Source organism: Sinohyriopsis cumingii, chromosome 5 (assembly GCF_028554795.1).
Source record: "Sinohyriopsis cumingii isolate HCF-2022 chromosome 5, ASM2855479v2, whole genome shotgun sequence".
Classification (NCBI taxonomy): domain Eukaryota; kingdom Metazoa; phylum Mollusca; class Bivalvia; order Unionida; family Unionidae; genus Sinohyriopsis; species Sinohyriopsis cumingii.
Genome location: NC_142965.1, coordinates 78,798,916 through 78,871,004, shown reverse-complemented (window position 1 = coordinate 78,871,004; position 72,089 = coordinate 78,798,916). Strand labels below are relative to the sequence as shown.

General features: G+C 35.6%; 2 protein-coding genes across 2 annotated transcripts; both read left to right on the top strand.

The window, feature by feature from the left end:
- Window positions 1-11,753: 11,753 nt before the first annotated feature.
- LOC149799544 (uncharacterized) lies at window positions 11,754-24,744 on the top strand. Its single transcript, XM_089957091.1, has 4 exons — window positions 11,754-11,817; window positions 15,693-15,821; window positions 20,275-20,437; window positions 22,144-24,744. Exons 2-4 carry the CDS (start codon window positions 15,723-15,725, stop codon window positions 22,305-22,307), a joined length of 426 nt encoding a protein of 141 aa, XP_089813217.1. The 5' UTR covers window positions 11,754-11,817; window positions 15,693-15,722; the 3' UTR covers window positions 22,308-24,744.
- An 18,672-nt stretch (window positions 24,745-43,416) lies between these two features.
- Window positions 43,417-50,997, top strand: LOC149799543 (uncharacterized). The gene is made up of 3 exons (XM_089958888.1): window positions 43,417-43,576; window positions 45,465-45,758; window positions 46,357-50,997. The coding sequence occupies exons 1-3, from the start codon at window positions 43,528-43,530 to the stop codon at window positions 46,593-46,595; spliced, it is 582 nt and encodes a 193-aa protein (XP_089815014.1). The 5' UTR covers window positions 43,417-43,527; the 3' UTR covers window positions 46,596-50,997.
- Window positions 50,998-72,089: the final 21,092 nt, after the last annotated feature.

Sequence of the window (72,089 nt, the reverse complement as noted above, 5' to 3'; positions counted from 1 at the left end):
GGCTCTCCAAAAACATCAAAGTCAGACAAGATGATCATGTACAAAACCACAAAATGTATCACATGAAACAAGTTTGATTATATTCATGGTACAGAATACAAATTCTAACTTTAGTTTGCTACATTATGTTGCTAAGTGGGAACAATATAATGAACATAAATTATAAATTATGTTATGTTTCCTTTCAATATATATATATATATATATATATATATATATATATATATATATATATATATATATATATATATATATATATATATATATATATATATTCATCGCATAGAAAGTAACATTTCCCATGACAGTTTTTAAAAAAAAATATCTAATGCAATGGACGACAATTTCTCATTTCAGCTCCGAGATTAGACAATTTGGACTACATATTTGGCTTAAAACTAATTGCAATCCGTTTTCTAATCCGAGTTTCCTCTGAATAATCCTGCCCCATTTTTCATATTTGGACATTTAGGTTTGGGTGTGGGGTCATTGCAATTGTATATCGAAACTTTGTTATTTGCCGCCCCACCGTACGGTAGCGACATATGGTAGTCACTTACCAGCGGACCTTGAAAATTTAAATTTATGTTACATCGGCTCATACCTGCAATAAATCGATAAGAAAAAAAATTATTTATTTTCTCAGAAGTGGCAAGTAGTATAATCGTTATGTCGTTAATCCGCTGACAGACAATACTAAGCTACGGCGTAGATGAAACCTGACTCAGTACTCGCCATTTGCAGTACTAGTCACATGACTTCACAAATCTCAAATGACGATATCGGAAGTCCAATAGTCACGTGATATCAACAATAAACTCCTTTATAATGTTGCTGTACAGAAATTAAATTATATTAAATGAAAGTCAGATACATTTTGTAAAAACCAGCAATCTGGCCAGTCTGATTTATCAAGCAGAGAGCACATGTCAACGTTATAGTCACGTGATACAACACAACTCCAGAAGTTGTTCTCGGAATACATACATATAAATGGAGAATTTTATGTTCTTTCGTTTTTTGTATTTTTATTACAAAACCAGTATACGACTTTCATTTAATATTTTTGTATTTTTTTCTCTACAACATTTGAAAATGTGGGTTGTTAGATTTGTGTATTCATGCGACTACCAATGTAAATCGCGAGTACCAGGTAACATTTCATCAGCGACGTAGTTTTATCGTGTCTTTCAGCAGATTAAAGACATAATAATTTTAATACTCAAAATTTTCTGAGAAAATAAAGAATTTTCATATCGATTTCATGCATGTATCACTCGATCTAACAATGTTTAAAATTTGCTAGACCAACTGTTTAGCTGCTACGCTTTGCCACCACCATCTTGGCCTCTTGTGATGCTAGACTGGTTTTCATACCTTCCACGTAAGGAAAGATGCGGGTATCGAGCTGACTTTGAAAATATAAGTCTACTGGACGAATCTAATCCACTAGGCGTTTGGATTGACTCGGCATATATGTTTATTGCAAGCACCCAAATCATCCATACTGCACCATCCGAATATTCTGGTTAGAATAAATTTAACTCCCGACTTTTTCACGCTTTCCCGGGAACGTGGGAACCCTGGACACACCATGGTATCGGATCTGAGGTAACTATTTGGCCACCGCAACTCCTGGCTCTGTTAATCGCAGAAGAGTGGGGATTTACTCTACATCTTCCAACTTGCAGGAAGTATGTAGAATGACCTTGATATGTCTGACTGTTTATTGTGCAACAGGTGTTTGTGACTCTCTGTCCTTTTTTGTGGTAATTGAACAGCTGACATCCCTAGTCCATCAACAACATCTATAAAGGATGAGCAAAAACCATTAGGCTAATACATTTGACGTCATAATAATGACGTCATTTACCTCTGCTGACAAAAAAATCATAGCAAAATAAAAGAAAGCTCAGTATATGTTCTCCAAAATGTGATAGTTTTCACTCTAAAACAAGGTAAGATGCTTGCAATGCAGCATTTTAAATAATTTAACCAAGCGCAATTTACTGCAACAGCACGAAATTTGTCTTCTGTATTTCTTTCCAACCGTAATCTGTATTGTAAGTATGATTAAGAGACCGTATATCCATATCTTTTTTACCGGTAAAGTCAGTTATAGATTGATGAAATTATAGGTTACTGCATTTGTATGGGAAAATATAAACGAGTGTTTTGGATGGAATACTTCACGACCTTGGGAATGTAGTATATCCATCCGACAGGACGAGTTCATATTTTCCCATACAAATGCAGTAACCTTTTTATTATATGCTCCTTTTTTTATTCTACCTAAGGCTTACTTATATAAACAAAGTACACTACAAGAAACAACGTAAATGAATGTATGCCGTATTCCAAAGCGCATATTCATCATTACACAACAACAACATTATTACTGCGCACATAACTCCACCCAGATAAATTTGAAATGAGTCGCGCGCTCGACATAACTTTCGAAAGAAAATGGCGTGTCTAGTTAAAATTGAAATTTGGAGTCATATTGTGAATGAATGTGCATTGCAACAACTTTTCCATTTGATCTGGAATGAATAGATTTTGGTATTTTTTTCGATTCAACGAAATTTCGTGATTATGGACTGGATTTGCATGTGACAATTCCACATGAAATAAATGGGACTGAAGAAGCTAAGGAGAAGCGTGTTGACAGCTACAGGTGTGTTTCTGTTTCTGTCACTGAATGTTTGAAATCATAATGTGGGGAAAATATGAAGTCTTTCAATTGCAATTATCAAAAAGACGCTATGGAATTTAATGCTTACTTCATTTTGAGTGCAGTAAGTAGGATGTAATTGCACTTATCATCGAAATTACTGTACAATTTCGAAATGTGTAATTAAGATTGAGAACCTATGGCTCATGTAATTCGGATTTGCATAACTAAGAAAGTACATTTTGAGGAAATTCAGGATGTGAAACTGTAAGTATATTTTTTGCCATTCTTATCACCAGCTAAAGAAGACAGTATATGACTTTCCACTTGTATGTTAATTGTAAGGACCTTTTCTTGCGTCTGTTGTATACTGTAGCTAGCCTAAATCAGAAACATTGCATCAACGCTGGTATATGGCAGTCCACGAAACAACTTTTTTAGTTCATTCAGAAACAAATTTAAACAACCACGACATAAAGCGCCTCTTACGCGAGTGTACATGATTTGTTTACAAATCAAAAGTGCTGGCGTCAGCGTCCATTGTTTGCTTACAAAAGAAAGTAGTTCCTTTATGCACGTGAATGCTATATGTGTATTGGCGCTCGGGTTCAGTATCGGTAATACTGCACGATTCGGACAATGTAAAGTTGACGGTCGAAAAACGAGCATATAATAATCAGTGCTATTCGTTAGAAGTGTCTTATGTATCAGGTTCACTAATCGAATTTTAATGTTATATATGACAAAAATGCAGAAGACAAAACAGCTATAGTCTGATTCCGAATTGTACAAGCATACTATTAGACAAACTATCCACACAAGCATACAAGATGGCTGCCACTGAGTCAAGAAGTGGGTTTTTTGCTCTGAGTATCTCGCCAATTTTGGCCAATTTTGGCGGCAAGATGTGAATGCATTCCGTAACGATAGTGTGGATATATTCATGAAGTCAGTACATTTTGGCTAAATTGCACAGTTTTGTTTAATTTTCCTGAGTGTAATTGATGTGAATAATGATATTTATATTCAGGACTGAATTTGGATTTTTTGGATTTGAATTGCTTGGATTATTCTGAAATATCTTTTTGGAGCAATGTGTGTGTGTGTGTGTGTGTGTGTTCAGTGCCCTTTTTCCAGAATATGCGTACCTATATACATTTTATCTTGTACGTGATTATTATTACAATGAATGGAGCTGTGTGAACGTACCTGACCTAGGTTTGTGATCATATGTACTAATTATGTAGATATGCCATAGATATGTCATAGATATGCCATATATAGTCAGATTCTAGTTAAGATCTAAATTCACATTTCGGCATTTGGATAAAGATGTTAGAAACGTGTTGAGCGGGTATGTCAGTTATGTTAAGTATGGTTGTTAAAAACTATATGTATTTTGTGAGCTGCTTTTGTGAGCTGTTGATCACGCTACATCATATCAGTGTAAAGGTGTACTCAGTCCTAGTGCCAGTAGTTATATTATTATATGTTATATATTATGTTTTAGTGAGTAGATAGTGAGCAAATCGCATATGTATGAATTCACAAAAATTACTGTAGCGGACGCGTTAGCCTTGGTACCGTTACAATGCGGACGCGTTATCCTTGGTACCGTTACAATGCGGACGCGTTAGCCTTGGTACCGTTACAATGCGGACGCGTTAGCCTGGGTACCGTTACAATGCGGTGATTCTGAGTTACATTCTGAGTTTCACCATGTATTATGTATCATTAGAACAATGAGACCAGTTACAGCTAAGTGATGCACGAGAGGTAGCAGAACATACATCTGTTACATATCGGTCCTAGCGGAAGAGGACTCCCATTCGTTAGTGCAAGTGAGAGCGATATATTACAGGCTTTAACTCATTTATCAACTTTACACGGACATCACTGTAAACCGTTGACATGGATGACAAGCTAGAAGCAGATGAGCGGTACAGTGGTGATGAAAAGTACGACTTAGTAGAAGACTTGATAGCAACTCAAACTGAGAAAAATGTTTACCTTCAAATCGATTCGAAATTTGAAACTTTGGACAGAGATGAAATTAAAAAGATGTGTTTGGAATAGGATGTGCAGAATTTAAAGTATATAAGGCTATCGCTACACGACCTGGCTAAATTGGAAAATGGCAGCTATCATGTAACTCGTATAGTTGATGTGATAGTGTGCCTCTAGCGGAAAAATTAGCTGAGGATATATTTATTTTATATCATTTCTATGCAGGAGATCACAACTTATCTGAAGTGAAAAGCCCTGCGTCGAGACAGAAGCCAAGCACGGATATGCTTGATAGCAGTACATGTGTGAGCCGAGCATCTAAAAGAAAAGGATCTAACAAACAGTCTCAGCGATCTGAACCCGAACCCGAACAGGTGATTCAGTTCTCGGAACACAATTCAGTACCATCTCTATCAAATAATAAAAATGACAGTTCAGTAACTACAGAGAACTTATACAAAATAATAGACCTAAACCATTTTATTAAGAAAAACAGTATTCAACAAATGAAAGATGACATTAGAAATGAATTGAAAACCGTGCTTAACAAGATACGTAAAGAACTGCACAGCAGAGATGTTAACTCGACTAGACTACAATCGGAATTAGAAAGATGTAAATAGGACGAGAAGAAGACAATCTGGCCTTGAGAATTACCAGCTGGAAGATATAAAGACTCACCAACTGTTTCTACAACAAATGCTCGGAGTTAGCGTATGTAATAAGGATAAAGAAAATGTAACTACAAAATGCGCGGCACAGAGTCAAACATTACTAGCTGATATAGTGCGTATGGGCAAACCTTCAATTGAAACATAAACTGCAAATACGGCGAATGCGATAAATGCTCTTGACCCTGATTGTACTAAACGGCGGAAACATTTATCGGACCAAACGGAATATATGGCCAAGATCAAAGGCGGTCGTATGAAATTCACTGGCTCAAGGGAAGGAGTGACGCTGACACTGCCCACCATACCCAATACCTCCAATGAAGAACCTACAGTAATTAAAGATAACGGTGTACGCGGTTATCACCACGATCAGAAATACTCAGCACGAGTACATACAAGAAACAACGACAGGGAGAGGTCACCATCCGCAAACTATTCGGACACCTCATCGAAGAACGTGGATAAAGGAAACAAAACAGTCGATGTCATCACAACCAACAGAAACTGCAGACCACACAAACATGTGAGGAACTCTTATGAACGTCGGGTTCTAATGTCAAGGATGCTGGTTGACAGAATGAGAGAGGAGATGAGAAGTTGTATATAAAAAAACACGCTAAAATAAATGGGGTAGAAGTAATAGACTCTCAAATCTTAAAGCATTGACGAGTAAGAGGAGGAAAGGACACATATACTGCTTTAGTCACGGTAGATGAGTTAGACTTTGAGAAGGTTTTAGAGAAATGTTTTTTGGTCAAATTTTGTATGGACAAGAGAATGGTATGACGATTATGGTGATAAGGACACCAAGCGGTACTGGCGTAACTAAATAAGGAGCAGTAAGTCTCATACATATATTATGGTCCATTATTTTATAGTCATTGCAATACTTGTGTTGAAAATCTATTTTAAGTCAACAAATGTCTAGTCATACATTTCGTCTGATGACAAGGAACGTAAAAGGAGTCATGTATGGGTCACCTTAATTGTACTCTTTGCTAAATGTGGTAGATATTGCAGTACTAACTGAGCACTGGCTTCTCCCAGAGTAGCTCAATTTCCTAGACAATATACATCCAGAGCTTAAATCTTTCTCAATCTCTGACAATAGGATAACAGTGAATTTTGAAGAAAGGCTAAGGCATACAGGGTTCGGGCGAATAGCAAACCTATATAGGAAGTCACTCTGTGTAAATCCCTTGTCGAGCGCTGACAGCGATAGTTTTAGGGATAAAGGTAAAATGTAAAAATAGACTTAAATATTTTATATTCGGGGCACTTTTGCCATCATCTAATTTTCCTACTGTAAGTTACTCAGAAATAGTAGAAGAACTGAAGGACCAGTTAGATATATTCTGTAAAGAAGGCATTCCCATACTCGCCGGAGACTTCAATGGCGAGTTAAGTTCACCGTTTAGTTCCAAAACAAATTGTTTAACACCACCTGCTAGAGACACTATTCTAGAAAAGTTTGAGCGATTGGCATTTAGTATCTGTTAATAGTCGATCCTTTTGTGAAGGGCCTAATTTTACTTTTTTTTCTCAACCGATGTCAAATCTAAATCTCTGATAGACCATATAATATTTCAAAAAAGGTAAATTCGACTTAGTGGTTAAGGCAGAAATAATAGATGATCATCCTTTGAACATTTCAGATCATCATCCTGTAAAAACAGAGTTGGCCACACCTTTTGTACATAATACAACAATGGCTGACGAGCATATCATTCATTCCATAAATTGGCAAAGAGCCTCGGCAGAACAAATAAATAGGTATAAGGAAGCAACACGCAATGAATTTTGTGTGCAACTGCATAAAGCAGAACTAGTGACGAATGTCGATATTGAAATTATTATTCAAGACAAGGTAAAGATTTTAATGACGCAGCTTCTTGGTTTCTGCCCATAAAGAGGTTTTGCCCGTACGCTAACCCCTACTGGAAACTACTAAACGTAAAAGAATTTCACACGGAAATGCGGCTGAAACGTAAGATATGGATTTCTAATGGTAGGCCAAGAGGCTGGGAATATATGTCATACGCGAACTATGAGAAAGCGAAGAAACTGTTTGCAAAAGAATTATTGAAAGCTAAAGAAATGTACGATATAGAACAGTTCAGTGAGTTTGAAAAGGTTGCAGAGCTCGATATTTCCACTTTCTATAAGTTTGTACAGAATAAAAGACATAAACGTGATTACACTCACAAAATTGAATCAAACGGAAAAATTGTACGCGACCACGACTCTGTTAGAGAGTTATGGGTAAATCATTTTTACAGTTTGTTACTACTTGACAATACTTATCTGTACGATGAGAATCATTACCAGATGGTCTTAGTAGAGGTTAGAGAACAGAGTATAGAAACCTATTCCCACTTTGATGAAGTTGTTGATAAAATTCCCACTAGAGAAGAAATCAGTAGTGCAATTAATTATCTCAATAAAGATAAGGCATGTGGTCACGATGGCATTGTTGCTGAGCATTTACTGTTTGCGGACACTCCAAGCAGTGTACAGTTGCTTGAAATTATATTTATAAAAGTGTACGAGGCCGAGAAGTACCCGTGCCACTTTAAACAAGGTTTGGTAATACCAATATTTAAAGGAGGGGGAAAGAACAAATTATATATGAATAATTACCGTGATATAACAATAGTTCCAGGACTTCAAAAAGTCCTAGATCAAATTATATATAGTAGATTACTTATATTTTCTAAGCAAATTTCTTGTCCAAATCCATTGCAACAAGGTTTTAGAAATAATAGTGGTAGTATCACTGCACCGTTCTGTATTAAATAATCTATATGCTACTATATGGACAAAGATACTCCTGTCTATGCTACATTTCTTGATAATGCTAAAGCTTTCAACACAGTTTGGCACAGCGGGTCATTCTACAAGCTAGACAGACTTGGCATCAAAGGGAAGAACGGGCGCATCACGAAAGACTCGTTTGAAAGAGTAACAAGTTCTGTTTTATTTGCGGGCAAGCTGTCCAAACGCTTCGATATTAGGCAGGGTGTAGGACAGTGCCGTATCTTGTCTGCCTAGTTCTTTTTTGTAATGATAGATGATTAGATCACGGAATTAGATCACACTTTGCGAGGTCTAAAAATTGTTGATCTCCACCTGCCTTGTGTCTTATTAGCAGATGACACAACTGTAATGTCTCACTCGCATCATTCTGTACAACAGCTGTTTGATAAAATTTCTAACTATGTGAAGAGGTGGAGATTAAAATATAACGCAGATAAAAGTTGCACCATCTTGTTTACTAACAAAGGAATGACTGGTATCCCTTCTTTTCTGTTCGACAAATCTCCAATTCCGGTAGTCAAAAGTAAGAAGTATGCCGGTATGCCTCTAAAATACAACTTAAAACCAAACAACGAAGCATGCGATAAAGGCAAACACTTGTTAAACACTTTCTATTTTATGGGTATCAGAGACAGAGGAATGAACCCTTTAACAAGTCTGAAAATTTGGGAAATAATTATTCTACCCTCGGTCTTATATGGATGTGAACTATGGTCGGTTATCACAAACTCCAGTATAGAAGAACTTGAGTTACGTCAGAGATATGCAGCGCGACGTATGCAAGCTTTCTATAAATATTCGCCTACAGAGGCAACGCATAGTACCATAGGACTCTGGTCAATGGAAGCATACACAGATAGGACGAAATTGTTCTTTTTCAACCGACTGTGTAAGGGCGATTGGACTTTTATCTGGAAAAAAAGATTTTCATTATGCGCTTATGTCAGTATCTGACCAACCCGCTAAAACAGACGGGATTTATACCAGATATTGACAGAATAACTACGAAATATGGTATGGGAAGTGTTTTTTTAGACTATGCAGTAAGAGTACAAACAGAAGGAAACATTGTTTGGAATCGACATATTATTGATATTATTCAAAACCATGAAGAAACTACCTGGAGAGCAAATATGGAACTAAGGGGGTGGTTTAATTCACTCCAGAAACATTCATTTGGACTTAAAAACGAAGTAGTATACGGTTTCTTGGGCGTAAATTTCCATCCATGTTATGGCCTCTCTCTGAAATAATGAAACTATCATGCATGTTGGTAATGTTATGATATGCAAACTATGTGGAAAAGAGACTGACGACAGTGCGAAACATCTTATTTCAGGTTGCGAAATGCTATTTGAAGAACGAAACGTTTTGTTGTTTTTTTTGTTGAGAAAGTGATTGACTCTTTAGAGGTGAGAGACGGGGGTTAACTTATTCCATCAAGAAGACAATATATTGCTGGAGACACTTCATGGAAGCAGGGTTGAATCCCTGGCGTCCATTGACGATGATGTATGCAGGGGCGTATTAACCATTAAGCAGACTAAGCACGTGCTTAGGGCACCAGTGCCAAAGGGGGCACCACAAAGTTGAGAAAAGGGTGAAAAGAAAAAAAAAACGAATGAAGATTTGTAAAAGAAATTGATAAAACTATTGCAAATTGATCATAATGTTCTGATCAACATGGTGCACCCTAGGGTTATCTTCCCATGTGTACGTGGAAAGGAGGGAGGCACCAAGATTTGTCAGTGCTTAGGGCACCAGTGAGCCTTAATCCGCCCCTGGATGTATGGGATGGACTCGTGATGGTGACGACAAACAGCATAGCTTCATTCTACGATAAAATGTATGCCCTACTATCAACCAATATGTCAAAACATAACAGCAATAATGAGCAGCAAAATATCATTACAAAAAATGAAAGGCCAACGTCTTGTTGTCAAATCCGCAAATATTGTTGTATATATTGTGTGAGTTTATGTATGTGTTTATGTATCTTTCCTAGAGATTACTATATGGTTTTATGTATTTATATATCTCATCTTGTAAATGCATTAGTTGACTATGTATTTCTCTTGCCTGCGTTCTCGTCTTTGTTGTCTCAAAATCTTATACATATAATCCGTATTTTTATTAACTTGATGTAATCTTTGTTGAAGAGGTAATGAAGTCATTTAGACAGTCAGTCATAGATAAATGCATGCACGCACGCATATAAGTAAGCATTCAAATATATATATGCATAGACACATGTGTCATGTAGAAAGAACTACATATCTAATTACACTGGTATAAGCTTTAAATTTCCTTTTCGTTACTATTTCAAAGTTAATGTTAAGCACATAACAATATAGACGTATTAACATTTTCGAAATATTATCATTAAGCATTTGTTAAAAGATCAGTGCCATGCTAAGCCAGATGCTAGTTAGCTCTGAATACAGATTTGCATAATTGCAGGTATTGAGATATTTCGTTTTGCCAATACGGTAGCTGACACAGTATTACTATTGTATTTTTGTCAATTTTCTGTTGTATTTCATGATCTTGTATTATCCTGAATTTGATTAATCTGATGTAATCTCTGTTGAAGAAGAAATAAAGTCAGTCAGTCAGTCATACATGCATGCATGCATGCGTCCATCCATCCATCCATCCATGCATACATACATACATACATACATACATACATACATACATACATGCATCACGATCACCTGTAAACCGCTCCGGTGGCCTAGTGGTTAGAGCGTCCGCCTCGGAAGCGGTAGGTCGTGGATTCGATCCCTGGCCGAGTCACACCAAAGACTTACAAAAATGGTACGAACAGATGCCTCGTTAGGCGCCATGCATTAAGATATTTGTGTTAGGACTGGTCTGCCTGGTGTCAGGATAATGTGACTGGGTGGGACATCATGCAGCATGTCTGCAGCATGATGCCCTAGTGCTAGACATCACTATAAACTGCCACACTGCAGACATCGTAGCGATATGACTGAAAAACTGTTAAAACTACCTTAAAAATCGTAATCACACACGCACACACACACGATCATCTATATCTTGCTAGAATGTAATGTTGAAAAGTATTACTTGTGTGTGTGATACGGCTAATGTGCGTTTTGCACCATCTTACGAGCGATTTGTATGCTTTAGGAAACTGGTTTTCTTTTGCTTTGATTTGGGTTTTACTGTATAGCAACACAGACAGGTAATTTGTGTCAAGGCAGTAAGTCCACTACCGGTACACACGTACGTCACACACGATGGAAGCGGACCTGAGGTAACTATTTGGCCACCGCAACTCCTGGCTCCGTTAATCGCAGGAGAGTGCGAATTTCTTCTACATCTTCCAGCTTGCAGGAAGTGTGTAGAATGACCTTGATACGTTTGACTGTTTATTGTGCAACAGGTGCTTGCGACTCTCTGTCCTTTCTTGTGGTAATTGAACAGCTGACATTCCTAGTCCATCAACAACATCTACGAAGGATGAGCAAAAACCATTAGGCTAATACATTTGACGTCATAATAATGGCATTTACCGGAATGACGTCATTTACCTCTGTTGACAAAAACTCGTAGCAAAATTAAAAGAAAGCTCGGTATATGTTCTCCAAAATGTGATCGTTTTCACTCTAAAAGAAGGTAAGATGCTTGCAATGCAGCATTTTTAAAAATTTAACCAAGCGCAAATAACTGCCACAGCACGAAGTTTTGCTGTCTGCATTTCTTTCTAACCGTAATCCGTATTGTAAGTATGCTTAAGAGACTGTATACCCATATATTTTTTCGTACCGGAAAAGTAAGTTATAAATTGATGAAATCAATGCTGTTCGTTAGGAGTGTCTTAAGTATCAGGTTCACGAATCGAATTTTAATGTTATATATGACATTAATGCAGAAGATTAAACATATACAGGCTGATAACAATTATTATGAATTGTACGACCTCCTGCCTTTCAAAATGTTTACCTGGAACAGTTACAGTTCAGCCGATGATTATTTAATTCCTTGAAATCTTGCAATATTTCAAACTAAAACTTGTTCGGTCAGCGAAAACTTTTGCAGTTTGGATAAATAAGTTTGTTAACGGCGAGTGTTACATGAAATGTTATTTTTAGCAGATGGGTACATGGTTGAGACGCGTATGCTCGTGCAGGTACAAAGAAACGTTGTTATATCTATAATTCATAAAACGTGCAAGATACCAACTGCAGTAAATTCAAAATATAGGGATGAAACTATAATCATACATTTCTCTGAATCATAAAAAGTGAATATAAACTTTATAATTTTGGGGTTAATTATATGCCTCACATTCCAAATTAATGGCGTTGGTATAAAAATGGCTTATAATATGTTTTTTAATAAAATGCATAATTAAGATTTGAAAATGTTAGTGATTTATATATATATATATATATATATATATATATATATATATATATATATATATATATATATATATATATATATATATATATATATGTATATGTATGTATGCATGCATGCATGTATGTATGTATGTATATATGTATGTATGTATCAGTCTGATTTTGTAACTGTAATGTGCACAGTTATGACGCCATAAAATTGCCTTATTAAGATGACTAAACAGCCAATTTGATTAACATTCAAAATGAATATGTAATGTAGACATTATTATTATTTTTATTATATATTAAAATAGGGTACAATCACAAATCAACAATTATAGGATTAACACACTGACTGTCCAGCTTTTATCGATTTTGCTAGATAAACAGCAAACTTATAAAGGATACTAATATTATTATTGAATCTATGGATAAAGTTATAGCACTTGATGTCAGTTGCATCACAATGAACGTATCAAGGTACATAAGCCTTTCTCAGGTTATCAAATATTTAACAGGAAAGTGGAAGTAACTCATCTTCTACATCTGCACTAAAAGGGCACAATCTTTTCAACATAGGGTATATTTTAACAGCTATCTGCATTTGCCATTATGGGTTAGCATAGCAGGCTAACGATGTGTGAAGAGTTCAGAGAATCTATTGTACTGACAATTCAGATCGTTTCTGATCTTATTGTAGAATCGTAATATATCCATTGAAATTTAACTTTGGTTTAGTTGTGGATGAAAAATATAATGAATAAGAGTTTCTCATCGCCCACCACCTGATTAACCCAAACTTCTCCCATTACTTATGAAAACAGTAAATTGTTAACTTTATTTACCCAATACTCACGGCGTTCGCCCCATGTCAATTGTAGGTTATAGCTTTGCTTTGGGAATCTATCATCATTCATCTTTTAATAATTTGAACGAGCACTTTGGAATTATTTTATATCTGACTGCCTGCATTGGCATTCCACCTAACCCATTACAGATAAAAACGTTCGGTGTGTGTTTTGTAATAGCAATGATATATAATGAAGTATGTACAGCTTCAGTATCATTTGCTTTGTAGGAACCACAAACTTCCGGCCCATAATTCAAAACTGATGCTATTTTAGTGTAAAATATTTGGAATAGAGTTTTTGTAGAGTCTTCCAAGCCGAGTAAGTCTAGTCTTCAAACTATAAAATGCCTTTGTCGCTTGTGTTGCTAGTGTTTCTTTTTGACACATATACAATGTATTTTTAATTTGTAGAAAAGAATACAAGACCAAGATATCCGTTAAATACTGTCTCTATCACGCAATGACCACAATATAAACTTTCATATCCTCTCGAATATTCCCCTTTTCAGAAAACTACGATTTTTTTTTATTGGTTATAGATTTATCCTAAATTTCCAGATGATGCAGAATTCTTTAAGTCTATTTAGAATTTCTTGAAGTTGAGGAGCAATTTCGGCAATAATAATAATAATAATGATAATAATGATGATGATGATAATAATAATATAATAATAATAATAATAATAATAATAATAATAACGTATAAATTACTTACTCTTTTAAATGTAGTCAAAACACTGACATTTTAAATGATACTTAATTATGATCATGACAAAAATATTATAAAGCCTTTTTTATTCAGACTGCATAATGTGTGGCGTATAAAAAAAGAATGATCAAGTCTATAATCTACTTACATAATTTTTTATAAATCAGAGAAGTTTGACACTATAGTTTGCGTGTCCATTTGTTTAAAAATTGTACTAGCTATAGCGGTTTATATCTTTCACGTTGTACCGGCTTTATTTTTACTTGCGCGAGCATCGGCCGTACAAACATGCACCTTATGATGCACATTAGGCTTTTCCGAATACTTCAAATTCTCGAACACTGTACTCGTCGTTAACAACTTTATATTTCCCAATTAAAATAGTTAGCGCTGAGGAATAAGGTTTGTTTTGACATTTTTAAGGTCTAGAGGTATTAAAATATCCTCAGCTAGATTGTAATTGTGTCAGATAAATACTTTCGAAACCAGGCGGCGTGGAACGATTCGTTGTTGACCGGAGGCAGACTATAGCGCAAGATCACGCCCTTATATCTACCAAGCTATTTGCGCTTTGAAGGACAGATGGTACTAATGGTACAAAAAAAATTGGAACCAGCCTGGAAATGGGTGTGCGCAATCAGTTTAAATACAGGTTTGCGGCCGATTTATCGGCCTTGCATTTCCACACTCTGACAGATTAAACTTTTAAATAATTTCGGATTTATTCTTGATGTGAACGATATTCGCGTAAGTAGGCCATTACTCAATCGATCACAATTTTTTTTTTTCGTTCTGACTCCGTTTCCAAATTTGTTTTGTAAAACTGTCACATATTTTAAACAGTGATCATGTCCTATCATAATCATGTTCTTTTTCTAATATACCTCACATGTTGTAACCTTTACAACCAGAGTGTAATAAAAATCCAGTCTTGTCTTTTCTTCAGCTATAAATACCTGTTACACCACGCAGGCGGAATTGCTCTAATTATTTTATTGATAAAATGACAAAACGTTGCTGGTCCAAAAACAAAATTATCAAGAAAGAAATGTTGATTATCGGACCGGGGAGATTTGGAAAGTACTCTATGCACATGGCAGTCTAATGCGTTGTGAGTTTTGTTCAAATTAAATCGCTCAGTCTAACTGAATTGAACCCAGTTGAAACACAAAACAAAATGTAACGGTTAGAGGTTAAGCAACTTTGTAAAGTAGCCATTTAAAAAGGGTTAATTACCAGGATGATTTGGTGCAACATTAGGGTAGCTTTAAATGTAAAAAAAAATAATGAAAGTGAGATCGAATGTACCATCATCTTCACTAGGCAAGTTCCGATGCAATAACCCTATCTAAAGTGTTATCATATCGGAAATTTGGCTAGCGAAGATGATGTATCATTGTCCGGTTTATTTCAGTATCAGAAAGACTCCCGTTCTGGCCAGTTGAGAGTGATCGACGTTGTAATGATAAAGACAGTTAACTTAACGATTTCCACACTAATGAATTTGAGACATGAGAGATAACACACTCAAAACCACTAAATCCCTCATTTTATTATTATTATTATTATCATTACAAATTTGCAGTTGACTTGCTACTGTTGGGCACGTGTGTGGATGAAAACGGAAATGAATGTAACACAGGTTGCTGCACAGAAGAGGTCGACCGCACACGTATTGTTTACTGCTTCTACGGTTTTGGATGCGACAATAAAGGTACCAGCCCAGTCACTTTGTATGACCTCTGTTCACACCGCCGCACATCGATGACTGACTATTTTCTTTGATAAAATAGAAAATACACTCGGAAAAAAAAAAACTGGACATATAGCTATCGTGTACTCCCGTAATGAAGTTTAACAGTGTCAAAATTTGGTTAAAAGGGTTTTCTATATACCGAGATTATAATTTCTAAATATGCATGTTCGCTCCTAACAATAAGTGTTACAAATTAATGCTATTATAATCGTATAGCACACTGTTTTATAATCGTTAACTATGGCACATAGGAGTGTTATTGATAAACGAAATTTCCGTGTAGCTGCACGATAAAACGAACATACAACTATCTACAATCAAGGAAAGTATCCCATGACCCAAAATAGGAAACTGTTTAGCGTTACCTTAGTTAACCTTGTATCAAGCCCCCAAAATAACAGTGCAATAAGAAAGTACTCCGTACTCCGAGAAATAAAGGGAGTTCAAAAAGAAAAAAAAAAAAAACTGCGCAAACTTATCATATCCAAAAAACTAAGTTTAAGAAAGAGGTCGTCCTGCAGGCCTCAAATAAAAGCAAAAAGCTGTTAACGAAAAACATGTAGTATTGCTTGTATAAGTCACATATGTGTTCTCTCCCCTCCTAAAACCAGTTTTAAAATGTTAAGCAACCTCAAATACCACCATGTCGGTCAATTCTGCGCGTCGGGTAATTCTGCGCAACGATACGTCATATCTGTGAAGAGTGGATCACGTGCTATTTTGAGTCAAAAATCCATTTTGTATCAAGAAAGAACGATCGTACTTTAATTATGAAAAGTGTTAATCATAGAGTGTACAAAAATATCCCACATTTCGACTCGAAGGGCGTATGAAAATATGATTTCTAAATGTCAACACGAAGACCCACTCCATGACCTTCGTAAAACTTTAAACCAGAAAATCCTATTTACTATGTATCTTTTAGAATCATACAAATAAATATATTATATAAAAGGTGGAAATGTATACCTTAAAAAATTCTGTATCTTAATCCAAGTTTCCAATTTTGCAAGAAGTTGCCCCACACGTACAATATCGCCTGCTACCCAACGTGTCAACTTACCGCTAGAACGGCATTCTCTAGAAATTCCCCGGCATATAGTCTGTTTCTAATTCTTTAGTAATTCTTCCCAATAAACAAGGCGCTGTAAACACATTACATCATATTCATTGTTGTTTCGCTTCCACATACTAGCTTATTGTTTATTTATAAAATGTTGAACTTGACTAATTTGTTTACAAGATCGGTTTAGTTTGCTTAATATCTCCTGCCATTTATTGTCATTGTTACGTTGAAATTTGTTAAACTAGCTTATAGTTTATAACCTAACCTAATTACTCGACTGAAATGCTGATAGAAACAGGCGAAAGTAATGTATTTCATTTCTATAGCCCGATGGATAAACATTGCATCTTTTCAAAGCTGTGAGCAGAATAGGCCGACAAATTGCGAGTCATGAAAACACGGGGGTGGTATCCCGTGTGTCCAAAGTTAACGTTATTTTGAACAGAATATTCTGGTGACAATAGCCTCTTTTCAAACGGGAAGCATTGCAGTATTTTATTTTCGTCAATCGCTCGAATTCGGTAAGCGTTTTGCTACAGTATTGGAGACGGAAACTTTAGGTACGCAGAAATGCTCGACAGCATTGTAGTTGTCTTCTTTCCTTAAGTACTCCAGATTAGGCGCAGTGGCTTGTTTCGTTGTGTTTTGTTTAGGTCCGGTGGCCAGGTGTTGCGGAATAACATTTTGTTGATTACAGTCGGTGACACGAAGGTTCTGAAAACGACACCAGCTTTTACAGAGTGTAACTATGCGCTGCGTTCGTTGTGCAAGGGCCAATTTTTACGAACAAATTTAATGATGCATTCACCTGCCTAGCATAAAAAAATATCATAAAATAAAAATAATACACAAGTGAGGTTTAAAAAGGTCGACCCTTTTTTCGATAGCTATACTAAAACAAAGCATAAGATTATTATTCACTTGAACCGAAGGTCAATGGTAATTCGTGGCAAAAAATGTTTATACACCTCAACCACAAATTTATGCCGGCTTTTTCACGTCCTGAAGGTAATTTTTGAGACCATGTGATGCTCACAGTGCAAACACAAGTCCTTTTGATAATTCTGCAAAAGACTGTTATAATCAGCTCGATGCAGTCCAAAATAGTTGCCATCCATGCCACTTTTGAGATATTCTACTTGCTCTGAACCCATGTCTGTTGCTTTGGGTGGCAAGCTCTTCTTCCTAGCCGACTGGTATTTCACTTCCTGTATACTGCAAAGTAACTATCGGAAGTGTTCATGCTTCACGTCAGGTTCAAAAACAACAAAAGCCCGAAACATATAATTTACAAATATACCAGCATCTTTAATTTTTTAACAAAAATATCTATCAAAACAATTTCACAACAAAGTCTTCATATAAGAAATTTGACAGTGGCCATTTTACGAGACTCTCCCCTGCACCTCCAAACTTTTAGTTTTTCTTGGGTCTATTATATTTATTCAGGTAGAATTTAGTTTAACGTCAGATACGAAATTAGGGAAAGTGAAAAGATGTGCTCCACGCTTTGCCTTGTGAACCCTCGGGTTAATTATAGGCGGGTTATGTACAGCTGTATGTGCGACGCCGACCTTTTTGCCCGTTAGTGTACGAATAACGTACGCAAAATCATTCCGGTTAAGTTACATGCTGTCTTGTCTGCACAACGGTATAAATCACTTAGCATTTCCCCTTTCTCTTGACCAAGATGTACATAGTTTTGCAGCCCCACCCCCGCTGAAAATAATTATCACTGTTGGTCGGAAGAGCCACACAGTCTTGTTATGTCATTATCTCAGCATACTATATTTTGCGAGGAAATACACACCTCAATACAGCAATAATGAAACATAAAAAAGAAAGACTACTCATATTTTGTTAATAAACATCCTGTGTAAAGAGAACAGTAAACCTCAAGGTTGAAATTAACCAGACCAGCACAACTGGGCGCATTTTTTTATCATTACAAAATATTGTTGACAATTTAGAACGAAATACAATTAAATACAGTGTCGCCTGCAAGAATGCATCCAGGTAAACAAATGTTAAGTTTTAGGCTCTTCGCCAGACTTACCGGCGAGAAATTTCATTCATGCCACTTATGAATGAAAGACTTTGGGCTGCAGAAAAACGTTATCTCACTAAATATTTTACTAGATATTCCAGTGCAGCTGAAGACACATTTGAACATTTCCAATTGGCGTTAATCTTTCTTCTAGTCAGAAGTATTGTACACAGAATTCGCGATAAGAAATGAAATTTCTACAACTGGCTATACAGACAATTGAATCGAACACGTCTAAAAATTAACGGCTGAAATGTGATTTTGAAATTATCAATCCTAATTCGCTTTTTAAGACATTTATCATACTTTTTAATTAAAAAAATGTTGATCTCATTGTTCATAGATTACATCCCGGGTGGGAATTATATCAGAACTGCTACAATTCCCACCCTAAGGGGCAAGCCATATTACTATGTCAGATTTGTATCTACGGTCTAAGATCAAACTTTCTTCTCCTCATATTGTGTATTTATTGTGACTGTGTCGTGCGGTTCTTATGCGTTACAAAATAGTTTTCTACAGGAAACAATCGAACCACATACCTCTTGCACACTAATACTGCGCTGCACTTTTACGCAACATACCTTTCGTAACAACGCTGTATTTAACTGGTTCCTATAAGACCATAAGGCTTAATATGACGGGACAGTTATTTTAACTAGGATAATAATAGGCCGCTGTTCACATTCTTTAAAATCAATCAGGTTTGATGAATTTCAAAACTACACCACGTACCATTTAATTTTGTAAACATCAACACAGTTGTCCCACATAACGACTAGCCAAAGGATTATTGTTTATTTTTAACTCTGTGCGGTATATTTTGAACCAAAATTTAAAGATTAACACGAAATGTAGAAATGTATTTGTATCTTCAACTACATTATAAAGATAAACAATTTTACAAACTGATAATGGTTAAGACCAGACTGTAATAGAATATTTTAGTGAGATAACGCCTTGCTGAAGCTCAAAGCAGATATTCTGTCATTCACAATTGATATTAATGAAATTTCTCTCCAGCTAATTCGAAACACTAAACGGATTATAACATTATTAACTTGGGAAATTCCAAACAGTCGACACTGCATTTACTTGTAATTCACCCTGAGTGACCAAGATAATTTCACTAATATTTATAAAATACTCCAAAAGTAGTTCTGCTCTAGTGATTTTAAATGTTGATTTTTGAATGTTCTTGCATTCCGACACGATATGGTTATATGCAAAAATATAGTGATCTTTAATTTTTGATGTCCTTCTCATCCTACACTTTTTTTGTGTACTCCCTATTAAAGGTAATCGCCGGGATTCTTGTTAGCGCCATATTATGCACGGTCATCATTCTTTGTGTGTGCTGCTGTGTCGTGAGGTATCGAAAGCATCGTGAAAGAAGGGTGGCACCTGAACCAGTGGAAAAGCAGCGAGCAAAACCGGACAATGCATTTACTAAACAATGGCGTACGTACAGAAAATATTGCAATGTGAACGATCTTGTGCACCGTATATGTGCTAAAAGCTGTGGGTTCCTGTCTTATCTATCTACACGTACCAAGCATGCACATCACACGAAAACATTGTAGTGTCACGTGACAACTACACGCGGTTGTAGTTTAAGGAGGGACTAATAAGAAGGTAAGGCATTATGATGCCTCCTCTTTTGTGTGTGTGTGTGTGTGTGTGTGTGTGTGTGTGTGGACATGTACTACATTTCAAGAAAATGTATGTGACACAATTTACGTATCTAGGGAGTATTGTGTGATTAGGGAATGTCAATTAGCAGTTTCAAATAAAACTCCATCGAAAAAGCATGTTATTGATATAATGGCAGTATGAGTATAATAGCATATTCGCATGAGAAATACAAACAAAAAGGTAAAGTATGTGATATAACCCCAAGACGTAGTACACAGAACCGATGTGATCTGAACTGAAGTGTTGTGTGTTCCAAGTAACAACTGTCACGTGACACTATAGTACGCTTGATAGAGTGAATAACATATTTTGTTTCTTCTTATATATATATATATATATATATATATATATATATATATATATATATATATATATATATACTCGAAGAAACAAAATATGTTATTCATTACATATACGTTGTATCAGTGATATACCACGAGATGTATAAAGTTTCCATTAAGAGGAAACGAGGCTTGCCGAGCGAATGTTAAGCGAATGGGATATAAATAGCCTTGTGACTGACGACAACATTCTAACTCTCGAGTAGAATTTTCCTATCCTATATCGATGCATATGATGGATTATATTACCGTGCTTGATAAAGGACAAAGTTCACTGGCCTATGAACAGTAACTCTTGGTTACAGTCGTTGTTTTGTTAAAAACTAAAATTATATGCTCATTTTATTTTTATAAATGTTTTCAGAAAATATTTTGTTTTGTAAGATATATCAATAAGCCATGTACAATATAAACTATTTCTGGTGAAAAATAAGAAAAATTATCCATCTTATGCGTCGGTATGGAATTCGAAAATCTCACCTTCAGGATCAGACTTTATTGGCAGGAACTCGGCAAAGTTTCGTTCCTGCCCATAAATTCCGACCCTCGGGTGAGAAGTCTCTATTCCGCACCAGTACCGATGATGGATCGTATTCATTTAGCCAAGGGGAAAAATATCGGGATTACCCCTGTCCCGTGAATAACTCGTACTTTACAATATACAAGCGAAGGGAAACGAGGATAATGTGATGATAGTTAAACATATAACATATAAAACACACACATACACACGCGCGTGAATCTACCGTAGTTTTGCATTTCTCAGATGAAAAAATTGGTTGACATAATCTATGTTGATGTATGATGCTCGGTGCTCAGGGCAACTATAATGATGTTATTAGGAAAGAAGTTCATTTCTGTCCGGATTGAAGTCAATATTATGTATAAGTGTATATCGTAGGCACGCACGCACACACACACACACACACACACACACACACACACACACACATATATATATATATATATATATATATATATATATATATATATATATATATATATATATATATATATATATATAAAGAGAGAGAGAGAGATGTTCATATTATCTAATCTTCCTGGGTGGTGCGACACCTGTTCTCTCCCCGATACAATTTTTTAAAGGTACATATTTCTGTTTTTCCTTAGGATCTATGAGACGGAAAACACAACAGCTTAAGAACTGGACATTGGCATTGGCAGAAGAAAAACGGACACAGCCCAGTGAAGCCGACTCCGAGTCTTTAGCCGGATTGGCACGAAGAGTTTGGTTCATCAACAAACTAATGCAGAGACAGAATGAGATGAAATGATGTCATCAGCAATGTGAGAGGGGAGTGAATGTGGACGTCTAATTATCACAGAAACTGTACTCGTTGTTTCCTTATGTAACTATGAAAATGAGATGTGAGATGTTATGATTTTATCAGATTGGATGTCTCGGTTTCAGTCTGCACGGGATCTATCTGGATAAGACTAGCCATTCTTGGAAAATTCAAGAAAAAACTGTGCCCATTTGAGGATTGTTGACGTTAGACGTAAACGTTTCGATCTCATCACTTTAGTCGATTGAAACTTACTCGGTCTTTTCGGTCGCGTGCTGGAAAAAAAGACATCGGATGTAAACGGTGATCATTTTCAACTCCCCTTAATGCCGGAGCTACTATTACATCATATAACTTCACTGATGTCGTAACGACTCAATGGCATGTCATCACCAATAGCAACGTAATTGATACATTAAGGCTATGGAAACTGAACGATTTCTATAATAGTTTCTTACTAAGTTGCAGGAATACCATTAACATAATTCAGAGTGCATGCATGTCATTGATGGCTGAAATGTAAATCGAGATTTATTTTCAACGCCTATCATTTTATAGTCATCTTATTCGCACCTCTTGCCGAATGTATATGCGCTTAAAACTTACCTATTTGGAAATCACTACCATTGCTCAAGAATTTTTTAAGTGAATTGTCGTTCTTGACTTTAGCAGAGGTCACAAGGATCATGTAAGCGCATTTACTCATGTTAAATTAAATACAACTTGTTCTTTTAAAATCAAACACTAATTTTATTTTACCAAAGTCTATCCAATCTTGATTATTGACTGCTCTGCTCTGCACCGTAACTGTCATCAAGAAACTTCCAGACGAAAATTATCGATCTCTGTGGTCTGTTATAATGGTGGCTATGTACTAAATTTGGGTCAAGAAAAGAGCACGTCGGATGGAATTGTTACAATATAGGGTAGTACGAATTTGTTCATCAATATGCGTAGCTTTCATTGTGACATCACAGCGCTCGACATTCAGTCCGGATTGTATTGGATCACACCATTAGGCTCATTTCGTCAAAAAATATCTGCGTACTAAACATTGATTGTGCCACATGCACTTATCTGGGCGTCTAAATAATGACCGTCCGAAAGGATGTGGATTTATAAGAATCTGAATGAAGTTAATACTTGCCACTTAAAGGTATGTATAATCAACCTCTAATAAATGACACCCATTAATGAAATAGGTGGTGTTGAATGCCTACATGATCTGTGTGACTTGTACTATAGCATTGGAAAGAGCATCTTCGCTAACCAAGGTTCCGTAATGTTAACCCTATCTATACCTTGGAGGATCGAGCAGATATTTTGGCATTTGGTCCTAGCGATATCCATTGGATTTCACGAGTTGCCTCCCTTAGGATGTAAAGCAAATAACCAATAGCGTGCAACAGGCGTGCATTGTACATCGGCCTAAAATGGTGGAGGCAATTGACTTCAGAAGGATAATTTGTAAGTTTAACATCGAAAGTATATGTACGTACCAGAGAGAAGCCATTACATGTGAATCTGAGTGAAAGGTATTTGTACAAACAGGGACAGGCAGTGGAAAATTGCTTATTTATGAGTCAATTCAAGCTGCATGCTCCCTTTGTCTCGATGATTTGAACAAAGTAATTTTGATTGTATGCGGTGGCTTGCCACCGGATCCAATGAAATTCACAGACCAGAAGCATACAAATATGTGCTCGATCAGCCAAGGCGTAGATAAGGTTAACATATCGGAACATTGGCTAGCGAAGATGTGGAAAGAGACAACGATGCTCCAATTGCCCATGATTAGGTACTGAAATTATTACGACTGTGATGTTATAATATCAAGGACATCAACAAGACTCCGGGCAAGAAAACAACTAATTTCATCTTGCATGAAATTAGAAGCATGATGCGAGTTTTCTTGTACATTTGTACTTGCAACATTAGTTCCTGCACAAAATATAACAAATTTTATCTAGTTTCCATAATGACCACATATAAACATATTCCGTATGCAGCACATGACTGTAACATAGAGTTGTGATAACATTATCTCCACTGTGCGCGTTGCCAATGCAAACAACTCCAACTTATAGGGTGCCCTCTTTCAAAAGTACATACTAAATGTAGAGTGACATCATGAAGACCAGATTGTTATTATTATTGCATCATTTAATGTTGGTTGTATAGGTAAAACGTTTAAGTCGCAAGCGTCTCAGAAGTCAATTTGAATAATTCTCATGTATTTCTTCCACAGAACAAAATTCATTAGTTGCAAAGTCCTACATAAGCCCAGCCATCCTTTCCGATAATAAAGTGAGATATTTTAAGAATGCACATTGCATTGTTTCACCATAGCAACCATTATATTGATAATGACAGGAACATGAAACTTGCACCAATTATTACTGAGATGGCAATAATAATTTACAGATTAAACGGCGATGGACCAGATCAGATTCATAGACGACAAAGGTCAAAGTTTAAAAGTTTTCTAATTCTTTAACACTAGTATATAAAAATAAAGCGAATCTGTTTTGTCATATTTTTAAAAAATTCAATTACAAATGAATGAAAATGAAACAATTTTCCAAATTGTTTTCTCTCATTTGATCCAACAGTTTTAAAGTTAAGTCGTTTATGCTTCTGTGTTCTAAGATTTCTTATTTCCTCATAATTAGGGCCATTTGACACAATACTGCCACAAAGTATATTGTATAAGAAAATGCAAAATAGGCACAAATGGCAGTGTACCATGTCTTTGAGAAAATGATGATTATGATACGAAAAAGAGAAAAGCAATTGCACAAATGTTCATATTTTAGTTAAGGTTACTCTCAACAGTTTCGAATATTCAGTCAAGACGAGAAATAAAGTTGGGTTTAGTTTTAGGAATAGATGTAAATTTGATGGGTTTAATGCTGAGTCTCATGCGGTGAGCATTGCATATGCTGCGAAAGAAAAAGCTGACTATAAATCCGATTGTGACTTTGTCTCTTTTCACAGCCATATTTTGTCATGTGGACATAGTAGTGAACAAAGTAGTTCGACGATTGTTCTCAATGGCGGCGAATCACATCCGATGTTCTCTCTCGACTTGGCCGAGAAGTCTGAAGATATTCACAAGAGCGAATGTAGCATTCTGACTAACAGGACTCTTCGACATAAAAAAGTTGGTGATAAGAAATCAGAAAGAGGCAATTTTTAAATTTGTTCACTAAGCCGATTTATTTTCAAAGTAGTTATTCTTCGGATCACATGTAACTCGAGATGGTGCCCCGGGTTACCGAATAGTCTAGGGGGTTCGTTTACAGATCACTCACGAATTTCATCTCTGTGTATGTTCGATTCTCGGCTCGGCCAACGTGGATATGCGAGATAGCTTGGCAGCGGCTTCCCGGTGGGTCAGTGGTTTTCGTGGCTCGATTTCCCGTGTACTTCCTTCACGAAATTTGCTAGCCACCATGTATCATGTGCTGAAAGGGCGTTAAATCGTTAAATCTACAACAGGAGAAATAGTAACTGGAGGTCTTAAAAATTATACTCCGATCTCCGTCTTGGTGCTCTGGTTCATTATACATGAAATCACATTTTGCACAGAAACGCTTTGTACGTCTACTTCAAACATCATGGCCTGTAAAATTTCTCTCGTTTGTCAAAATCCGATATCTTTCAAAATATCTCTGTAAAAAAAGGTATTTCAAAATTCAGTATTTGAAAAATAAAACAAAACATTCTGAAAAAAATTCAAACAGGGCAAAAAATGAATACGATTTAGAACTGACTGGAGGTTTATATCATGAAAATGACGATAATAATGGTTGAAGATCGGCGACCCTCATTTTTATCGCTTTGAATTTGACGTGTGACAAGATCTAAAGTATCTACGGAAGTATATAGGAATAAATAGATGAGGAATATAATATAAATGCTGCTTTTGGGATGATGTAAACCACATACCTCTTTTAGTGCAGTTTTATTCATTCTTCAAGAACACGGTTTAAAAGACGAATGAAAAACAAGATAAAATGACATTAACAAAGTACACATCGGACTTATTGTGACTGCTTGTGTTAAAACGATGATTCATTTCTACCAAGTGCAAAACGAAGAAGAAAAAAAAAAGAATATTGTTTCCCCACAAGATGATTCTAGGGACACCATCAAAACACAAAATTATCTGCCTCGACGAGTTATTTCCCCATATATATATATATATATATATATATATATATATATATATATATATATATATATATATATCATAAATGGTTGATGTTTTGAACCGAACATTTAAACTGGTTAATGTTTTGAACCGAAAATTAAAACAATTCAATATACTAATAGCGTGTAACCAGCCACCTGCGCACCCACAGACATATCGATCCCATCAAACATTACATGACTAACGTGGTCCACCTCGACTCGATGGACGAACTCGAAAATAAAGACTCGTATCGATTCTACAACAGCATAGTCGTATTAAATACACATCGATTCTACAACAACAAAATCTTATTAATGACACATATTGATTCTACAACAAGAAAATATTACTGTCAATGTGGACTAAGTTTTATTGGAGACTCACGATTTATAAGAAGAGAATATTACTGTCGATATGTATAGTCTTATTAAAGACTCGTATCGATTCTACGACAGGGAAATGTTAATAATGAGATAACTTTAGAGTACTTTTTAAAAAACAAAACAAATGATAACCTGTAAATTCCTTATGATGTCATTCCATCCGAACTCGTCAGTTAGCATCATGACATAGTTACATAATTCGGTGATGTCAAGAATACATATTACAATGAACGTAACAAGAAAGAAAATATGTTATAAATCTCCTATCTTAATATTTCCTTTACGTTTATACTTTCCCTTACGTTCATACTTTCCCTTACGTTTATACTTTCCTTGGCTCAAGGAAACGCAATTAGATCGACATTTCCGGTGGCCTAAGTGGTTAGAGCGTCCGCCTCGGATGCGGGGGTCGCGATTCGAACCCCGACTGGGTCGTACGAAAGACTTATAAAAATGGTACTAACAGCTGCCTCGCTAGGCGCTCAACATTAAGAGGTTAGTGATAGAACTTGTCGACCTGATGTCAGGATAGTGCGACTAGGTGGGACATGATGCTACATATCTGCGGCATGATGCCCTTGTGTTACATATCACTATAAACTGTGGCACTGCAGACATCGTAGCGATATGACAAGAAATCAATCTCTCTCTCTCTCTCTCTCTCTCTCATACACACACACACACACACACACTTAGACCAATTTTTCTGACTTTCTATCTGTCACTTTTTACTTGTACGCACTTGATTGTTTATGTGACACTATGAGTCAAGTAAATATGTGTACTGGTAATGGAATGCAAGTAAGTAAACAACTAAATAATGATTTTTTTCTCTACATCTGCTGACCGGCTTTTCGATAAAATTAATTTTTAAGGCTCTAGATTGTTTATGCCTTACTTCACGCACTGATGTTTGTTTTCATGTGCAAGACACAGGGGTTCGCTACAAAGAAAATTAGGAGTATCCGTCCATGAATCAAGGCATGGGGGTTCTAACCTGTGTTATATTGTTACGGGTTAGAACCCACATCCCTTAATTCATGGGCGGATACTCCAAATTTTCTTTGTAAACGAACCCCTGTGTTCAAGGCTTACTCTTCGTCATGCATTGCCACTCAAGAGTTGTTTTGCACGTGGTTAAAGCGGTATTATATCCTGTTTGGATTCCATGTGGCATAAAGTTAAATTTGGGCCTGTCTGATTTACAAAAGAGTACCGATTTTTAGCATCGGTGGTTGTATTAAAAATCTCTCTTTCTCTCTCTCTCTCTCTCTCTCAAATTAATATGTCAGTATTATGTCGTCTTTCAAAGTTACTTGGCAAACACAAGCACTGAATGCGTAAAATTAATCGTTTTGCCAGTGCTGGAACTTGGTTTCGATGTCCACGGGATATTCTGTGTACTTCTGTCCCACTATAATAATTCAGATATGGGGATTTGTTAAATACATGAGGACACTGGCATTTTTTTGGGACGGGATACGGAGCCTGGGCTCACTCAAGGTTCATCACTGTTTTTCTTCACATTTATCTCCACGCCCTATTCCACATCTCCACGCCCTTCCCCAGGGAAAATATTCATAGCCAGTTTCCACCCAATGTGTAAGAGGATATTATAAATGATACATGTGCATTTATCTTAAAAGATACTAGAAAAGGACAAGTACCATAAAGATTATCATGAAATACACTAAACAAGTTTGTGGGAATTGAAGATGCTAAGAGATTTTTGAGGGAATTTTATATTTTACAGGAAACTGAACTAAAATGCAACCTCAAGATCTCTCGAAATGAAAGAAAATTGGGATTGTTTGTTGTCATCTGAATGACAGTTGTGTAGGTTTACAAATATTCTGGATGTGGGTATTTCTTATCGGAGCAACTGGTAGAGAGGCGAGGAGATTCTTTATGAAACCTGTATACATACATCATGGAACAGAGAAACAAAATTTACATTATAATAAAGTTATACGGGCAATATATAGACTGGGGGAATTTTAAAGATTTACAAGGTGTGAAAATGAAACTTAGCCTAATAAAATCTAAAATTAATGGTGAGAATAGTTTATGGACAGCTGAAAATTAATAATAACATTAATAATAATAACATTAATAATAACGTTAATAATAATAATAATAATAATAATAGACTATTTTCAGAGGGTGACTCAATCAGTTACAAATGAGAAACTTATATTCACACACACACACACACACATGCACACATAAACAAATATACAGCATATAAACAACTGTTCACATAAATGCTACACTGGTGCAGAAATGAGAATCAGGCACAGGAAGTGGGTGGTGTAACATGTACTTTAATAAGTACACCATTTTATACGATTGCATCCATCTAATAACACCTGTTGTGGAAAGATGATATGCTTGGAGGTGATTTATTATCACGTGGAATGTTGTTCCCAACAAGCGCACCTGAAAATTGAAAGTTATTTTTGAATAGCTCCATTTTTGGCTTGGGTACTTTAAAATTTTGACATTTTAAGAATCGTAGATTTGGGGTACCAGTAGATTTTCTTTCCTGGAAAATAGTGTTTAGGTAAGTGGGGGCAGATTTTATTTAAAGCTTGTACATAGCTCTGGCCTTTCTCAAAAATATTCTTTCATATAATTGGTAATACTTTGAACGTAAACATTGCAGTTCGAACATTTTCTGTTTGCTGATCAAGAATTATTTTACATGCCCTTTCCTGGAGTCTGGAAATGGTTCTCATATTTGTAGCAATTGTGTTCCCCCAAATTATATTACAGCAGTCAAGTAGCGGTTGCATGTAATTTTTGCCCAAAGTAACTCTGTAATGTAATCGAATGTAACTTTAGCCTTTATGTATTTACTTAATATGTGTTTGTGTGTGTGTCTCTGTCTGTGTGTGGTTAAGAAAATCTTGCTGGAGAGAAGTATTGAAGCATTAATGCAAAAGGCAACTGTAAATTAAGCAACGCCAATTTCCTATGTATGTATGTATGTATCTCTCTCTCTCTCTCGCCTCGGATGCAGGGGGTCGTGGGTTTGATCCCCGGTCGAGTCATACCAAAGACTTACAAAAATGGTACTAACACCTGCCTCGCTTGGCGCTCAGCATTAAGAGGTTAGTGTTAGGACTGGTCGACCTGGTGTCAGGATAATGTGACATGGTGGGACATCACTACAAACTGTTACACTGCAGACATCGTAGCGATATGGCTGAAACATTGTTAAAGTTACTTTATAAATCCAAATAAATCTCTCTCTCTCTCTCTCTCTCTCTCTCTTTTGGACGGTTCGACTAAACTTTACCATCATTCATAGATCCAGAGACATCGTCGTATGACCCAAGCGAAAATCCCCAAATCCCCAATGCTCATATTTTCATGGATTTTCGCCCATATCTAGCTATGATGAGAGAGAGAGAGAGAGAGAGAGAGAGAGAGAGAGAGAGAGAGAGAGAGAGAGATGGGGGGGGGGGAGTGCGACCATTTGGACAGTTTTATATTTAATAAATTATAATCGAGTTTTAGAACATAATAGGTTTAAGAAACAGCAACAACAAAGCATTAAATACGCTACAGTATGTGTGCCTCGTAGCCGAGAAATTTAACATAAAGGCCTAGTGTCGATGACTATTGCAACTATGTATCATTGATATTATGAACACTGTAGAGAGATCCCGTGGAAAACTTAAACATACTGTTACGATGAACCAGATTACTGTAGGTTCTTTGGTACAAGTTCAGTTTCAATTTTTTTTGTCCAGCGCAATATCTTTTTCTCTCTCACTCCAGATTTTTGTTTATGTTGTCCCTTACGCAAGAAAGGGGAGAGGGGAATGAAAAAAAAAGAAAGGATTCCGATGAAAGTGTATACCATTTTAATTTCATTTAGAAAACAGTGACTATTAATACTTTTAATCGTTATTTTCATGTCATTTATGTTTAATGAATGAGTAGAAATTCATCATTGATCTGTAGGCCTGCAGTTGAAAGAATGTTTATATAGTAGTTTTATTGCGCCATGGGAGATCATAATTTAATATACCAATAGTATTGATATATCAATTTGCTTTATACCAACACTTTAAATGCCATGTTATTTTAATGTACGAGTACTTACTATGCATATATTTTATTTATACAAGTTTTCATTTTATATGGGAGATAAAACCGGCGGCCATAAACAATGCACTTTAGGGGAGTGAACTCTGCACAACCCCTCGTATATACGCTCAAAGAAGAAGTTCTGTAGTGATTCATAGTTTACTGTACATTCATATTAAGTCCTATATGTTTCCTTTGGCAATATTAAATGAAATGAAAACACAAAGCTGATAGTCAACATTCAATTTTTTTTTAATAATGTGCATGCAAACATTAAATTTGTACATAAAAACTAACCCCTGCCCTGCCATTTGCATCTATAGCAACAGTACTATTCGAGCCAGAAACATCAAAATAATGAAGGAACAAGAGGTAATTAAGCAATTTAACCTTAACCACATTCCATTGATATCGTTTATGTCCATATTTCTCTATTCCTACTGACTGTCAGTGTCACTTTCAATAATTCTCCTATGTTTCCGCTGTGTGGGCCCTGTTTGAGAATTCGCCTGTTGAATGAAGTTGACCCAGTTAAGGATCTCGTTCACGTTTTGTTCGATCCGTAGAATGGATTGCTGATAATTTGATTATTTTGAATAGTACACATTTGGAAACATGATATACTACAGTCTGTTGCTGTGCTGTTGGATATTTCCTTGTTGTTCCCAGGTTGACAGCATCATTGCTAGGGTGGCCAGTGTTGCTCTGGTAATTGGAGTACATCTGTTGTTTGTCACTAATGTTGTAGTAGCTGTTTATAGATGGTACATTTATGTGGCCTGAAATTTGCATGATATCAGTCGGGGGAATGTTTTTGTCTCTTAACTTCTGAATTAGGTGCTTTCGGTTACTAGTGTTTGTTAATTTCTTTCTTTCTGTAATATTTACCTTTTCTTTCATTGTTTTCATGGTGCATCCAAGTTTGTTAATTCCAACGACTTGTTTCCTAAACCATTTTGGATTTGTCGCTGAGATTGGCATAGTGTTGGGCGCAATATAGAAAGGATCTTCACGTTGACAAAAGTCTGCTGGTCTTAGCTCAGCATACCGTTTGTAGATAGCAAGTGGATCTCTCTCTTTGTTGTTTTTTGTTTTCAAACATCTTAGGATTAATATCCCTGATGTTCTTGACATTGTCTCCTGTTCTTGTTTTTGTCTGCCTTTAATTGAGTTCTAGATACTCGAGGCCATTCACATCTTTCTTTAGTGTAACACCCACCCACCCCATTTCAGATTGTAATGTTCAGTCATTCCCCTCAAACCAAAATGCACAGAGCTGTTAAGCCACAATGTGTTAACAATGGCTTCAGGTGTTTCCATCCCCATTAGTTTTTGTTTTTTTTGCTATACAAGGCATTTATTTCTTCGTCTGTGATAGGTTGACTCCGATTGGGTTGATTTCCTTTTCCTTTAGACTTTAAATCTTTTTGCTGAGCCCGAAGAGCTTCCCTTGTTAATGCAAAATTTGTGTCTGTTCCTCTCATGATTGAACTTGCATATTTCTTGATTTTAAGGTGGCGATCAATGGAGCTGATGCTTCTTAAGCTGCTTGGTTCGAACTCAGATCCATCTTTTCTCCTAACACCGAGTATAAAACCAGCCAGGTGCTGATCCAATTCGGATGGGTGTATCTCGTGTAAATTTCTGAATTCATTTTTTGACTGCAAGAATTCTGTCACTAACCTTACATCAAAAAGTGTCTTTTTTAAAGTGTTTGCATTCTGCTTACTTTCTATAAATTTATGTATATTATCAGGCTCATGGTGTAAAAATCCGTCTTCCCTAACACATTGATCATTTTCATTTACAAATGTCTCAGCCATGTCTGTATCAAACTCTCCAGTTAACTCACAGTTTAGCAAAACAAATGTTGCATCATAATCATGTTTCTTATCTGATGTTAATGTTTTCTTTATTCCACAGACTTGCAGTGTTTGATTTTTGCCAGAGGGAGAGACTGCAAACAGCAGTGTTGACAGAGATGACAGCAGACGACACAGGGTGGAGCTCAATAATGTGTATTTCCTGGATTGAGTATGGTTGTGCTTTTTTTGGTATAAAAATGTTAGATTCTATAAAAATATTTTACATGAAAATCATTTTCTTTTTATTTTTTACTTTTTAAATGGAAAATTCCAAGAAATTCATATCCATGTTTAGAGACTATAATAGCTATAAAAACATGTTCATTAATATTATGCGCATTCGTACGCCATGGGCAAATCACAATTTGATTTATCAAGTTGCTTTATACCAACACTTCAAAGGCCATGCTATTTTTAATGTATGTGGTATAAATAAATAATTTTATTTATATATATATATATATATATATATATATATATATATATATATATATATATATATATATATATATATATATATTTAATTGAATGCACTATGTTCGACTCGCGAAACTTTGAATTCATTCAAGTTCACAACACAGATCACATTCGTCGCATTGTTCTTAACTAGTTCGTGTAATAAGAAATGAACACTCCCATACATCTACATATGGCTCATCCTAGTGTGAAAATATGACATCATTCAATCGCACGTGCGCCTGAACGCAAATGACTTGTTTAGGTGCAGTAGGGTTGTTTTGATCACGTGACTGTATCTGTGACACGTTAGGAAGGTACAAGCAGCGACCCGTGAAAGGAAGTAAAGTCCTCGTCAAAAGTATTTCTTTCGTCTGCATGTCCTGCTCTCCGTGATTCTCTAGGAGCGGTTACGTTCTAAGACAGATTCATGCATACTAATACGTTTTGTTAGTCTAGGATGCCCTAATGAATGCTGTACGGAAAAGTATTTTTTTTAGAAGAGATATACTATCAATTAAAAAAGTGTGTGCGTGTGTGTGTTAGATTTGTAACGTAGCTTTAAAAAAATTCAGTCATATGGTAAATGTCTGCAGTATTGCAGTTTATAGTGATGTCCAGGACTGGGGCATCATGCAGCCGACACGTAGCATGATGTCCCACCCAGTCACATTATCCTGACACCAGGCCGACCAGTCCTAACACTAACCTCTTAATGCTGGCCTCCTAATGACGCAGCTATAAGTACCATTCTTGTAAGTCTTTGGTATAACTTGGCCAGGGTTCAAACCCGCGTTCTCCCGCATCTGAGGCGGACGCTCTAACCTCTTAGGCCCACTGAAGCGGTCTAAAAGAGAGATGGGTAAAATTTTTCTTTAGTTTTTGGCTTCATTAAAGCTGTTTTCGCTAGTAAAATAGGAGCACTTTTTAGGCCATGAAATTGCAGTCAGTGCAGGGATGTAGAGCAACACCCCATCACCATCTCCCGCCTCCCCATTGATTCGAGGATCTCTCTTTCTTAGCTATACAATATTTTAGATAAACAGTATCATTCATTTGTGTTATATTCTTCAAAACATACTTAGGCTAAGATGAACAAAAAAATTATGGAAATTTCACTCGACAAGCATTTCCATTTGTATTCAACTTGATATTTGCAGTTATATGTATATATTTTGCCGTGGACGAGTGGTCTAAAGCGCTCTCCGTTACGGATCACTGCCATCTCACCTCTTTTTGCGTGGGTTCGAGTCCAGGATTAGGCCAATGTGGGTAGGTGAGAAAGCTTCTCGTGGGTCAGTGGGCCATCCGGGGTTCTTCCTCCGCCATTAATACTGACCGCTATGCATAGCCTATCGTATGCTGACATTTTTTTTTTTGTAGTAGTAGTTTCTGCTCATTTTTCAAAATAATAATAATAATAATAATCATAACACCAATCACCACCGCGGCAAACCAACTTAAAGAGTCCTTTGGTTTACTTTATTTCTGAAATATCTGTTGACAGCTTTAATAAACTTAACATAATTTTCGTGAGCATAAAAAAGAGGGGGAGTATTATTTTCTTTCAGATAAACCCATATCACTATCTGCTTTGCTATCCACTTGCAAACTATTTTTCATTAGCATGAAATCGTATTTGTTTTGAAAATTAAATTTTTATATTTGTTTCTGATTTATTTCTAAATTTGTCTTTACCTTAATTAAGATTCGCGTGAGTTCGAGACTCGGGCTCGGCCAATGTGGGTACGTGAAAAAGCTTGCCAGTTTCTTCCCGTGAGTCAGTGGTTGTTACCGGGGTTTTCCTGGAGTACTTCCTCCACCATTTATATTGGCCGCCATTTAGCCTATCGTGCGCTGAAAAATGGCTTTAAACCCAAACAACAACAACTTTCATTAATACTGCCTCATTACAGCCTTCGTGTGTAAACTTCAATACGGATCGTAGGGTCAGCAGTGCTACTGTCGTATCAGTAACTAACCTTGAACGTATATTTCGTACCTTCCCAGATAGGATAAGAGATACAGAAAAAGATAGGAAAAGAGATACAGACAACGAGTACAACAAAGCATGTTATATTATTATATTATAACTTATATACATTTTTCTAAACAATCTTTATTACATAATTAATATTTCTGTCAACTTTCTTCGAATGTGTCTACACGTATATTTGATTTTGTTTTACCTTTGATGGAGATAGAGAAAAGAAAAGTAACAAATTTTAGGAGACAACAGCAGCCACAGTGTACATTGAATACAATAAAGTAAGTGCACTTCCGCCATCTGTATAGAATCTACGGCAAACAGATGCGGTGAACTTAATACCCGCCTTATAGTTGTATACAATATGAAGTAGGTCAGGCATAAAAATGACGTCCAGCACATCATTGTACTTGACTCCACAGATTGCCAGTTGTTGTTTATTGGAATAAACCAGTTGGTTTCTTCGCATTAAATAAACCAACCACATTCCGTTGATCACTGAAGACAAGAAGTAGTGTTGATTGTCAAACATCCTGGAAATGTTCTTGGTATTTTCAGGGTATGGTTTGATTTGCTACTGCTGTGGATTTTATCCATCTGTAGTGTCATAAGTATTTGCAGTTTATTGTAAGCAGCTGGAAGCGCGGGTTTTTAACTTGGTTTCATCGGTAGCAGTGGGGAAAACCACAGGTTGAAGAAAAACGTTTTGAATTATTTTATTATCGGCGCAGCTGACGATACGTAAATTATTCATCGATGTCTCTCTCTGACTTGTTGAAACAGTGTAGTACCACGGAGCGTTTTGAGCACGGTAGATCCGTGTTCACTTTGTTCGCAGTTTAGAAAGCTCTATTTGTAGTAGTATCACAACTGGGGTTTTAGATTTTGATAACTGAGATAGATCAACTCCTGCTTTACCCAATGACTTTACTCCTTTTACCTCGATCTTCATACGTGAGTGCATGCTGTATTGGACAATAAATAATGAACAAAATAATAAACTAGTCACATCAACACGCTACCATTTGTGTTGCAGCAAATTTCAGATAGTTTTTGTGGTTGATATTGGTTTGTTAAGATGGGCCAGTTCAACTTTCTTAAGACAAAAGGTGAACTGCAGTGGTTTTCTTCATTGATCTTTATACGAAGTGAGAAATAAATAGTTTACTAGTGTGCTTAAGTACATGCATGTGCTTACTTGAATGATTTCTTACCTGTGTGCACTGGCATATCAGTGTTTTGCAAAGTAAAATCTCCTGACGGTCATAACTACATTATCGATTGTGACTATACTATTTATGTTCAGATTCCGTTTCTGTGCAAATATAAATACTACTGCATGAATTTGATTATTGATCGCTGCTGCATCATGTATAAAATATTCAACTTAAAATATTTGTTTAGCTATATTTTATTTTCTCGGTGGATGTTGACTGTGTCACAAATTGTATGGGAATATTATATTTAACAATCACTGCGGTATCTTATATAAATGGTGAAAAATTAAGATTAATGCATACATTATTTTGTAAGAATTTATGAGTATATCTAACTCTGGGATTATATTTCTAGAGCAATGGAGTGTTTTAAACTTTACAGAAAGGATTAAAAGGTTGTTTATTTAAATGCATCGTACATGTTTGTCAAAGACGCACAAAATATGTTGAATGATATTTCAAATACGTAATCGGAGCATCTTGACAAATGAATCGAATTAGGAATTATCTTGGAAGAACAACGACGTAGACTTGACCAACAGTATGAGAGAAAACTTGAAAACTTATTATTTGATATTGTGCAGTAAACAATTAAGTCGGTGACGTTCAGGTGTCACCCACTGTCGATGAAGTAAGTAGCGAATACTCTAACGATGATGTCATTAGCGAATATAGTACATGTAGCAGCAGCGAAGATCATCAAGGATAAACTAATCAGAGGGATGCATTTGGCATCTTAATATAACAATGGCACACACACTCGCCGACTTTGAGAAGAAATACGAAAAACTATACAACGACGCAAAAGCAAGACACCTTGCCCAACATGATACATTACTCATAAATTATATTTAAGCAAAGAATCAGCAGCTGGAAGTTGTATATGTATCAGTTGCACAAAGCGTCTGAGAGTATTGGGATATCAACGCAGATTGTGTGGTATACTAGTTGATGTAACACTATATAACGATGGATTCAATGTACCTCGGCCTGATATACGCTTGAAGGATTTTTTATCTGAGTTTGGACATTGCCTATTTAGCCAGGAACGGGAAAATAACAACATTGATTTAGCAGAGCCGGATGTGAGAGTAAAAATAATTTTGTAAGGTGCAAAAAGTATCGTACAATTCATGGCCAACAATTCGAGTACACTTATGTGGATTACGAAGTGCTTACTTGCATACCACAGCATAGAAAAGCAGATCAAATGAAAACTATGAGATATCAAAGCAACATAAAATTTAATTAAACACTAAACTTTCCGTATATATATATATATATATATATATATATATATATATATATATATATATATATATATATATAAGAAGTTAAATGGCATATCCATGGAAAGATGTCTGCTGTAGAACTTGTCATTATGAATACTGCAAGTCGCATTTGCTTGAGTTACATGTTGGTATCGGAGTAAAGTCTTGTAATCAGCTTTGCCAACCATGCTGACCTATTATTGTAGAACTACTCGACAACGTCGAGCAAAAAGATACAGAAGTTAATGAAACGATATATATGACTGAAGTGATTGCAGTTTCTGATCCTGGTAAAATAAAAATGATTAAAACATTTATTCTCGGAATTTGCAATTGGACAATGATTTCTCCGTATATGCCAGTAATGCCTCTCTCTAATCAGTTGTGATAACTCACGCGACAACGTGGACTAGGAATAGTGAGCTGTATGCGAAAAGCTATCATTATTAAGAGTTGTTTGGGCTCGTAAATGAACCACATCCATTTCCCACGGGTCAACCAAACCGGTTGTTACTACAGCATTGACAGTGCAACAACTGAAACAATCCTCGCATGAGCGTAATATACAAATATCAAGAGGTGCAACAAAAACTGACATACTTTGCGTTATTAGGCCTTGCATTTGCTCCGCGTCAGACTAATGGACCACTTCGTGAATCTACAGCACGAGTAAATATCAAAACTCCCCCACAATATCAAAATTCCTCAGGCAACTCGTCCTGTTTGAAAGACTCTTAACGCTTCCTTTAGATTAAATTGTAAAAGCTTGTTGTTTTCACTGAAAGTTTCTCCAATATGTGAAATTAAAATACCAGGGACTAAGAAAATTCCAAACCAAAGTGACTTGAAATTTCAAAAGCATATGAAATTTCACTGAAATATTTTAAAGAAATGTTCATATCCAAGATGAGCCCAACATGTTCTTGTTACGACTCTTATGGTCTTAAACTAAGTAATAGAAAAGAGCGACAACAGACAAGGTTTCGAAAATTCAGAATGTAATTTCTTTCTCTAAAATACAAAGTGAAAAATTAAAAATAACTTTCAGCGTGGTGATTGAAATCCTAAATAGTCCTAAAGAACTATCACAGGTTCAAAAGTATCGAGTGTTTCAAGTGGTATTCCCAATGAAGTTCAATATATATATATATATATATATATATATATGGGGGGGGTTAACCTCATCAAAGATTTAACAATATTGGTAGCTTCTCGTGGGTCGGTGGTTCTTTCCGGGGTTTTCCCGGGTTCTTCCTCCACCATTAATACTGGCCGCCATGTATAGCCTATCTTGTACTGAAAAATGGCGTTAAACCCTGTAACAACAACAACAATTGTTGGTGAGCGAGAAACAATTAAAGAGACTGATAACGAGAGTTATTTGAATATTCGTTTACAGTTTTATATTGGTTTTATTTGTAGGCATCATATAAGAAAAGCACGACGAAGAGTGCCTGGCCAGGCGGACAGCGGATGTTTCAGATCAAGAGAGTATCCTGGACAACCTGTTTCCAACACACGAAAATATCCTGCTTCAAATTGTGTAGATGGTGTATCATCCTTTGAACCAGCTTCATATGATAAGACAACAGATCCCCACAATCTCCGGCAGTTCCACGTATCCTGAACCTCCCCCACTGTACAGCGAGATTCAAATTGCACCTAACGAAGCTCCACCTACCTATAAAAAGGTACTTACAGACCCATCTAGATTCGATTTAGATATTGAACTTGCTGTGTTCAGTGGACAACAGCAGTGAACCTACGAAAATACCTTTCTTAAAGGATTATATGTGATAAAATATATATTATTTATATATCAATGTATCGTTGTATCTTTTCCTCATGTACAATGACTTTCAAGATGTTTTTTTATTGGTAATGTAGGCCATTGGTCCATAATATATTATATATGCCAAGACAAAAATCTGTCACATGAAGCGTACAAATATATATTGTGTTTATATTAAATTTTGTATGTATTTTCTTATCGACGTAGCAAATGGTTTATAAATAGTTATACTGTCTGAATAACAAAAGGATTTTGTGGTAACGTAAAGCCATAAAATGTGTCTAGAGATGAGTCATTATACCAAGGTTTGTCTAAACAGTATGAAGTAGTAACACCATCATGTATATCTACAGGTTATAAGGTCAAAAATTCTACACCACAATGGATGTCAAATTAAAAAAAAATGAACAGTATTTCAGAATGGAATTTGTTTTAATCCTTATAAACGAACGAGAATATAGGTAATATAAAACATTTCTCATGATGAAATATAGATGACATGAAGAGTGTCATTTTTTCCTCTGAATGTAAGCTTCTTAAGTCATAATTGTGTGCAAGAAAAATGACATTCATCGCCTCTCTCTCTCTCTCTCTCACACACACACACACACACATATATATATAAACTTTTTCCAAATCAAAACTGAAAATTACTATTCATTGTAACGTAATATTCTATGCATTGTAACGTAAGGTAATATTCTATGCATTCTAACGATATTTAATAATCTATGCTTTCTAAAGTAATAATCTATTCACTCCAGCGTAATGTAATAATCTCTGCACTCCAGCGTAATGTAATAATCTCTGCACTCCAGCGTAATGTAATAATCTATGCATTGCAACGTAATTTTATATTTGATAGCAATGCAATATGCTCCTTTTTCTAAAATTGAAAAATGTCCTTTGTACATACAGTATATGTTTATGATAGTAAGTAATTACTAAATATTTATCCATGACCAGTTTTTATACTTAAGGTTCTTGCTTTTTTTCAAAATGTTTTCAGAAAACCATGCAATTGTAAGACGTTTATGCCCTTGATTTGGACAAGTATTTGAAATTTTGTGATTTTGCCTGTTATTTTTGTTATTATTGTATTGTTTGTAATATATATATATATATATATATATATATATATATATATATATATATATATATATATATATATATATATATATATATATATATATATATATATATATACATATGTATGTATGTATGTTTACTGTCATTAAAAATGTAGGTTGGGTTGTGACGTGATTATAACAACCCTTTCCATTTTCTTACCAGCAAATGGCATTTTCTTACCAGCAAATGGCATTTTCTTACTGCCAAAGTTTGACCCATTCTCATCACTCAAAGTTGTTATCGTTCCTAAACCCTATAACAGGAAAGGACACATGCCCAATTAGTTTTGTTTCGGTCCAATGTGAATTGCTCACGAAATTTATTTTTAAACAAATACGAAGCTGACCTGGCCCATTAAGAAAATATCGGAAAATCATTGGCCCATTCTGCCTGAATCTTATATTGAACCCCGTTACCTTACCTACAATCTAAAAATTGAATTGTAAATGCATCTCAACGAGAGGAAATAAATAAATGAAAACAAAAGAAGGTCACTGTCACCAAAGTTACAGATCTGAATACCTTTTGTATTCGTAGCTATTAGTTACTAATCAGCGCCATAGACCCGTTTTTTCCACTTGCACTCAGGAACATTGGTTATGTGCATGCATACAGGGCGAGGAAAATAGCTCATTTATAAAAACTAGATCACTGTGACTTAATTTTAAGACTTTCGTGGCGTTTGCATTTTCAGCCATGTCACAACTGTTGTATCTTGAACCGTATCAAGATCCCCGTTACAACATATTGAGTCTAATCGAACTTCGTTAATACGCTGCAGTTACGATACTTTCTTTGCTAATGCAACATAAGGAGTCGTATATTGTAGTTATCGTACTGTAGTCTTGATCAGAATAGTCCGGTTCGAATCCTGCCATTGAACCAGCCTGGTCGGCTACCGTGGTGTGTCCTTGAGCAAGACACTTGACTTTAATTATCTCGCCACTAAATACGTTTCGTGAGTTTTTGTGCTGTGAAAAAAAATCTAACAAACCAAACTTCCGCCACGTGGTGGCTCAGATGGTAACTAACAACCAGTAGATAACGCCTTTCATTCCAGACCAGCCTGTCAAGATTACAACCAGTGAGTAAAGAGTTAGGGTCTAGACCAGCTGTCAAGATTACAACCAGTGAGTAACGTGTTTCAGTCCAGACAAGCCTGTCAATATGACAACCAGTGGGTAACGTGTTTCATTCTTAAAGTGTTTCAGTCCAGACCAGCCTGTCAATATGACAACCCATTCGTTTCAGTCCGAACCATCCTGTCCAAATTACAACTAGCGGGTAACATGTTTCAGTCCAGAATAGCCTGTCAAGACATATCTTTTCAAAGCTCACACCTAAGGTTCCATGATTACCGCAGTTAATAAACGTATTTGCAAATAACATAGTCAATGTTGTTTGATTGAACGATTACAAACTCTGCGTGATATTGCTTTTCCAGAGAACATAATCACTTGGATTCAATAATTTCAAGAAAAATATTCCAGCCCGAACTAAGAAAAAAAAATACTGGACACAACATGCAACTTGATTCTGCTAAAACGTAAAGCATGAATGACTAAATCCTCAAGATTATATAGTTCTCTGCTTGACCTCAGGTCACAATTAGCATTTTCTAAAGAAAAGATTACCATATGGAAAATAACCTTCTAGAATGATCCTGATGTTTACAAAACAGTAACCTGGATTATGTGTAATTCACTTAGGAAATTCTAAAACTTTAACCCAAATAAACACATTTACTTCTTCTCTTAATAATAATACTGATGTTAAACCCATACATACGGAGAATACGTTGGCTATGTATTAGTTGTTTACAACGAATAAAACAAAAAAGTCAGCTTGGGTCATGCAAACTGCCTCGACATGTGCATATGATGCTTTTGTAAGATATACCGTGAATAAAAAAAAAACTTGTCAGTGGCTTTCAAACTTAAATCAGTATTTCTTTAAATTAAAATGTTAGTTCTCAAAGATTCTGTCAACAATCACGTGTTTCTGGCGTAAAAATGTAAATATTTGTCAGCGTTATTAGTAACCAAGCCTTACTTGTAATGATGTCTAACCAGGTCCCTCCTATTTTTGTGCTACTTATTTTCGACACTATTGTTACACCGCTACTTATGTTTTCTTTTTTTTACTCTAGTATTATACATGATATGCACGAATCCAATGTTCTCAGTACTCGGTGTATTTTACACTTCGAACCAATTGGCGACGTTTTGATAAGTTTAGAAAATGAGAGAAGGAGGAAATTTGGGAAAATGTAGCAACATTCCCAATATTACATTAATTAATCACAAAATTAGACGAGTAAAAAAATCTAAAAATATTTGAACCGTGAATGAATTGAATCACTACCAAATATATTGCATTACCATATAGTCTTTGTCTGTTTCATTATCTTTGTTCGAAATTTAATTATTTTGCGTATTGTTATTTAGACAGTGAAGATATATATTCCTTAGCGGATATACTTTGTACTGGAAGCTCAAAATAACGTAAATAGGTTAAGTGACATAAAACATACAAATGTTGACTCAGTACGGCCTGAGATTACCGCGCCGTAACCAACGTCAACAGACACTAAAGAAAATACCTATTCTGAGATCTAACCGCATTCACCTTTGCTTGTTCAATACTGGTCTGGCTGTCATAGCTGAGTAAACACCAAAACTACCACGTGTGTGCTTACTTTGTACATAAATACACATCTGACGTCATAGTCACAGTCACTAGAAGGTAGCCATAACGAAATATTAATAGTTAACAGTATCGAAAGTATCTGAACCAAAATTTTTATCACGATGGATTGGATGAATCGAGCTTTCTTAGCCCTAATATTCCTTTTCGAAGGTAAGTGTTCAGCTTTGTTAAACGTCTTTTATTGATCTATTTATCGGTTTTTCATAAGAAGGTATTAGCAACAGCGATAACACCATACACGTCTAATGAAGAATTGCAAACAAATGTAAGAGACAGGCAATGTTCCGGATGTGTTTCGAAATGGAGGAATTCTCGTAGATAAAAGTTAACTCAACGAGTCCGAGAGTCATTAGCATCAGTAAGGAGTTAATTGATTGGTTTCTTGGATAAATAGGCAGGTAGGTAAATGACCATGCAATTAGTTTTATATTCATGACAGCGATAGACAGATGGGTTACGTAGGTAAACACACACACACACACACACACACAAACACACACACACACCTCTTGCGGAACCCACCAACTACTTTTCAACATTAGAGACCCCCATCCCACTATATATATGGTGGGATGGGGGTCTCTAATGTGGAAAAGTAGTTGTTAGTTTCCGCAAGACGGTGGGTTGGGGGTCTCAAATGTTGAAAAGTAGTTGGTGGGTCCCGCAAGAGGTTTTGGATCCCTACTCTGTTTCAGACGGTTTCTGACACGTTAAAGGCACGCACATTTAAGCTGAATGCCATTACTATCAGTCAGATGTGAACTAGATTGACAAAAACACCTGAGAATTTTAATCGTAGTTATTACGGTTGTTAGAATAGGTCTCTTATTTGACTGCATATATCAAGTATTTCCGTTGAAAAAATTAAAACTCATCCCAGAAAGACAACGAACCCTTATCTCTGATTGCCACAGCATCAGTACCACCAGTTGCATGGTGAGTGCTGACTCCACCCGAGATAGACAGTAGGTAGGTATAAAGATCGAATGGGGGGGGGGGGATGTGGAGGGTGCTCTTGTGTTGAAAGATATTAGGCTGGTTTTGCTCTCCTACACTGTTTTAGACACGTTTGATACCGCTCAGGATAGATCCTTCTAAGTATTAAGAGTGCCTTAACTAGACTGATTAGGTTCGTCAATTAGTGGAAATTAGGAATTAGGCAGTGGCGTCACTAGTGCTGGTGTCACCCAGTCGGTAACACATGGTGTCACCCCCATGGACCTCCTTCCGTAACAGACTATACAGAATCCTTAGTAATGTCATTTTGGTGTCAGCCGGTGCGGTCAGCACCCCCCTAGTGACGTCACTGGAATTAGAGTCCTTACCTTTGGTCTCCCATACCATTTTCTTTCATCTTATATATATATATATATATATATATATATATATATATATATATATATATATATATATACACACACACACACTCAGTGAAAAGCATCCGGTGTCGGCCATATCTGGGATTTTGGCTCGAAAAGTTACAAACTCGTTCCAGATGCCTACTATCGCGTAAATGTGTTGGGTGTTTCGCCGCCTGCTCCCCCCCCCATCTGCTGCCATTGAAAACTGGACTGGACTTTTAATGTCTTCACGTTCTTTATCTTGTTGAATTCTTAGGTCACATACAAATCTTTCAGAACTTTTATTATTACGCACGTATCTTTTAAGAATCTTCCAGAACTTAAATGTAAATCAGGAATGTCCTTATTCGGGGCTCCATACTGCTATTTGACCCCGAATTGGTGGTCAGGTCAAAGGTCAGATGAAATAATATTTTTTTAATGTATATTTTAAATTAAGCATTTCATTTTTTTTATATTTCTATTTCGTTTACATGTATTTGTAAACCCGACTATTAATAAAAAGGAAATGACTGAGCTTGCCACTCGAGTAGTTCCGTAACTGATGGTGTATTTTATGCGTCAGATCGACGACAGAGAAACGGCACTCAACTGAATCCACACAGCATTCCACTCATCCATTTTACATTTGATCTCGTCATTAAATCATGTTGAATACTACCCGTCTTGTATTACAGGTGTGGTCGGTGGCCAATACTGCGATAGTTCAGACTATGACTGGTCAACGTACCGCTTCAAAACTACTTACTGCGAGTACGGTTGTTGCTTTTTCACATGTTGCTCTGTGGCCGTAGTGGTTGTGCCCTGTGTAATTGGAGGAATAATTATGATATCGGTTATAATCGCTGTTATCTGTTGTTGTTGTCCACAATGTTGCCAGAAAAAAGGAATGGTTGTCTCCCCTCATGGTCAGACCAACCTGGCCACTAACCAACAAGCTTATAATCAACAAACACAGATGTACCATCAAGGTAAGTAAAACGAGAAATCAATTAATTTATAGAAGATTACTATTTACAAATTCATCTATTCTCTCTTGAAATTTTGGGGGGAAAACCCCGTTTTATTAACAAGCAATTGATAGATAGGAGCGTTTAAAAAATAATACCGGGTTTTGAGCTTCATTGAGGTCTCGAAAATATTTATTTTGTACCCGTATTTTAATGAAAATCAAAATAGTTTGAACAGTCTGTGTCCAACGCAGTCATAATTCACCAGACTTTCGCACAGTGTCCAGCGTAATGTAATGTTTTCGCTCTGACGCTATGATTGCATTAATTCTTATCACCATTTCCACTAAGTCTGTGAACAGCCACAGCCAAGATGATAGTATCCATCAGACGCTCGTCAACATCACTGTTTTACTTGCAAGTCGGATAACGTGAAGTCGTTTGGGGTGTTTGTGTGTGTTCTACCACTATTGTTAATAGCCTTTTTCAGATTGCTCACTGTAGAAGTTATTGCTCTACATTTGTGTGGGTTTTCCTTTAAATGTGTGAATAAAGTGATTAAAGAATGCCTTCAGATTATACTGCATTTGATGACGATACTTTTCCTGTTCTTTACCAGGCAATGACATGAACAATCCAGGTGTTCAACCGGTGCCGACCTTTTTACAGGCCCCTATGCAACAAAACAATTCCCGGGCACACTATCCTGGACCCGTCGTTTATCCATACCCGGTGAGTAATCAACAACAGTTCCCACCAATGCCACAACCGGCTTACGATGCAAGAGGATCTCAACCGCTGCCGCAGCCGCCAACGTACTCCACACCGTCCGCGCCACCACCACCTTATCCTTACTAAGACAAAAGCGGCTCCATATGCCGTTTAGAAAGAATAATACTGTCATAATTCATGTAAATTAACTTTTCGGGGGGTGGGTATTATCTAAGATCATCTCTGACGTACACCACAGTTTTGGAACACGAAATGATTAATGGGAGATATGCGAAACACATACAAGTAAATTCCTGCACCCAAAAAATTTACGCTGAAATTCTTTATTATTTTTGGAATAACGTCTTTAGCTCGGTGTCAGTGTAATATTTCCCCTACTATAAAGTTATGCCTTTGCTAAACTGTGCTTAAGTGAAATGTATCCCAGTCGGATACTGTATGGATAAAGACAGTTTGTCCTTTGTAGATTGATGTCGTTTATATACGGGTTAGATCTGAAAGAACAAATTAAGTAAGGAGGGTGGGTTCATGAATGTTTTCCTTTATCCGAGGTGTATTTAATTTGGAGGTGTTCAATAAGAAATGTTTGAATGTATTTAACTGCCAAATATATGGATGCAAACCCATTCGTCAGCCTGTTTCGCACGGAGTTAATCCTACATTTGAATTGTGACGATATCAGGCTGGATACTGTTGGAGCATTGCTTTGCTCTTTCCAGCTTCTTTTGCACAGCTAATATTACTCATACTGACACATTCTCCTGAATTGGTTCCATAAAAGAGTTTGCCAAAAGGTGCGTGAAAATGCATACATGTATCCATTGAAATGGGTACTATTTGCCGAATAAAATTTAGTGAAACTTCAAATATAATATATCTAGTTATTCAAATTTAAATTTTATGTTCGCAGTCTATTTAAAAAAAAAAATTTGCCATCTAGCGCTGAAAATAGACAGTAGATAAATAATAGGGAACTAAATCAAAGACTGCACACCATTTACAGAATTGGATAAGCAAAGCTTCCAATCATACCAGGCAACAAATGTGGCACCTATGCTCTGATTCCATGTGCTCTTTCTTTAAGCTACGAAACACTGAAAATTTTCTGGAACCTGGTCTGGATTTTCGTCATGTGCAAAATGACTTTCCGTTAAGGTTTAACATGCGAGTCCAATTCAACTATAATTTCTGTTAAATTATTTTTATATACTTTTTGCCACGGTTACTCAGGTATCGCTTTGACATATCTCCAAACAAAACGTTGTATGTGGGTCGTTAAGTTCTCTCACATACATAATTTGGAAGGGTACATAGGGCTCCCTAGTAGCAGATTGTTGATGTAGATGTTGTAATTGTCGAATGACTAGCCGACCTCTTACCGCAGCAACATTTCCCCCCATACTTTTTCAAGGGAGATAAGTCAAACTGCCCTATAAATCATGGATTTGATTCCATAATTAAGGATCAGTGTCGATGATGTCCGACTAATCATATTCGGTGCAATGCAGTGCAGGTAGCTCCTTTTCAACCTTTGGCTGTGCAAACATGCCATCGAAGATATTGTTGTTGTGTCTTATAATTATTGCTTGTTTAATTATAGTTTGACTGGATCCAACTATTTAACTGCTTATTATATTAAATTTACTAACTTGAATGCCATATATCCAAATATTTTTGTTGTCAATATAATATATCAACCATTTCATACCCTCTTGTTGGAGGAAAAGCGGGTCTTTTATTTTGAGATGTGTCTGGTAACATTCCAGTCTGCAGTAAGGTTTCGAATTTTACTTTGGTAGGGGTGAAGTCGGTCGCATGTGTGAGCAAAAGAAGACATGTCATCATGGGTGTAAGATAAAAGGTTTTTGAGAATATTTATGCACATACTAGATGTTAAGCACGTCACCAGTCCCTGAGTTAAAGGGCAGAGTTCGGAAGGAAGATAATAGAATGGCACTAAACCACGTTGTCTTTTGAATTCAATAAAATGTTTTATAGATCTATGTCACTGCAAAAACTTTTCTTTTACCTCTTTGTCGTACACTTTCAAACTCAGTAAAGTGAATTCCCACTGGAATATAGATTGTCCTAGGTTTTCCAAATGTTAGTGTAATCTTTAAGGACAGCACCAAAGCACGTGATCACCGATGTCCAATCAAAAGTCTTTGATAATTATTTAGCAAGGAATCGGTTTAATCTTTACACACACACACACACACACACACACATATATATATATATATATATATATATATATATATATATATATATATATATATATATATCCGGGCCAGTTTTCAAAGTGGAGATCGTTTATGTAACTTTTGATATGAATTCAAGAGAATTTTCAAAAGCTAGCATTTTACGATTGCGTGCCTTCGATCTTCCTCTAGTTTGACAAAAATTATGAATGGGACGTGTGTTTTTCTTCAATGGACATCTTAAAGTTGTGAAAATTGTGTTACTTTTATGATACATTAAACATACCAGATGTACATGTGCCGATGGATCATATGTCCGACATTCGAGATGTACATGTATTGATGGGTCATGCGTCAGACATTCGAGATGTACATGAATTGATGGGTCATGTGTCAGACATTCGAGATGTACATGTATTGATGGGTTGTGCATCAGACATACAAAACGATATGTGTTAAGGGATTGTGTATCAGACATTCGGTATATACATGTCGATACATCAGCTGTAAACGTGTTGATGGATTGTGTATTAGATATCAGATGTAAACATGTTGATGTGTATTAGACACACTGGATGCGTATCTATTGATGGAGGAATGACTGGATGCATGTGCGACCATTGTTATATTATCCCTTTCGTCCGTCTTGTTCACTGATTCAGGTCTGAAAAATCTTCAACTTTTCCACTGTATGAAATGCATCTAATTTATCTTCTCCTGGCCTGGAAAGCTCTAGTGGAGAGAAAATGCATTTTTTTTTGATAATTCACGTAATGATACGTACTATTCACTGTTGACATTTAGTTTATATTGTGATAATTCGAGTAATTACATTTCTATTCACTTTTTGCACATCGTTTACATTGTGATAATTAGAGTAATTACATTTCTATTCACTTTTTGCATACAGTTTACATTGTATTCACTTAATTGCATATGATATTCACTTCTTGCATATAGTTTAGATTGTGATAATTATTTGGCAATACTTTGTTTCGGAACAAAATGAAAAAAAAATAGAGATAAGCAGTCTCACTAAGACTAAACAAGAGTTTTCTTCAATTACTCAAGCTTTGTTGCTCACATCTTTTGTTCTGGAAAGGAGACTTGACCTCGTTTTTCTAAAACAAAAGAAACTCAAATGGCCATTGTACATATATCCATGTGATAATAACATGTGACATTACCAGTTTTTATCCTTAAATTTGTTGCTCTTTTTCAAAATGTTGTCAGAAAACCGCGTAATAATGAGATAATTTTGTACTCCATTTGGAGAAATATTTGCAGTACTGTGATATTTAGTGTTTGTATATGTTATTTATTCTTTTATTCTTTTATGTTTTGAAGTAAAATGGGAATGTTTCGTATTGATCTATCTCATTTTCCTTTTTTGTGAATAAAATATTAACTGGATGTCACGTAGATATTTTCATTTTCTTTGTGGCAGATGGGGCTACCAAATTTTGACCTCTTCTCATCCATTAGTTTTAACCATCCCTAGCCCCAACAGCCTGTAAGGACACATTTCACATCTCCTGGTTAGCGTGAATGACCATGCCTCAGTATGGTACAGACCCAGTGATATATTGTATGAAAGGAATTAACCTGGTTCCATATGGCCATTTCGTTGGATTATTTTTTCTCAGTCCAATCTGGATTAATAACGAGAAACAAAAAATATAAGTAAGCATGGACTCTTTAATTAGCAGATTTCTGCTTTACTTCCAGTGATATTTGAATCAATATATTGTCAATGAATTGCATGTTTATTTTATTCAAACATGTATCAAATACAAATCTTTAAAAGAAAACAAAATCTTATAAATTTCAATATGCTACGGAGCATTTCGAAAATATTATTTTTATCACAATTACATTTTATAATTTCGCTTTATAGCATAGTTGTAAATTAATTTTACTCTTTTTCATATGTATGCATTTATGTAATAAATTTGATTTCATGAAATTCTCATCATTAAAAGTATTGCACTAAATGAGATTAGACAGTCAAACGGTCAAGACTGATTTTGAAGTCCATGTAATCCTTTACGGTGACATCTCTAGAACATTGGCTTCATCTTGAAATACATTCATCTATGAGATCATTATTATCGTGAGGAACGATATCCAACCTGTTGGTTCGTCTTTATTTGTCACTGAATTCGTTTCTCCATTGGAGTACCACATTAAGTGCGTTTGATTTACATAATCTTTGCATCCTGTGCATATTGTTTTCCTATTTCCTCTTTTAGCTATTCTCTATTGCATTTGCAACATTTGAACATTTTATTTTTGTTACTATCAAATAAAAGTTTTTAATCATCTGATTTTGGTCTAATTGTCTGTAATTCTTTGAGATTGAAGGTTTTGTGTTAAAATTGTTCGTGGTAAAACTTTTATCCAAGAAAATTATACCACCTATACAAATATCACCCTCATTTATCCATCAACAAAGCTTTACTTTTTTATTAATAGAACAGGACTGAAATAAGCCTTTATTAGAACTTGTCACAAAAGTGTGGAGAATGTTGGTTAGACCTTAGTACCCCTACACCACCCAACCCCACCCCACCCCAACTCCCATCCGCAACTACCTGTCGTTGCCGATATAACTGTTGTGTTTTTTGTTGGCGGTTGAAAATTCATAACACGTCCGATGCGCACCTTGTGTTTCTTGAGGCAAATGATTGAAATAACGAGAATAGCGATCAAACCACAAACGACGACAACAGATCCATCCATAATTTATGGCAGGGAACAGCAACCTCGATACAATCCGTCGCCGCAGCAGCAGCATTCACATTGTTATGTTGTACTATACCACCAGTTGTAACATGCGTCCGTAGCAAAACATAGGTCTGTAAAAAAATAATGATGATGGCGACGACGATAATGATGATTCAATTCAGACAGATAGATGAAAGAAATACATGGACAAACAGACAAATATCGGGAGAGAGCATGGATGAAACACAAGAGACATTCTCTAAACTTAATTCATTACGAACAATTTTTAATATGCAACACAGAATGATTGGAAACAAGCTTCAAAACTTACAAGTTCCTTTCCATTATAGAATTACATATACAGCATGCAGGAAATAAGTATAGAAAGTCAATGCTGATTATTTGAAGAGAGAGAGAGAGAGAGAGGAACCTGGTGTGATCGGTTTGGTTAAAACTACTAATTAAATGTACAGAGGGTTATCCAATAAATTTAAATCTTAACTATTTGCACGAGGATCTCTGTGAAATTGTTAATCAGTAAATCCTGTCGCTTTTATTTTTAATGTTTTTATTTCCCTTAATCATGGTAATGACCACACAGAGCCCACAAGTCAGTATTGACACTGTCTGACGAAGTTTAACTCTCGTTTAAGTTTCGTGTTATTTTACAATCTGCACTCAACAGGGAAACGGTACTCCTTCTCACTAGGAAATCCCGATGAGCAGGGATGATCAGCGATAAGGTTTGTTATCAATAAATCATAACCGAATATGCTGCATGCATGTCTTAATGTGTCTAACAAAACAGAAGCTATCCGAAACATAGTAGATTAAACATACAAGGGTTAAAATAGTACGTTTACTAATATTATTTTGCAAAGATTAAGATGGATTGACGGTTTTGTGTGGGTAGAGAAAGCTCATAAAAAAATGTATGTGGATGTTTGGAAAAAGCTGGGGAAAATGACTTATTAAGAGGAACATTTCTCTTTGTAGCTGAAAGAAACAACGCCATGTTACCTGATCGAAAACACATCCATCTATAACACGTCAGCTCTCACATTATCACCCGTTAGATATAACACTTCGACTGTTACGCATATTCTGTCAGATATAGCACTTCAATATCTCGCGCATGATCTATCTGGTATAATACTTAGTTGTCACTCATGTTCTATCGGATATAACAAGCATGTCCTGTTAGATAGAACATTTAAACTATAACATATTCGGTCAGATACAGCACTTCAATATTTCACGCATGATCTATCAGATATAGTACTTCAGCTCCCACATGTTCTATCAGATATAACACTTCAGGTCTCACACATATTCAGTCAGATATACCGGTAACACGGATCTCACGCATATTTTATAAGCTATTGCACTTCAACTCGCGTGCTTGTTTTATATAGATGTTTAAGGCGCCGTAACGGACAAAAACTTGTCCAACAAGAAAGTTGCAGTTGAAATTTTAATGTCATATGACGAGAATTCCAATTTTGCACAATGAGTCAAATTGTTGGTGTTAAAAGCTGCATTTCATATTTCGAGTTTTACAACTTCGTCTGTTGAATTATATAACGGTGGATGAGAGTTCCGTTTTCTGTGTCGAATATGAAGACTTTTTTCTGTTGAATTACACAGCGGTGGTTGAAATTACAATTTTGAATGCCGATAATTTCACTTTCACACGTCGAGTTAAGGTTTTTGCGTTGAACGTTCCGTTTCATGTTAAATTATGTTTTTTGAATTACACAGCGGTGGTTAAACATTTAATTTTGTATGGTGTTTCACAGGGGTCTGTTCTTGGACCTGTTCTGTTCATTCTGTACACTCAGCCGCTCTCAAGTGTCATAGATCATCATCCAGTGTCTCACCAATTGTATGCTGATGACACCCAAATATACAAATCTAGCCACCCAACTGAAGTTGATGCTACCATGCAAGGTGTAGAGAGGTGCATTTCTGATGTGAAATCATGGATGACATGTAACAAGCTGCAGATGAATGATGATAAAACTGAGGCCATTCTGATCACAACACAAAGACTTTCTCATTCACATCCTTTACCTCAAACAATAAATATCAGCAACACCAACATTAAATTCATACAATCAGTACGAAACCTAGATGTTACTCTGGACAGTTCTCTCACGTTGCACCAACATGTCATGAACATATGCAAGGATGTATATCTTGAGCTGATGCGTCTCAATTCGCAAATATCTTTCAGTTGATGCTACTAAAACACTTGTGTGTTCATTAGTACTTTCAAGACTGGACTATTGTAACTCAATTCTGTCTGGTTCATTTCAATATCTGCTCCAGAAACTTCAAAAAGTTCAAAACACAGCTGCTCGGATCATACTTAGAGTACCACGATCAGAGCACACCTCCCCGATGCTCTGTATCATACACTGGTTATCCATTCGATCCAGAATCAAATACAAAATTTGTTCTCTGTGCTACGTTTCACTGTCGGACTCTAGTCCAACATACCTATCCGACCTCACCCATGTGTACACATCAGCAAGATACTTACGCTCCTCTTCTGACAATCGTATACTCATTATTCCCACTATGAAAACAAAGTCATATGGACAGCGTTCTTTTGCATACCAGGGCCCAGCAACGTGGAATGAATTGCCCACTGAACTTTGACACAAAAACACAGTGATCACATTTAAGAGGGCTCTCAAAACTCACTTATTTCGACTGCAAGAACAAACTTAAAGACCTAATAATGTTTCCTACCTTAAATATTCTCAGCATGTTTTTTAATGTTTTCTAATTTCATGGTGTTTGTTTTTGTAATCATATCATTATATGTTTTTTTTTTTTATCCTATAGGTGTTGTATAATGTTGTAAAGCGCTTAGAGCTTCTAAAGATTAGGCGCTATACAAAGTCCTCATTATTATTTATGCCAAGCTTTTATATTTTGATTTTTGAATTACACAGTGGTGGTTGAAATTTGAGTGTTGTAAGTCGAGAATTCCGATTTCACACGTTGAATCAAATAGTTTATTTTGAAAGTTCTATTTCATTTCATGAGGTTTCAGATTTTCTGTGTTGAATTACACAGCGGTGGATGAAAGTTCCATTTCCAATATCCATAAATTCACATAAGTATGAAAGAAATTGTTTTATGTATACCCCTGTACGTATTCATTCACCTTTTTTATTCTGTATGATGTTGGTTACATTAAATGTATTTTTTAATAATGTCATGGGACGACTATATGACCTATGGATTGGGCGAAATCACTGACTCCACCCCCCAAAAACCTGCCTAAACAAGGTCTCTAATGACTTTTATTACGCTTATAATTTTTGTTGAAATCTCGAACCTAAAATCGTTATAACGAGAGTCTGCTTTCATTTTTGGGTGGGTGGGTGTTGTGGGTAGTTCCCTCTCACATTGTTAGTCTAAGAGTAATGCAACTTTGTACATGCATCTAGCTTTGTACCACAAAGATCAGATACAAAAATAGGTCACTGCAATCAATAAGTTTTTATTTTCGAGCCCATGTTAGTGGAAAGCGAAACATATAAATCGCTTTTCCAAAGGCGGCATCTACGTTGTCAACGTTTAAAATTTTCTGTTACATTTTTTAAAATCTGCGTTTATTTTCTAAATACATTTGTAGAGTCTCATCACATTTGGCATAACTAATTATAACCTAAAACAATTCATTCTGAAACATGCCCACAAACCCCTTTTACTGAGGATTCAAATTCAAAGAAAATTAGTTGTAGTTTTTCCTAGTTATTCATCTGCTAAGTTTTCTTCATACATGGGGCGAATCATTAAGAAGCTAATATCGTTTTCTGACACGCACTCTCGCCCATTTCATCTTTGGGTCACAGTCAAATAGAAAATTTGCATTAAGGTTTTTGTTACATTTTGGTAAATTCACTTTTATTTACTAAACACCTTGGTGGATTCCATTTTTTTAAAACTGGATGAACGCTTATGAATGGAAGACAATTATAACTGCAACATGTTGCTCCATCTTTGAGGATTAGGGTTAATTTCACACGTTTTTTTTTTTTATCACTGCGTTGACTGGTCTCAACATGCAGGTCCTGAACTTCTTGTGTTTAGTTCAGTTTATCGAGGATTATATACATCACGAGCATCCTGTTTGGTGCAGAAAATCGTAACAAATTAATGCACTAAAACTGTGTGCAAGAAAAATGCATGTGCCACGAGCGGATTTTTCGAATATTGCATATCAACTACTCTCTTTGCAGATTATTCAACAAAAAAAACAGCGAAAATAATAATAATAGTAATATTAATTAACAAAAAGAAACAAAAGTAGATATCACCCCTACTAAACAAAAATAAATAAATAAATAAAAAAAGAAAAAAGCGCCAAGTAACCATAATGTTTGCTATAGCAAGTATTCTTTAGAAACGCCTAAAATGCAGAAGCTCTACTAAACTATATTTCTCGATCAGCTCCTGCAATTCACAAGAAAATGAGCTGCCTTTTTGATCGTGAGATACACGTTTAAAGTGACACTTTTGGAGGATAATTACCCTGCCGTAATTAAATCCTGGAGGAAATACTTTTTAAGTCACACAAGCTTTTTCTTGATAGAACTGTGCGACAAAGGATATGTTCCTGAAAAAGCGCATGCCAGAAAAGTACATTTTAACAACATTATGCTACAATCAATGCGCAGCCATGGAACCTTGAGTTTCATTATTCAACAATTAAAAATAAACATATTGGTTCTTGAAATATTGCTGGTGAAAATCAACTCTGCAATGAAATGAAAAAGAAAACTTAAAAACATTGTCAGGTAGTGTAAACCTTAAGTAAATGAACGTTAGAAATTTTCTTTGCTTAAATACAAAAAAGGTGGCAGTTACCGAGTGTGCTTAAATCTTTAAAAATTTACTTGTGTTCTGATCATAAGCAATATTTGGAATATCATAATTTCCAAATGCATGCAGTTATTGTCTTATATTCATGTTAACAAGCAATATCAAAACACACACAGGTTGACTCAGCATGTGTGTGTGTGTGTGTGTGTGATTAGGATTTTTAACGTAGCTTTAACATTTTTTCAGTCATGTCGCTACGATGTCTGCAGTGTGGCAGCTTATAGTGATGTCCAGCACTGGGGAATCATGCCGCAGACATGTAGCATGATGTCCCACCCATGATGTCTCTCATGTATAATACTACAACTCTCATAATATTCTGTTATATATAAAACTACAACTCTCACACATATTCTGTCATGATAATACTTAAACTCTCATACATATTATGTCATATAACACTACAACTCTCACACATGTTATATCATAAAATACTACAACTCTCACACACATTATGTCATATATAACACAATTCAAGCACATTTTCTGTCATATATAATACTAAACACTCACTCATAATCTGTCATATATAAAACTTTAACTCTCACACACATTCTGTCATATCTAATACTAACATCTCACACATATTCTGTCATATATAATACTACAACTCTCACACACATTCTGTCATATATAATACTAACATCTCACACATATTCTGTCATATATAATACTACAACTCGGACACATATTCTTTCGTATATAATACCAAACTCTCATACATATTTTGTCATGTATAATGCCAAACTCTCACCCATATTCTGTCATATATAACACTTTAACAGTCACACACATTTTAGCATATAGAACACTTTAACTCTCACATTTTCTGTGAAAAATATAATACAACTCTCACACACAGTATGTTAGATATAACACTATAACTGTCGCACACATTCTGTCGTATATAACATTTTAACTCTTACACATATATAGCATTTTAACTCACATATATTCTGTCAAATATAATACTAAACTCTCATGCATATTCTGTCATATCTAATACTAAAATCGCACATATTCTGTCATATATAACACATCAACTCTCACACATATTCTTTCGTATATAATACTAAACTCTCACACATATTTTGTCATGTATAATGCCAAACTCTCACCCATATTCTGTCATATATAACACATCAACTCTCACACATATTCTTTCGTATATAATACCAAACTCTCATACATATTTTGTCATGTATAATGCCAAACTCTCACCCATATTCTGTCATATATAACACTTTAACAGTCACACACATTTTAGCATATAGAACACTTTAACTCTCACATACATTCTGTCAAAAATAATACTACAACTCCCACACATATTCTGTCATATATAACACATCAACTCTCACACATATTTTGTCATGTATAATGCCAAACTCTTACCCATATTCTGTCATATATAACACATCAACTCTCACACATATTCTTTCGTATATAATACTAAACTCTCACACATATTTTGTCATGTATAATGCCAAACTCTCACCCATATTCTGTCATATATAACACTTTAACAGTCACACACATTTTAGCATATAGAACACTTTAACTCTCACATACATTCTGTCAAAAATAATACTACAACTCCCACACATATTCTGTTATTTATAACAATTTAATTCTCACATTCTGTCATATATAACACTCTCATACACATTGTCATATATAATACAACCCTTATATAATCTGTCAAATATAATACTACAATTCTCACACAAATTCTGTCATATATAACAATTTAACTCTCACATATTCTGTCAAATGTATTTCTACAATTCTCACACATATTCTGTCAAATATCATAATACAACTCTCACAACAAATTCGGTCATATTACTACTACAACTCTCACACACATTCTGTCAAATATAACACTTTAATTCTCACGTATTCTGCCAGATAGAATACTACAGCTCTGGCACATATTTTGTCATATAAAATAATATAGCTCTGACACATATTCTGTCAAATATAACAATTTAACTCTTACATATTCTGTCAAATATAACACTACAACTCACACATATATCCTGTCAACTATATAACATTTTAACTCTCACACACATTCTATCATATATGACACTAAATCTTACACATATTCTGTCATATATAATACTAAACTCTAACACATATTCTGTCATATACAATACTACAACTGTCACATATATCCTGTCATATATAATACAACAATTCTCAAACACATTCTATCAAATATAACACTTTAACTCTCACATATATTCTGTGATATATAATACTACAACCCTCATACACATTCTATCAAATATAACACTTGAACTCTCACACGTATCATGTTATATATAATACAACTCTCACAATTATTCTGTCATGTATAATACTACAAATCTCACATATATTCTGTCAAATTTAATACTTTAACTCTCACACATATTATATCATGTATAATACTACAACTCTCACACATGTCATATATAACACTACAATTCTCACATATTATATCATATATAATGTACAACTCTCACACACATTATGTCATATATAATGCTACAACTCTCACACACATTATGTCATATATAATGCTACAACTCTCACACATATTCTGTCATGTATAATGCTACAACTCTCACACATATTCTGTCATGTATAATACTACAACTCTCACACATATTCTATCAATACCACTTTAACTCTCTCACCTAGTATGTCATATATAATGATACAACTGTCACACACATTTTGTCAAATATAACACTTTAACTCTTACACATATTATGTAAAATATAACACTTTAACTCTCACATATATTCTGTACCATATAATACTACAGCTGTCACACATATTATGTCATAATACTGCAACTCACATACATTCTGTCATATATAATGCTTTAACTCTCACACATATTATGTCATATATAATACTGCAACTCTCACACATATTATGTATAATACTACAACTCTTACACATTCTGTCAAATATAATACTTTAACTCTCACACATAATATGTCATATATAATAATACAACTCTCACAGACATACTGTCATATATAAAACTTTTTAACACATTATGTCATATATAGCACTTTAACATATATTCTGCCATATACAACACTTTAACTCTCAGTCATATTCTTTCATACGTAACACTTTAACACACATTGTCATACGTAACACTTTAAAACATTCTGTCATGTATAACACTTTAACACACATTCTGTCATACGTAACACTTTAACACATTCTGTCATGTATAACATTTTAGACTTTCCTTTACAATAAACAGCGGTACCACATCTAGACATGTATATTTTGTTAGACTTCAGATTTTCCCCACATTATGATTTCAGACATTCAATGACAGAAACAGATATACATTTGCAGATGTCAACGCGCTTCTCTCTCGCTTCTTCAATCCGATGCATTTCATGTGGAACTGTCACATAAATCCTGTCCATAATCACGAAATTTCGTAGAATCGAAAAAAATACCAAAAAATCTATTCATTCTAGATCAAATGGAAAAGTTGTTGCAGTGCGCATTCATTCACAATATGATCCAAAATTTCAATTTTAAAAAGAGTAAGTGTATAAATAAATAAATAAATAAATAAATAAATAAAATGGAAAACGTGTTATAGTTGTCTGAAAATGTAACCAGGTCTTCAGCATATTCACTCTAGTACAGCAGCTCAATTGTTAACGTCATTGTAGCATTTAATTTTTTAATGTCGATTTAAAGTAAGTGTGTGTGTGTGTGTGTGTGTGTGTGTGATTTAGATTTTTAACGTTGCTTCAACAATTTTTCAGTGATATTGCTACAATGTCTGCAGTTTGTCAGTTTATAGTGACGTCTAGCACTGGGGCATCATGCCGCAAACATGTAGAATCATGTCGCACCCAGTCACATTATCCTTACACCAGGCCGACCAGCACTAACACTAACATCGTAATGCTGAGCGCCAAGCGACATAGATGTAAGTACCATTTTTGTAAATCTTGAGTATGACGCTCTAACCACTTAGGCCACCGGAGCGGTCTTCAACTATATACTGGACGTTAAATGATTTGGAAGATGGTACACATCGTGCGTGGGGAGGGATATGCCCTTCAAAACAAGTCAAAGTCTATGGCTATGAATGTAGGATACCACAACATGCCAGTGGTCAGATGTCACCAAGACAAGAAATATCAAAGGATAATTATTCAATCTTTGGAATCGGTCCCGGGTGGCCAAGTTTTCTAAAACGCTCGCCTTTACCAACTGAGGCCATCTCACCTCTGTCTGACTGGGTTCGAGTTTCGGACAAAGCCAGTGTGGGTATGTGAAAATGCTTGCCAGTAGCTTCCCTTAGGTCTTACGGGTTTTTGCTGGTTCTTCCTCCATCAGTTCAAACTGGGCTGAGAAATGGCAGTACTGTTTTGTGTTTTTCACTGGAGAGGGAGATAGAGTGTGTGTGTGATTTGGATTTTTAACGTAGCTTTGACAATTGTTCAGTCATATCGCTACGATGTCTGCAGTGTGGCAGTTTATAGTGATGTCTAGCATTGGGGCATAATGCCGCAGACATGTAGCATGATGTCCCTCCCAGTCACATTATCCTGACACTAGGCCGACCAGTCCTAACACTAACCTCTCAATTCTGAATGCCCTGCAAGGCAGTTAGTACCATTTTTATGTCTTTGGTAAGACTCGGTCGGGGTTCGAACCCACGAGCTTCCGCATCCGAGGGGAAGGCTCTAAATACTTATGCCACCGGAGCGAGAGAGAGAGAGAGAGAGAGAGAGAGAGAGAGAGAGAGAGAGAGAAAGAGAGAGATGATTGAATTACCTGTAGTTAATATCAAAAGAGCTATTATGAAAAACATGTATATCCATTGTGATTTACGTTTCACATCGATTTGTGCGCTGTATTATGTTGCAGAATGATTTACATCTCTGTTTTCTTACGATCCCGTGAGAGTTGAAATCTGTCAATCGTTATAATTTAAACATAAAGAAATCAATATCAGCCTTTGCTGCCGTAAAACTTCCTTTAGTACAGTCTAGTGTGTCCAATAATGAAATATTTCATTTAACAGTCCTCTTTTGGCAGATGAGTTATGTTATTAGCGGCTGACGTAATTACTAGTATTAAATAAAGTTCCAATTACAATCTTTCAGACCTTCTGGATTACGATCCTGGCGGAACAAGATGGGATTGAAAATACAGTCAAACTAATTTCGAATGCAAAGCTCGTCCCAGGCGAAGTGTTTATTTCGTTGCATGGATGCATGACAATTTAACGTCCGGAGAGAATTATTAGTCCTTTCAAACCGGTTTATGCCTTGGGCTCCAATTTAACGCATGCACATTTTAGTTAATTTTCGAAAATGCGTGTTGAATTTCAAGCTCTTACATTTTTTGCGAGTGCAAATTTGACAGTGATATAAAGCAGTTTATTTGTAAAATACGCTAACTTGCGTCGATTGACAAAAATAAGCTCTCATAATCCCGAACCGTAAAAGGAAGCTTGTTGTCGATTTCGTTATCGTGCGACCTACTAACTTGATCCTTCAATCCACCGCTTCAAAATTAAAATCTTTTATGACCTAACAATGACCAAGCTTTTTATATGTCGCTCAGACATATTATTAAAAATTTGTAGGGCATCTACAACGTACACTATTTACTAGAATTTTTACGATTGTTAGGACGTAGGAAAATTTTACAACTTGTTTTGATTTGACCCAATTGCACGGGTGGCAAACACACTATTGTCATTTATTTTATTTTCCATTAGTACAACTAGACTAAATTTGACTAAGTACGGACTGGTGTTCTTGGGAGTGCACGACATCCATGGCTGGCTTGTATTTTATGTATTTTGAAATAAAATTAAAATGTGGTTGCCTCTTATCATCGACCGTAACAGAGACCCTGTGTATAAATCATATGACCATTGTAAACATACCCCACCACCAATTTTTGTCACAATGAACATTGTCACCATAAACAAACATTAAAATAACAGAACTTTAAATTTCATACAATTACCAGTTTCTGCACTGAAAATAATGTAAAATTGAGTACTAATATTCTGTAATTCTTGCAGTAAAATTTCCCAATAGAAAATATCAGAAAATAAAATAAATAATTGAGTTAGGTACAAATTTCACAGGGTAGACACTTTTACTATTATAGCATTTGTACACCCGGGGACTTTTATTATGGAGGTACAAACATTATCTCCCATCGGCTTAGGGTAAGGTAGCAATTGGGCTCCCCGTCTTTTGAGGCCCCGGTCTACAGTTGACAGAACAATGTGGGCATAATACAGCAACTCCACCGGTCGGGTCCCGTTACCAGCGTTACTCCTTGGGTTTCGCAAACTCATAGGCTTAGGTCGATAAATCAGCCCCACAGCAGTAATAATATTGACAGGCGGTTTAGGGACCCATGTATCGTCCATCAGTATCAACAAAGATTTGAGGGGCTGGTTTATTGGACTCTCTAAGGCCAGGCCTGCCATTTTATTTTAAGAAGCGGAATATCTTTTTCGCGCCAAGCCACTTTTATTCACAACAAGGGAAATTTTTATTCAAAAACATTGTCCTTTAGGCAAACTCTGGAAATCATTCTTTATTCTGTAGGACAACCAAACGTAGATACATGTCGAATATTATCCTAATAATACCCAACAAATGAAATGTTTGTCCCAAATATATTCCTGTTATATCTAGTGAAGCTGATTGCTTATAAAGTTAACTCTCATGGACTAAAAATAAAAAACTTGGATAAGTTTCATCTTGATAATTCCGTCATAGACCGTAATGACTTTAAAGCCTTATGCAGTAAAAAAAAAAAAACTAAACAAAAAAAGAAGGACCCACAAAAACAAAACAAATGTTTTCCCCTCCCCCGCCCCAACTGTAAATACTAATTTTGAAAGTAAGTTGGTTTGGCTTGGTTTGACGTATAGTCAGCAGTTGTGGTACAAAGTTTAAAATTAAAAATTAAATTCAAAATTTGTGATGACTTTATGGATAAAATTAAATTTGCAATGTAAGTATGCTGAGGCTGATTCCCACTTCTTTTTCATATTGGTCAAAGTGTAGCAAGGGATTTGTTTTACTATTTGGCTTTTGCAACCTCTGTAAAGAGTAATTAATATCTTCTTCAGTCTACACTCGTTCATGGGTTTCTACCAAAATATATTAAATACCGAGGTTATAATTTCTAGTCATTATTGAATCTGACAAATCTGGCTGATTGCTTTTGGATCATTTCATGTTAATCCTGTAATACTTGGTAGTGGGTGGTCCCAAAATGTACAAGAGTGTTCTAAATCAGGTAAAACTAAACAACTGTAACATAATCCTTTCACACTGAGCAAGAAGAAACATAAATTATGTATTAATAGGCTTAAAGTACAATTTGCTTTGGTGTATATTTCTTGATTAAGAACATTCCGTTAAAGATTGCTAGTGAATGTGACAACTTTGTATTTTATTTGGTTGAGAGTTTCCGTTTGTCTTTCTTGTCGTTTGCATTATGTTGGATTTGTTGGGGTTAGAATCGAATATCCCGTTGTTGTTTTTTTTTCCAGATATCGATCATAAGCAAGAAAACATTAAATTCAGTTGTAAGTATATTTCTCTTTAATCCCCCCAAAAAAATGAAAATAAAATGCACAAGTGAAACTAACAGAAATATATCATGGTTCCTTCTCAGTCTCAAACTCCTTTCTTACAGTATAAATTAATACAAGTAACAGGTAAAGGAATGCCAGTAGAAATAGGACATTGCAAGTTTATCCACTCAAAAAAAATTTTTATTACGTTAAGACGTTCAAGTGGTAAAAGAAGTTAAATTCGAACTCCATCCAACTGTAGCGATATATATATATATATATATATATATATATATATATATATATATATATATATATATATATATATATATATATATAATGTTTGAAAAGTATGAAGTTACATAAAATTAGCAAGAAAGAGTCTACTGTAATAAAAATGTACGAAATATTTTCAATCCACTGTCATTGGAGTACAGTCTTGTTGAGTGTGTCGATTTCCAGGTTGTGAGACAGAACTATTTTGACGTTAACTGCTTTAAGAAACTTTATGAGGACGTACCACCAGAGAGACATTTTAAGGGAACGCGTTTTGTACGCAAAATTGTAACCATGTTCCCAGGATTTTACACCTGATATCTTTTATCTTTTGTTTTATATAAGTTTTGTAGAATTTTTAAATGTTATGTTTTATATTTTGCCTTGTTTTCATGTTTACATTTATTTGGAAGAGGTTTGTGCTTGTGCACATCTAGTACACCATGAAAATTATAAATCGGTCTTATTACACCGATACGGTTGGATAACTACGTTCCGGTTAGATAGATATGTTCCACCCACTAGAACAGCCATAATGTTTTTATAAACGTAGATATAGACACATATATGATTTTATTATTTACATTCGGTTTGGATTTGCACAATATAAAACATTATCTTGGGGTTTCACACACGATGAACAACAAAGCAGCAATTTACTTTAACATACTTATATTCTTACATACATACATACGTACATGCATTTTTCTGTGATCCATATAATTAAAAGTCTAATTGCATTGTTTCGTTTCCTAAATGAAAGATGTGCTTTATGTATAGTAACATGTGCAATGAAGACATGCAGGACATGTATATCGATGTTTTCGCACGTGAAATTGGGACATGCGTCTAACGATGTTTTGGCCCATGGTATAGACAGAATCATCTGTCATTGTAATTATTCTTTTGCATGTTTTATGTTGTCAGTGGTAAAAGTTTAATAAAATTACCTTGCATCATGTATGACATAGCCCGTACATAGTCAGTTTATTTCATAATTCCCATTTGTTTTCCCGTGCACTCTCTGCCAATGCATATTAATCCGCCGTTTTCAATCTCTTTAGTTTACATTTTTGCTTAACATTTTGTGAATTCCAGAACGTACATATTACTAAGGTTACCTTACAATGGGTTTCATAATATTTAGATAACTCGAGAAACCATGCAAATTGTTCCTTGAGAAATCTACATAAGCATATACCGTTAAGTCGCTACTTCACCGTCCCTGTCCACCTTCTTTAGAAGGCGAACTCAGTATGCGCCTTCCTTTTATGATACTCGCCACTCTAAGTAATCCAAACTTAACAATTCTCATTCACCTAATTCACCGACCTAAGCTAAGCAAATCAAGTCTTATACTTCAATTCCTAATTGCTATAAATCATTTGAAATATATTTTAATCCATGAGAGAGAGAGAGAGAGAGAGAGAGAGAGAGAGAGAGAGAGAATATCTCTGACGTTCCCTTGCGTCTTTTCCCACGGGAGTCAATCACATTCGTCTTCCTTGATTATCTGGGTTTACATTCGGATTAATTCGTATTCGTGCGAAAACTAGTCGCGTTTCTCAGTTTGAGGGTGAAATTAAATTTGTCATAATGTGACGAATCGTCGATATTATCTACTTTTAAAGGTACCCAACATGCTTAGGATCAATATCTTTCGAGATTTAGCATTATTCAGGTCATTTGGCATATAAGGCTTTTTGAATGTAACGGCAGCATTGGGGCTTTAAAATGTGGGAGTTCGAATATGTTAAAATATGTGGGAGTTCGAATATGTTAAAATATGTGTGAGTACGACTATGTTAAAATATGTGTGAGTACGAATATGTTAAAATATGTGGGAGTACGAATATGTCAAAATATGTGAGTACGAATATGTTAAAATATGTAGGAGTACGAATATGTTAAAATATGTCTGGGTACGAATATGTTAAAATATGTCTGGGTACGAATATGTTAAAATATGTCTGGGTACGAATATGTTAAAATATGTATGGGTACGAATATGTTAAAATATGTCTGGGTACGAATATGTTAAAATATATGAGTACGAAGATGTTCAAATATGTGTGGGTACGAATATGTTAAAATATGTGTGGGTACGAATATGTTAAAATATGTGGGAGTACGAATATGTTAAAATATGTGGGAGTTCAAATATATTAAAATATGTGAGTACGAATATGTTAAAATATGCGTGGGTACGAATATGTTAAAATATGTGTGGGTACGAATATGTTAAAATATGCGGGAGTACGAATATGTTAAAATATGTGTGAGTACGAACATGTTAAAATATGTGCGAGTTCGAATATGTTAAAATATGCGTGAGTACGAATATGTTAAAATATGTGTGAGTACGAATATGTTAAAATATATGGGAGTACGAACATGTTAAAATATGTGTGAGTACGAATATGTTAAAATATGTGGGAGTACAAATATTGTTTTGTTAAAATATGTTATTCAGGGTTGTTTCTATTAGTGAGACAACTGATTTGTCAGGTTGGGCATACAGTAGCTGAAATTTGCCATTATGAAAGAGCGATACATCGCCAGTCATCCTTTAAGTTTGAAATATCTTCCAGTTATTCTGAGAATACTTCATTGTTTAAAAACTTTAAATGCTTGTTGGCAAATCTCGGTGATTTGCTGATAAACATTTAACATAAAACCTATATAGACTTATTGGAGTTTTACTGAATCTTCACAAGATATATCAGATGTGCCCATAAATTTGTTTTAGGAACAGCGAGTTTTGTAAAAAAAAATATGTCTGCTTACAAGGAAGGGTCTAATGGTTTACCAAAGATCTTTATGTTTCGCATATGTACCGTTGAAAATGAAACTTACATGGCTTCATATTAGAGTTTTGTCATAAATTTTTTTAGTTTCATGTTGTTTTTTTAAAGTATTTTTTAAAAGACCTGCATATGTATCATGTATTAGTGGCCAACCAGTTTTAAACTGTGGTTTTTTAAAATTAAAGTATGATTTGTTACGGGACAGGTTTACAGATTCGGGTGTTCTGAAATGATGAATGTCAACGGACCATCGTTGACATACGGTTGAGGTGAAAATTTGGTTTTTATCCTATGGTAATGTCTGAAGAAAATGCTTATATAAAAGAAGCAATCTCGTGTGCCAAAATACACATATTTTGTCACAGATTATTACACATTCACATTCTCTTTAGACCGCTCCGGTCGCACAGTGGTTAGAGCGTCGTCTCTGATGCGGGAGGTCGCGTGTTGGAACCCTGGACCGGTCATACCAAAGACTTGTAAAAATGTACAGTAGTTACCTCGCCTGGCGCTCAGCATTAAGAGGTTAGTGTTAGGACTGGTCGGACTGGTGTCAGGATAATGTGACTAGGTGGGTCATCATGCACATCTCTGCGGTATGATGCTAGACATCATTATAAACTGTCACACTGCAGACATTGTAGCAATATGACTGAAACATTGTCAAAGCTACGATGAAAACCCAAATCCTACACACACACACACACACACACACACACACATAATTGCCCTTCTTAGGACGGGAATATAAAAAAGAAATGGAATGAACGTGTTTAAAAGAAAATTTGAACACAAAAATACATTTTTTAAAATAAAAAAATTGGGATTCCGCAGCGAATTTCCAACTCGCGACCTCTTGATTGGCAAGCTGGACAACCAGAAAGAAAGAAAGACAAATGTGGGTGTCATATACAAGATTTCACAACAGACTGAAGGCTAACTGAGCAAGATGTATTTTTTGGCATTGAGCAAGATGTATTTTTTGACTCGAGATCAAATTGGCAAAGGTAAACGGATAAAATTTCTCACCTGGAATATGAATGTGATGAAATGGTATAATAATTACTAAATTGAATCGGGTCGCTGTAGTAGTAGTAGTAGCAGTAGTAGTAGTAGTAGTAACAATAGCGACGAGTGCAACAAAAAGGGCCATGTTCATTACAATTTGCTTGGCTGGGCTTTCTGTGCGTCTGTTTTGGATTTTTAACTTAGTTCAACCATGTTTCTGTCATGACGCTACGATGTCTGCAGTGTGGCTGTTTACAGTGATGTCTAACACTGGGCATCATGCCACAGGCATGCAGCATTATGTCCCACCCAGTCACATTATCCTGACACCAGGCCAACCAGTCCTAACACTAACCTCTTAATGCTGAGCGCCTTGTGAGGCAGCTGTTAGTATCATTTTTAAAAGTCTTTGGTATGACTCAGCCGGGGTTCGAACCCGCGACCTCCCGTACTCGAGGCGGACGCTCTAACCACAAGGTCACCAGAACGGTCTGGCTGGGCTTTAAACAGTCGAACTTGTGTTGAGAAAATCAGACATGAGAACGGACATTCATAGGCCTTATAAGTTCTTTATAAGAGACCAACTGTCTGAGAGATCATTATTTTTAGACTTATGGGGTGATCTTTCGGGACGGATTATACTACATTACCTTATATTCTCAATATTTTGCATGTTTTCCTTTTTTTTTTGCTTAAATAAAAAGTCCACGAAATTAAGAGCCCATGAATACCACATGTACTTGCTTAAAAGTCTAACAGCAAATAACATAGATCCTGATCTGCCATTGCATAATGTGCCAGTAGATTAGGGTCTACATTGTGTGTTCTAATGATTACTCTAATAAACTGCAATAACCCTGATCAGCCAGTGCATGATACAATGGCAGATCTGGGTCTATGCAGTTTGTAGCTGGACTCGACTTGCAAGCGCTTAGTTATGGTATGCATTTTCTAACTAAACCATGCAAATTTGATGCCCATGAATTTACAGATTCACATTATAAGTACACACCAAGTTAAAGAGGGGCACTGTATGGATATGGAAGTGTTGTTCCATTTACACAAGCAATTGATAGCTAGCTGGTCAAGCCAATAGACAAAAGTGTAAACATATTGAAAACTTGAGAACTCCTAACAGTAGTTGTTGTTTTGCCATTTTTCAGCACAAGATAGGCTATACATGATGGCCAGTATAACAGGTGGAGAAAGAACCCGGGAAAACCCTGGTAAGAATCACCAACCCCCGGGAAGCTACTGTCAAGCTTTATCACATACCCATATAGGCTGAATCCAAGACCTGAACCCATGTGGACAGAGGTTATGGCAATGATCAGTAAGAGCAAGCACTTTAGACCACTCTGCCACCTGCAGATATTGAAAACTTAATAATTCCTAACAGCAAAAGGTATATCTAGAACAAGTCTAATATTTGTGTAATGTTTCATAGTGCATGATTTTGCACTTCTGCTTCAGAAATGAAAGTGTGACTGATGGATTGATGTCTAATTTTGTTTTTGTTGGGTTGAATGCCATTTTTCAGCACATAATATTTTATGCATAGCCGCCAGTATATTAAGTGGAGGAAGAACCTGGGAAGATCCTGGAAAGAACCATAAACTCGTGGGAAACTACTGGCAAGCTTTCTGATATATTCATGTTGGTCAATAGGCACATCTGGACCAAAAATCTAATTGTGTACCAGCTTTCAGGGGGACAACTTTAGAGATTTTGTATTTTTTGTCCAGAAAAAAGTGTGAATGAGGGATGGATTGGTGTTATGTCCCAGGAACTAAACTGTAGATATGATATGGACAGATGGACAAACAAATGGACAAAAACATTGAACATGGTTCCCACGCTTTTCTAAAGATAAATTTCCAGGTCATTTCCAGGGTTTTTCCAGGATGAAATTAATTTTTCAAGGTTCACATATGACCATTACTGAATGGAATTAAAGTACATTTTAGATTATAAGACATGTATTTTCTAAATCTAAAGATGTTTCTTTTTTAAAACCCTCCAAAACATCTAAGTCTGAAAAGATGATCATGTACAAACCACAAAATGTATCACACGAAACAAATTTGATTATATTCCTATAAATTGGCATGTAAAGTCATTTCAATGTACAGAATAAAAATTCTAACTTTATTTTGCTGACCGGCATTATGTTACTAAGTGGGAACAACATAATGAACATAAATTAGTTTTGTTTCCTTTCAAACCTTTAAGTCTAAAGAATAGCAAAATATATATATATATATATATATATATATATATATATATATATATATATATATATATATATATCCATCTTATAGAAAGTAAGCATTTCTTATTACAGTATATAAAAAAACAATAAACGCAAATAATTAGAATCTTGTCTTGTAACAAAAAGAGTTTGACCATGAATTTATCCCAATAAAATTCCAAACAAGATTTTTCAAACAGCCTAATCTCCTTAAGACAATCAGCTTAAAAATCCATCATTTAAAAAAACAATCAAAAGGGTTGATTTAAATTTTGACAAAAATACCTTCAAAATTATATACTGTTGTATAAACAAGGACTGTATTTTCTGTAATATCAACTTGTCTTGTAATTCGTTAAACCAGTCCCCAAACCTGTATTGATACAGAGGCTTGTATCGTTTTGAATACATAATACAAGGGATGACAATTTCTCATTTCAGCTATGAGATTTAACAATTTGGACTACAAATTTGGCTTAAAACGAATAGCAGTCCATTTTCTGATCTGGGGTTTCCTCTGAATATTCCCACCCCATTTTCATATTTGGACATTTGGGTGTGGGGTAACTGCAACTGCATATTGAAAATTTGGAATTTGCTGCCACCGTGCAGTAGTGACATATGGTAGTCACTTACCAGCGGGCCTAGAAAATTTAAATATACGTTATATCGACTTACACCTGCATGAAATCGATAGGAAAATGATTTATTTTCTCAGAAATGGCAAGTTTTATAATTGTTTTGTCTTTAATCCGCTGACAGACTAGACGAAACTACGGCACTGATAAAACCTGACCCTGTACTCGCCATGTGCATTACTAGTCACATGATTTCACAAATCTCAAATGAAGACATTGGAAGTCAGTCATGTGATATCAACAACAAACTCCTTTTTACTGAAATTCAATTAAACTAAATGAAAGTCTGATACTTTTTGTAAAAACTAGCAATCTGGCCAGTCTGATTTATCAAGCAGAGAGCACATGTCAATGTGGTAGTCACATGATACAACAAAACTCAAGAAGTTGTTCTTGGAATACATAAATATGGAAAATTTTGTGTTCTTTCGATTTTGTAGTTTTATTACAACCAGTATATGACTTTAATATTTTTTATTAATTTTTTTCTCTACAACATTTCAAAATGTGGGTTGTTAGATTTGTGTACTCATGTGTCTAGCAATGCAAATCGCGAGTACCAGGTCACATTTCATCAACGCCATAGTTTTATCTTGTCCTTCAGCAGATTAAAGACATAATGATTACAATAGTCACAATTTCTGAGAAAATAGGTAATTTTCATATCAATTTCATGCATGTATCACTTGATCTAACAACGTTTAAAGTTTGCTAGGCCATCTGGTAAGTGGCTACGCTTTGCCACCACCATGTTGGCCTCTAATGATGCTAGACTGGTTTTCATGCCTTCCATGTAAGGCGGGGCCCCGAGTGGCCGAGTGGTCTAAAGCGCAAAGCGCTCTCCATTACGGATCACTGCCATCTCACCTCTGTCTGCGTGGGTTCAAGTCTAGGATTCGGCCAATGTGGGTATGTGAGAAAGCTTGCCAGTAGCTTCTCGTGGGTCGGTGGTTCTTCCCGGTGTTTTCCCAGGTTCTTCCTCCACCATTAATACTGGCCACCATGTATAGCCTATCGTGTGCTGAAAAATGGCGTTAAACCCCACAACATCAACATCATCCATGTAAGGAAAGATATGGATATCGAGCTGACTTGAAAATAAAAGTCTACTAAATGAATCTAATCCTCTGAGTGTTTGGATTTACTCAGCATATTAGATTATTGCAAGCAACCAAATGACCCATACTGCACCCTCCGAATATTCTGGTTA

What these genes read in the sequence shown, in the direction of transcription:
- LOC149799544 (XM_089957091.1), top strand. Translation starts at nt 15,723, where the DNA reads ATGAAAACGGAAATGAATGTAACACAGGTTGCTGCACAGAAGAGGTCG. An exon ending in TTTTGGATGCGACAATAAAG is followed by an intron (nt 15,822 to 20,274) that starts GTACCAGCCCAG and finishes TCCCTATTAAAG; the next exon opens with GTAATCGCCGGGATTCTTGT. An exon ending in TGCATTTACTAAACAATGGC is followed by an intron (nt 20,438 to 22,143) that starts GTACGTACAGAA and finishes GTTTTTCCTTAG; the next exon opens with GATCTATGAGACGGAAAACA.
- LOC149799543 (XM_089958888.1), top strand. Translation starts at nt 43,528, where the DNA reads ATGGATTGGATGAATCGAGCTTTCTTAGCCCTAATATTCCTTTTCGAA. An exon ending in CCTAATATTCCTTTTCGAAG is followed by an intron (nt 43,577 to 45,464) that starts GTAAGTGTTCAG and finishes CTTGTATTACAG; the next exon opens with GTGTGGTCGGTGGCCAATAC. An exon ending in AACACAGATGTACCATCAAG is followed by an intron (nt 45,759 to 46,356) that starts GTAAGTAAAACG and finishes GTTCTTTACCAG; the next exon opens with GCAATGACATGAACAATCCA.